Raw genomic sequence first — 68,337 nt, forward strand, 5'->3', positions numbered from 1 at the left:
CTGAGATTATATAAGCTTGTGAGAACACATTAAGCTCTTTCTCTCAGCTTTAACCTGATTCCTGAAGCAATCTGGGAGGTGAGCCCTTGTGGGCTTTATCTTGTCTGATGCCTCAATTACACAATCATCCCCTGGATGGATTCAATTGTGGGGAGGCTGTGATGTCCTACTTCACACCAAGTCATTGTAATGAGGACAGGGTGGCCCTGAAACCCAGACCTGTAAAACTCGGGCTCTTTCCCACCTCCCTGCTTCCTCCGTGTATGGTAAACTGTTCTCTTTCTCTCTCTCTCTCTCTCTCTCTCTCTCTCTCTCTCTCTCTCTCTCTCTCTCTCTCTCTCTCTCTCTCTCTCTCTCTCTCTTTCTGAGGGGCAGGGCTGTCAGAGGATTTAAGTGACCCTTTGCTCCTCTCACCACCACCACCATCCTCTATCCTGGAGGGTAAGGGGAGCCAGCATGCAGAGATGCTGACCACTGGCCACCCTGGAATTCAGAGGATGGTGAAATTGGACCAGGATGGCTTGATTGGCCAGATGAGCAATCTTGAGGTAGGACGTACAGTGCAATCTTGCTTCTGAATGGCTTGGACAGGAGGAGGGAAAAACTTTTGGTTCCCGCAGGAACTTCAACACGGACCCTGGAGGAGGGAGTGGGAATTGGGGGGACAAGAGACACGAGAAATGGAGACAAGACAGTAGCCTGATCAAGTCTCATTTATTGAGTGGAAAGTTACAGCTTATATAGGCCAGCAATGGGGGAAGCAAGCTGCAGATGTTTCCCTGAGAACAATAGTGGGGGGAGCAAGCTGCAGATGTTTCCCTGAGAACAATAGTGCAAGATGCAGGTGCTTATATATAACCGTTACACACATGTTTGCCCAAGGTTGCGAGCAGAGTTCATTCCGGGAATAGTGACCACAGAACAGAATCGTGCAGACAGATAGCGGCTTCCTTATCTATGTCTGGCAAGCTAAGTGTGTCAAACACAGCTGCAGTGCTCTGTCACGTAGGCTGGGGTGGAAGAATCCCAGAGCTCAGGCTAACAAATTCCAAGTAATGGCCGGGCCTCATGGCTCCGGACAGTCAAAGTATATTCTGACTAGCTTGGGGTGGTGCTTGAGGGAGCAGGGTTGAACCAATCAGAGACTCGTTTCTAGTGGTAAAAGGGGCACCTTCTGGTGAAAGGGAGAATGGGTCTAGGATTAGTCTCTCCTCTAGAGGACTTTTTCTCCAGCACCTGTAACTTTTGAAGTGCTTCTCTTTGATCAAGCATATTCTGTTCCGCAGTTTCAACACTCCCAACCCATAGGAAACCCTACTTCAGGTCCAGTGAGTCCCTGCGTACTTTTCTAGCCTACCTGGGTCTAGACTTCTGCCTGTGGCCTCTCCCTTTAATCCTGGTGCTGCCATGGTTGTTGTGGGACACCGGAAATATGATCTCCCATCTGATCTTACTAGCAGATCCAGTTAGATCAGCTTACTAGGCTGTGGGAGGATCACCCTGGAAAGTATAACGCTGGACAGAGATGATAATAGGATTTGGGAGTGAGCAGCAGGTCTCAGCCACTGACCTTAACATTCCCTGTGGCGATGCAGCCCTGGACCGACTCAGCAGCGCCTTCGGCATCCTGGCGAAGCTTCTCCCCACAGAGCCTCCGCAGGTGAGCGTTTTTTCTGTTTGTGCGTGGGGGCAGCAGCCCTCAGGAGTTCAGAGCCTGGACTGCCCGCTCCTCCGATTCGGCGGCAGCGCTCCGCGGGTTCAAGCCCCAAGTCTGCAGCCCCATCACCCTCTCAACCTTCCTTGCACATGGGCACATGGGAGCTGGCATCCAATGTCCAGCCTCGTGTGCGCGGGGCCCCCGCAGACGCGTGATCGATCGGAGCTGTGGTCCGCTCCACTCTTCGCTGCCCCGCGGGGGGCCTTGCGCCTTGAGCTGGGAGCCGGGTGCAAGTGGGCAGCTGGGGCACCGGGGAAGTGGTGGGGCAGACCCAGACGTCCTGCGCCTTCTCGCCCCGCTGACTTTGTCAGTTTCCAGGTCCAGGTAGTTTCTGTGACCGGTCACCCAGGGGCGCCGCCTCCCACGCTCCCTACCCCACCGCGCCTAGAGAAGTTGTGCTGTCATAGAGGAGGGGATCCTCCGACCCCGGTGACTGTAGGGCGAGGAACGGCGGTGCCAAGGCGATGGGACCATAAGTAGGTCAGCAGCCACCCCATTCACTGAGACCCAGCTGCCACAGGGGTAGAGTCGCGCAGACTCTGGACTGGAAGGCCACCCCGCTGCCCCTGCGGCCCGGGTGGCCCAACCCGCGAGCCGGACCCCAGTCCACTCTGGATCCGTCCCGGGTTTCCTCCGCGGCGCTGGGGTCTCCGCCCCTGGAGCTGCCGCCTGGCCCAGCCAGAGCCTAGCCGCGGGAGCCGCACACACCGCTGGTGCCTGGAGCCCGAGTCACTGCTCAGCCCCGCCAGCCGCTGGGACGTGGAGCCCGGCCCGGACAGTGCAGCCCGGTCCAACCCGGCCCCGGGGCTCCCCTGCCCGCGGCCGGAACCGCCAACCCGCAGCATCTGGGCCTTGGCGCCGCTCGGGGAGGTAGGGGCCGCCGGCTGGGGGACTGGGGACAGGCGAGCCCTTGCGTCGCCGATTGTGGGCAGCCACTGCCTCCCGGGAAAGAAAGGGCTGAGCCCTCCGCGGCCAGGTCGCTCCCAGTCCGGTGGCCTAGATACAGCGGCGGAGAGTTGGCCTCAGGTGTCCTGAAGCGCTTTCTCGTCGTTCCTACCCCCAACCTCGCCGCCATTGGCGCTCCCACCTGTCCCCGGGATTCCCTGCCAAGTGGACAGCTTCTTGCGGGATCCCCCTCCCACCTACTCCATCATCACCCTCCTCCCGGGAAGGGGCAGAGAGAAGCTCCTAACTCGGGGGACAGACGCCGCTCTGCCACAGCCGTGACCCGCTGGAATTCCCCTGAGGTTCATCTCTGGTCCTGGTCACTGTCCCCAAGGCCTGCCAGCCCACCCCAATTCATGTGGCCTCCCCGTCTCTCTTTTCCAGGTGGCCTCTTGCCGCCTCTTTGAAAGCTTTCACGGCCCCTCCCCCACGCCGCACATTGGAGACAAGGGGGTGTGTGTCACGCTGCATTCTATTTATGGCCCCCCCCTAGGGAGCGGGGTGCGCGCAAGGATTTTTCTGGCAACTGCCTGGCCCGGGAGTCACGAGGTGTGGATGTCTGACTCGGTGTCGGCGCCCCCTCCCGCTCCGCACCCCCTCTGGCCCGCAGCTCCGTCTGCCTTTGTCTGCTGGCGGCTCCCTTCGCGTCCGTCCGCATCGCTCTCATCTTTGCGCGCTTTGTGAGGCGGCCTTCTGATCTCCGCCCCTCCGCGCCTCGGCTCCCTTCGCCCCGGGAACTCCGAGACGCTGGCGGGCTCAAGGGCATCTATTTCGGTGTGTGAGGTTTGGTGCGAGCGCGGATGGCGGGGAGGGGAGGAGGGTCGGCCAGCATGTCCTATGCTGCCTTTACTCCGTTCACTCCCGCTAGAGCGATGAGGTTTCCCTGTCAGAATGAAAAGATGGGCTTCAGGATGTGGGAATGGGGAGCGGCGGGAGGCGGGAAGTGCAACCCCTCTTCCTGGAGTTGTGTCCAGACGATACCAGAACTACATTTCCCACAGTGCCCTGGAGGATGGGGCAGCCTCTGACTTTGCCCAGACACCTATGGGACTGCAGTTTCCCTGGAGAGGGTCGGAGGGCACTGTGGGCGGGTGGAGGAAGACGTGTCAGACTGTGGAAAAAGGTCTTGGGAGCATCAGCTTGGCACCCACCTCCCCCCAGGGGATAAAAAATATTTGCTTGTCTCCCCCACCTCCACCCCCACCCCCATCTGAAAAAAGGGTTTGGGGCAGGGGAAGGATACTTTGACAAGCAATTCCTTCTTTACTGTGGCCCTGTGAGAACTTCTTGTCCGCTTCCAAAAAAAAAAAACCCTCCTGAGAAATGCAAGCAGACTTTGGAGCTAATCTCCCTATAAGCAAGGGAGGGAGAATTGGAGGCCAGGAGAGACTGCCTTCCAGATGTCAGGCATCTGTCCACCCCACTCCCTACCTGCCACCCCCACACACTTGGTAGGAAGTGCCTGACATCATCACTGAACTATACCAGCATGTATTTTTCTGGGACAGCAGGTGAAGTTACCTGTAGAAGCTCTCCCTTTTCTCTGCCCAGAACATGGCAATTAGTAGTCTGACATTTTGGAGCTAGACTTATACAATTGTGTGATGGCCTAAAGGTTCCTGAGAATAGGGGGAGGAAAGTGGAGGTCTCCTCAACTTAGCATAGTACCAAAGACCTTTGATAACTTTCAAAAAAGCGAAAACAAACAAAACCCCCTAGCAACCTATTCAACCCCACTGCTATTGAGTCAATTCCTACTCATAGCAGACCCTGTCGGACAGGGTAGAATTGTCTCATCGTTCTCCAAAAGAGCAGCTGGTGACCTTGCCTTTAGCAGCCCATGGCATGAACCATTACATCACCAGGGTTCCTTTGATTCCTATCAAAACCCCAAACCAAACTCAGCATCATTCAGTCAACTCCAACCCCCAACAACTTGATAGGACCCCTGTGGGTTTCTGAGACAGTAACTCTTTACAAGAGTAGATAAACCTTCTCTTTGTCCCACAGTGAGGGCAATGATTTTGGAACACATAACCACTAAGCCACTAGGTCTAGATCCCTATCAAGGATGCAGTAGGGCTTGTCCTCCCTCTTCCACCTGGACTTGGGACTCCAGATATAGCAAAAAGATGTATGTCCCTGACTGGCCCTGAGAGCCGGGGAAACTTAACTTTTAGCCTGGCTCGGCCCAATCTGTGCTACCTACCACCAAGGTTCCTAACTTCCTTGACCTCAATGTCCTCTCTGTGAAATCATATGGTCTGAATGATCCTAGCTGAAATTTCGGCTCCAGGATTCTGGCTGCATGATGCTTCTGCACACTTAGCCCGAGGGGAATCCGGTTGGAAAAAATGGAGATGGACTCTTTATTTAGAAGTTGCGCCTATATAGTAGTATCCCTGCTCACTTAAGCTGTGAGTAGGGCAGGGAACAGAAACCCATTCCCAAACCACCGCTGGGGACTCCTCCCACCAAACTAGGTAGCGCTCTTGTAAAATACAAGCCCAATCAATAAGCGCTCCCATAAAGGAGATGCTGTATCTGCCTCCTGGGAGGCTGGTTACTGGGACTTAATGTAGGTTATGAGAGGGGGCCAGTGTGGTTGGTTGGAATAGAAAAAGGGGGAGGAATGTGATGGCTTGAAGTGGGGGTGGTGGCTTTTGTTGGCTTGGGAGGAAGGACCTGCCATTTTCTAGGGCATCTCCCATGTGCCGATTTTCTCTGGCTCATGTTTATGTGGGGGTGGGGGTGGAGGGGCTACTGGCACAGCAATGTGAAGGACAGCTGGTCTTGACCTGCCCCTTCTTTGGCTCTGGGATAACTGGCCAAGGTGATGAGGTGGGCGGGGGGGGGGGGGGTTGAGCCCTTTGTTCTTCCCTGGGAGCAGGGAGTGGCATGTTGCAGCTCTTCAGCTCTTGAGTCATTGGAGTGAGGTCTTTGAGTGAGGAAACTAATACACACTGCCAGTGAGTACTTGTGACCTAGAGGACAACGTAGAACTGCCCCTGTGGGTTTCTGAGACTATAATGCTTCAGGAGTAGAAAGCCATGTCTTTATGGTGAGAAGTGGCTGGTGGTTTCAAACTGCCAGCCTTGAGGCTAGCAGCCCAATGCTTAGCCACCACACCACCTGGGTGTGCCTCCATATTTGACTCACTCCAGAGATGTCTCACCTGTGTGCCCCTGGGAAGTGACTGGTCTTAGCTTGGGGAAGAACCCCAAGGGGGCCTTGCATTTACAGTATGGCTGGAGAGGGCAACGCTGTGATTACTAAAGGGGCTGATGTTTGTGGAAAGGGAAGCTGATCTCTTTGTTGGACTCTCCTTTTTCTGCAGGGTAATGAAGCTCGAAGCTCTCTGTGGTCTAGCCTCTCCAGAAGCCCCTAATCCAGAAAAGGAGGCGGTGCCAGATACCAAGCTGAGCTCCAAGTCAGGGCCACAGGATGCAGGGGCCAAGGTCAAGGTCCTGGGAGTCAGGCCCAAGCCTGCACCAGAGTTGGGGCCTGAGGCCCAGCCCCTGGGAGCCGAGGCAGAGCCTGAGACGCTGGACTTCGTGATGGCCACTGAACGGGAGTTTGAGGAGGTGCTGGCCATCTCAGGGGGCATCTACGGTGGCCTTGACTACCTTCCCAGCCGCTACCACAGCTGGCTCCGAGACCCCAACCGCAAGGTGGTGCTGGCAAAGCGTAATGGAGGCGTGGTGAGAGCTGCTGGGGGGGGGGGGGAGTGTTGCGTGCATCTTAGGTAGAAGGGGGAGCCTCTCCTGCAGCCCTTGTTTGGTTGCTAAAGACATAGGAAGAGTACTAAGTGTAGCTCCTGGGGCTAGAACACTGAGGGTGGGCTGAGAGGGCATGGAAATCTCCAAGCCTCCTGGAGTGAGACCTTCCAGGTTTAAAGAGTTTCTGGGGGCTGGGGCACCAAAGGGGTATAGACCATGTATTGAGCTGGGTGGGAACAGCGACAGTGGAGCCAGGGTGCCCAGAGTAGGCGGATCTTGTCTAAAGAAGTTTTGAATGGAGAAAGCAGGACCCCGTCTGGGATTAGCTGGGGGCGGGGCAAAGTGCGGGGTCAGTTTCCGGATGAGTTCTCGAGGGCGGAGCCAAGGCGATGGGCGTGGCGAGCCGGCCGGGACGTGGTACGCATCCTGAGCTTGAGCGACTGCTGAGGTGGATCTTCCACCTAGCCGCTAGTAGCAAAGACGGTGGGCCGGCTCCAGACCCCGAGATGCGAGTGCTGAAGAGCGCTTCCCAGGCAGGCCTCCCGCTCCGGTCTGGCGCCCGGGATGGTGATGACGGAGTCTCAGCGTGTGGGAAGAGGCCAGTCCTTCGAGTCAACGACCCTGGCAGGGCAGTGTCGGGAAGGGGGCACCCTAACAGCCTCGGTCCGCAGATCGCGCTCCAGTCGGTGCACGTGATCGACGCCGGGGAGACGGCGCTGGTGGAGGGGCTGCGCGTGGCGCCCTGGGAGCGCGGCAAGGGCGTGGCTGGGCTGCTGCAGCGTTTCTGCTCGCAGCTAGCCAAGCGACAGTACCCGGGGATCAAGGTGACACGACTTACCCGGGACGACCAGCTGAGCCCCCGAGAGCTGAAGAAATACCGTCTAATCACGAAGCAGGTGAGAAGGTCCGGGAGCGCTCTGGTGGCCTGGCCTTTCCCCTGGGTGCAGGAGCTTCCCCCTCGGGTCCTCTAGCCAACCAAGGACTTCCTAGCTGGACCCTTCTGCTCTACGGGAGCCAAACAGATCTCGAACCCCTGCAAACCTCGCGACTGGAAAAGATTGGAGAACGCAGGAGTCGGAATTTAAGTGGTCCTGCTTTTACCCCGCACCCCCGCCCCATCTGGCTTTTTGGTCCCACCCACCACTCTGGATGCGTCCTACACCCTTCTTTGCCGGCCTCCCTACCCCGCCTGTTCCCCCACCAGCTCTCTAGCTTGCAGCTTTGACATTGGTCTCACCCCTCCTTGGGGACCCGAACGCTCGGACCCCTTGTCCCTGGTCCTTCCCGAGGGATCTGGTGTGGGCATGAAGAGGGCAAGGGGCGGGCATACGACCTTCCTGTTCCCCGTGTTCTCCGCAGGGCATCCTTTTGGTTCGATTCAACGCATCAGCGCTGCTGGCGGGGCTGGGTGCGCGGCTGGCGGCGCTGCGGGCCTCCGGCACCTTCTCACCCCTGCCCACCGAAGCCGTGTCCGAGGCCAGCGGCGACGTGGCGCGCCTCCTACTGTCGCCCTCGGTGCAGCGCGACGTGCTCCCGGGAGGTACTATCATCCAGGACTGGCAGCCCTATCGGCCGAGCGAGAGCAACCTGCGCCTGCTGGCCGCCAAGAGCCTGGAGTGGCGGGTGGACAGCTGCGCGCGCCCCCGCGTGCTCACGTTGTGCACGCGCCCCTTTCCCATACCACACGGTGGCGATGGCACGTGGTGCTGCCTCAACATCGACGTCTTCGGCAATGATGGCGAGCAGGTGCAGAGCCAGCTGCTCTGGCACCTGCAACGCCAGGCCCCGCGTCTGGCTGGCCTCAATGTCATGTGTCAGCTCTTTCTGGCGCCCCAGCTGTGGTCACCACTGGCCGACTTCTGCCAGACCGGCCTGGGGCTAGAGCTGGTCAAGGGTTATACGGAACAAAGCCTGCTGGAGGCGGACCTCTGAAGTCCCCCTCCTTGGGGAGAGGGCTGCCGAAGAGATGCACTTTAGGGCCTTCCACTTCGGCAGGTTTCCAGCTCAGCCCCGCCCCCTGCCACTTCCAGGCTCCGCCCTCCCTCTGCCTGCTGGAGCAGTGCTTCCGCACCAGCCCCTTCCGAGGCCTTGCCCCTGGTCCCACCCCTTCCTTAGACCCCTCTGTCCCCCAGCTTGCCTCTAGTGCCCCCAGCCTAACCTCAACTGCTGGCTAGGACGGTGTTCCTTGCGCTGCTGGCGTCTAGACCCTCCCCTTTCCTCCTCCACCTAGGCGTCTGAGCCGCCGCCTCTCCCTGCCTGTCGCCCTAGCCTGGGAGTGAATGCTACCCTACCTGGCTTCTCCCAACCCGTCCCTCCTCCCCCCACTTCCTGGTCCTGGAAGCGGGGAGAAGTGTGCAGTGACGGGCATCCGACCAAGAGCTCAGCCGCAGTGAGCTTTCTTCTTCCCGCCCTTTCTCCAGGCATTCCGGAGGAGCCCCGCAGCCTCCAAGGCTCCTGGTCCCCTGTCGCATCCCAAGCCTCTCAGCCGCTCTCACCAGCAGCGTCTCTAGGGGCCGCTTTCCTGCCCCCCTGCCCGCCTCATCCCTCGCCCAGTGCAATACGGAGAGGTCCTGAGACTAGAATATATTTATGGTGCCCCGCCATTCGGCCCCTGGTTATATTCTGGCGACGCACGTTCTAGAAAGCCTGCCCCGCCAATTTTGCATGAGATTACTACTTCACAGCACCCCCGTGCCCCCCAAACCACCAGGGGGTTCTGGCTGGAGAGTTTGGTGCAATGGAGGGCCGGTCCCTCAGCCTGGGGTAGGGGGTGTCGCCTGGTTCCAACCAGACTGCCTTAGAACGCGACCAGAGTCCCCCACAACCCGGTTCGCTCTCACTCTGGACGCTCTTCTTAGACTTCGGAGAGTGTTCTGTATAAATGTTCTTAGTAACGGCTGCCTGTATTTGCATAGCGCTCTCTCTGGTACTGGATTTCCGCGCGGAGGCTCTGAAAGATCAAAGCGGCGCCATCCCAGTCACTCTAGTAACTGGGTAGGGGAGTGGGGGTGCCGCGCTCTAAAGAAACAGAACCCAGGTCTCCCACGCTCTCAGTGGGGCTCTGGACTTGGGTAGGGGTTCTTTTGACAGCTAGCCCGGGGCTAACTGGGGATGGAGTTCGGGGAGTGGTCGGAAGAGGGCGCTAGGAAGGTAGAGGGTAGGAGAAAGGACTGCTCCACCACTTTCCCAGCCCCGCGGTTGGTGGCTGTGTTGCCCCTTCCTGCTTCCTGTGCCCGGCCACGCTGCCACTCTGGCCACGGCTGTATTACAATAAAATGAATCCTTTGCCCGCCCTCTGTGTCTGTTTCACTTAATGGGGAAGGTTGAGCTACATCACACCCCACCCCACCCTCCGTCCCCAACAGCCTGTATTCGAGAAGATCTCTAAGCCCCGTGGCCATGGGGCTAATGAGTTCCTGGGGGTGGGGGTGAGGGGACGGAGGAGGGCTGCTGGTCCTATGAGCCCCCGTACCCACTCTAGCCAAGCGGGCTGAGAGAAGCGGCTGCTCAGAACCGTGCCTCCCAGCCAAGCCTCTGGGTTCGCTTTGCCTGAACTGGGGAGCTGCTGCTGCCCCAATCTGGGGTTTCTTCGCCACTCGCAAGTTTCACTTGGCAACCAGGACGAGCCTCTGGATCCAGTCGCCTAGCTCCTAGCTCTCCACCTGTCATTCACGATTCCAGGAAGGGCGCCGTGCGGTGGGGAAGGGGACAGAGAAGAGGGAACGTGGGCTCCGCCCCCACCTCCTACCCCCGGGAGCTGAGCTCCGAAGCTGCAGAGACTGCGCTCCCGAAAAGTAACGCGCGGGGGCGCCAGGACGCGTGCTCCCGCGGGCGAGGCAGCGCGAGGTGGTTTCCATCTGTGTGAGTGTGTCCATGTGCGTCTTTGTGTGTGTGCGTTTCTGTCCCTGTGTGTATGAGGCCGAGGGTGCCTGGGTGGGGGATCATCGGAACGAGGGGCCAGGTGGTACCCAGGAGCAGGAGCTCCAAGTGGTTTTCATTTTGCTTTGTATGAGGGCGATGCTTCATATGTTACTATGTACGCGTGGATAGTGGAGGAAGGCGACTTCTGGGCATTGTCGCGTGTGCACAGTGCGACCGACGTCTTGGATTTTCAAAGTCGCATTCCTGGAACACTCTGATCGCCTCCCCGGAAAAGTAAGGAGGGTTGTCCAGGTGAATCTCCAGTCCCCTAGTCACATCCTGAACATAGGTGACACTGCCAGGCGAGGTGTGACATTGTGTAAGTGGGTGTGTCTCTGAATCTTGGTGGAACTGCACGCTAGTGTACCCTATGAGTTTGGCAGGTTAATGTTGGAGGGGCTGCTTCCACCCACCAATCAGGTTAATTGGTAGACCCCCACCCCATCCCCCATCGTGGTGATATGGGGCCTTTTTCCTTCCTCCATCTCTCCAGTGGCTGTCTCTGTATCTCTCCCCATCTCTTTCTCTCCCTTCCTTTCTTGGTGACTCATCTATGCGGCATTGCTCTCCCCTCCCCCACTCCCTGGGTCTCCCTTCCCCCACTCAGAAGTGGGTAGGGGTCTGAGGGAATGGAACCCTAGGACTGAAAACCAAGGTGGGCGCCCCCCCCCCTTCTGCTGCTCATCTGGTTTCTAGGACCCACTAGCTTCTCCTCAGCCCTCTACTTGGGCAATTTCCTGCCCAAGACTCCTTATCCTACGCAATTGGGTGGACAAGGGAATAGGGCAAGAATTCATTCTCATGGGATTATTTGGGGAGGGGAGCTCAACACCTTTTTTCAGCTAAAAGCAGAGACCCCCCCAACTCCTCTCATAAAGTGTCCCCCTCTCTGCCTGCTCCCCTCCAGCTGACGCAATACAAGGCTGCAGAGGTGAGTCACTAGCGGGGAAGAGAAGGAAAGGGGGGTGGCGAGCTGCTGAAGGGGCCCCAAACCCCCACCTCTCCCCCAACCCTTCTCAAAGAAAACACTCAGGGCTCTGCCTCCCTCCCCCAGGTTTGTCTAGATCAGTTTAGATCATTACTTTGCTGAACCCCGGAACTCCCCCCCCACCTCACCTGCTGAGTATAGAACATTCAGAAATTAAGATAGAAAGTGATGGATTTAAAACAACTCAGTCAACCCCAGCCAGTCCCGTCTCAGCTCTGCTGGTTCCAGATTTCTCTAGAAAAGTCAAAGAACCTGCTCCTAGACCAGCATTTTTCCCACAGCCCTGAGTGGCAGCAGGGCATGGAAGACACAGTGTGCCCCAGGGAGATGAGGGTAGGTGGATGAGCTGGTCCAGGGAGGAAGGGATGGAGAGAGACAGAAGCAGACCCAGAAATTCAGACACCTGGCAGGCATGTGGTGACAGTCACCAGACCTAGGGCATCTACTCAGCTCCCCTCTTCCTCTTCGTTGCCTTGGGATGCCTCTTTTTCTTCATTCCTCTTGGGGTGTCTGTGACTGGAACAGCCCCCTGGGACCCCTGGGGAAGGAGGGGTCGGGTGGGGAGTTGAGGGAGAATAGAGGACTGAACAGAGGAACTCTCTAGAAACATGGAAGGAGTGACCTCAAACGTGGGGGTCCCAAGGGGAGGTGCTTGGATACTGAGGTTCTATTGTTCAAAGATGTAGGGGGGGCAAGTGGGCAGCGGTCAGGGAATGTCACAGGCACGTGGAAGTGGCAGGCATAGAGGGACACAGGCATCTATACATGGCCACATGAAGGACCAAGGAAACCAGGTGCCCTTCTCATGCACCCCAGTAGATGCGGAGGACAGAGGGCACGCTGACCTCCTAAGCACACAGGGATTTGGGGAGCCCGAGAGACCAGAAGACATGCACAGGCTCACTGCGACCCAGCCTCCTGCACACAGGCACACACCAGCCACAGGTTAGAATAAGTGATCCTGTATGTGGTTTGAAAAGACTCTATCACCCCTATTTGATCTTTATCTGATGACGCCCCCACTTCCCATCCATCCCCCTAGCTCTGTGCTGTCTACACACAAATGTCCATGCACACAACGTGTATAAGCACACTTAGGGGGCACACGCGGGCACACAACGCACCGGCGGGTACATTTCTCTGCGTGCCTGCCTCTTGGCATCTCTCGCTTAGTCTCGGTCTCTTAGCCTCATCAGCCTCTCAGTCTGCCCTCCTGACTCCCTCCCTCCCTCCCACCCTTCCCGCTTCCTTCTCCCTCCGAAGGCTTCCCCTCCCCCCCCCCTCCAGATGTCTGAGCCATCTCCCGGTGATTCATCCTCCTCAGGAAGGTAACGTGACCCCCTCCCCATTCCACCGGCTCTGGAGCTCTGAGTCTGGGAAGAAGAAGAGATGGGGAGTAGGAGAAAGAGGAGGGCTGGCAGAGAGAAAGGGAGGGGGGCTGCAGAGTCATGGGGTGGGCGAGGCACTCAGGCAGGGTCTCCCGCTCCCCCTCTCCCTTCTCTTTGACATCTCCATAATCCTCTTGGCTTTCAGATGATTTTTTTCTCCTTTCGTTTGTTCCTTCCACCAGTCTCAGATTTCTTTCTTTTCTTCTCACCCCCCCTATTGACCCCCCCTTCTCCTTCCTCTTTCCCCGCAGAGCTGATGGGTTTTCTTCTGGGAAAGTCAAGCCACTGATGGAAGCGAGAAGCCACGACTGGCTTTAGAGGGAGGGAGGGAGGGAGAGAGAGAGAGAGAGAGAGAAAGAGAGAGAGAGAGAGAGACAGAGAATAGGAAAAATGAGGAGGGGGTGAGACACACACTCCAAAGCACCCCTGAGCCCCTAACAGACAGCCTGGATCCATTTCGGAAATCTCAGGGTTCACGTGCCCAATGTGTGCCACAAGCACCCCTATGTCCGCAATTCTTGTGTGACTGGTGTGTGTCATAGTCACTGCCTCCCCTTCCTTTCCTTCCCTCCCCTGCCCACGCCCCTGCACCTCTCTCGGCCGGCACCGCAGCCCCTCCAGCTTCCTTCCCTCCCCTCATTCCTGCAGTGGCAGCTCTCCTCGCTTACCTCTCCCCTCCTCTGCCCCCTCCCCATTTCCGCCCTCCCGCCCCCGCCCACGGTCGGTCTCCCTTCACCGGACCCGGCTCGCTGATGGATTCTCTTTGCGCAGTCTGTACGTCATCGCCCCCCAGCCCCCACTCCCACCCCCGGAACCTCTATCTGTCCAAGCCCCCGGCCCCAACCCCTCTGGCCGGAGATACGGACGAAAGGTCTGTGGGGGCGAGTAGGAAGGTCTCTGACGTTGTAGGCACCCTTCCCTCCTCTTTCAGGTCTGGGGGAGAGTCGGAGTTGAGTCACCTCCCCCACCTGCGCAACCCCCTCCCCACCTGATGTGTGCTCGCCCTCCAAACGTCCTTCGAGGGGGGAAGAAGCGGTGGGAGGAAAAGAAGCAGGAGGAGGGTGGGGAGAGGGGGGCTGAGGGGCGCTCCGCGGGGGGGGGGCGCCGACCTACGCTGCAGTCCACCGGACAGAAGGGCAGACACACGTTTCTTCAGACACGCACCTGCCGTGAGCAGACACGACCCACCGGCACACGTCCTTAGCCTAGCCCTTTTCCTAGACTCAGACCCTTTCGCAAGATCCACCCCACTGCCCCGACCCAAGGTCCCCACCCCGCACCGCAGACCCGAGGACAGCGCCCTTAAGCGGCAGGTCCATCCCCCCAGCGGGTTCACACCGTCCTTGGGCGGGTTCCCCAAGGACCGCGACTCTGGGAGTAGGCAGTCGGGTCTCTTTCACGGCTTTCTAGCCCTTATCGGCCCCTCTTCCCAGTGAGGATCGCCAACTGGGGCCCAGTCAGATGCTGGGGAGGTCTGTCCTAGCCTGGTCAGTGGGGCGGGCTCCAAGTGGCGGCGGCGGCGGCGAGTGGCTCCGTTGCCCACCCTTCCCGCCTTCCAGTGCCTCGGCATCCACCCTTCCATTCATTCTTCCATTCATTCATTCATCCTTTTCTCCTCGTCCCTCCTTCATTCATTCATAGACCCCTGCCCCGCCCGTCTCCCCATTTCATTCATTCACTCATTCATTCATTCATTTCCCGGCGTCTGGCTAGCGCACACCCCTCCAGCATAGGTCTCCCAACACGCAGGCGCGGGCTGGAGAGGCGCGCACCCTCCAATCGCTGGGCGCCCGCCCGCTACCCCATGAATGAATATTGACGTCAGCGGGGCGGGGCGCGCCCACGTGACTCCGCGCGCTCCTCTTTATAAGGCGGCGGCGCGGGCGCTGTCCAGCGTGCTGAAGTCGGAGCTCCGAGCCGCGCGGACACAGCTGAGCCCAGCCCACTGGACGTCAGGCTTCTCTCGTCGCTCGCGCCCCATCCACCCACCTTTTGGAGCCGAGGCGGACGCGTTCCGATCTTCCCCTGCCTCTACCCTGCCCCGAGCCTCCTCTCCCACTCCCGCGTCGTGGCACCACCTGGTAAATACTCTGCTGTCTCTTTCTCAAACCCTCGGTAGCCACGGGCATGAGGTGAGGGAGGGTTCGCTCTCCTCCCCATTGGGGGTATTGAAAACGCGGCGGGGGAGACCCTGGTAAGGGCTGCTGGTAAATGGGGAGTTGCCGCTCTCCTCCGGATGAAATCGCCCACGCAACATCGGGGAGTCCTGGGAGGCGGGAGCAGAGATTCCCTACTCCCCCCCTCCTTATCCGTGCTGCTAAGTACGTGGGCGAGGACAGTGTGATGGCTCAGGGGAGGGGGCGAGGAAAAATTGGGAGGACGAGGGACGCGGGGTGGGTGTTCCTTCCCCATTTACACCACTCCAGAGATCTGCAGCAGCGCCAAGCTTCTCTTCAGGGTAAGGTTGGTTGGGGGAGTAGGGAAGCCCTGGATTTCCTGGTTAAAGGTGGGGGGCGGGTGGGGTGGAGAAGGATAGGTATAGCGTTAGAAAACGGGGAATTCCTCCTGAAATCCCTTCTTTCTTGGACCCTTTCTCTCTTCACAGCCTCCAGCAGCCCCCTTGGTCATGGAAATCCTGCAGCTGCTGGCTTCCGCCCTCTTCTGCTGCCTTCTATTGATCAGGGGGTTGGGAGCAGCACCCCCGGGACGCTCTGAGGCGCAGGCACCTCCTTTCAGCTCTGACCATAAAGTGGCGGTAGCTGGAGACGCGGTGTCCGGGTCCAAGGAGGGCAGCCCCCCTGAGGTCCGAGCTGCTCGGAATTCCGAGGCACAGGACGAAGGCGAGCTCTTCCAGGGTGTGGATCCCCGGGCGCTGGCCGCGGTGCTGCTGCAGGCACTCGACCGGCCGGCCTCGCCCCCAGTATCTGGCGGCTCCCAGCAGGGACCCGAGGAAGAGGGGTCAGAGGATCTGCTGACCGAAACCGTGCGCAGTCAGACCCACAGCCTCCCGGTGCCGGAGACCCAAGAGCCTCCGGTGCCGCCTCACCCCCAGACTCAGGAGGAGAGTGGTCCCGAGGTGGGCTACCCTTTCGAGGAGCTGGAGACCCTAGCCTCCTTACTCCAGGAACTGCGAGATTTCAGTCCCAGCAACGCTAAGCGGCAGCGAGAGACGGCGGCCGCCGAGACAGAGACCCGCACGCACACGCTGACCCGGGTCAACCTGGAGAGCCCCGGGCCCGAGCGCGTGTGGCGCGCTTCCTGGGGAGAGTTCCAGGCGCGCGTCCCCGAGCGCGCGCCCCTGCCACCCCCGGGCTCCCAGCAATTCCAGGCGCGAATGTCCGAGAGTGGGTCCCTGCCCGAAGCTCACCGGTTCGGGGAAGGGGTGTCTTCCCCCAAAGCACACCTGGGAGAGGCACTGGCGCCCCTGTCCAAGGCGTACCAAGGCCTGGGAGCCTCCTTCCCCCAAGCGCGCCGGCCAGAGAGCTCCCTCTTGGGCGGCTCCGAGGCGGGGGAACGCCTCCTACAGCAGGGGCTAGCGCAGGTAGAGGCTGGGCGGCGGCAGGCGGAGGCCACCCGGCAAGCCGCGGCACAGGAGGAGCGACTGGCAGACCTGGCCTCGGACCTGCTGCTCCAGTATCTGCTGCAGGGAGGGGCTCGGCCGCGCGGCCTGGGGGGTCGGGGGCTGCCGGAGAAGGTGGAGCCCGCGAGCCCGAGGGAGGAGGAGGCTGAACAGGAGAGGCGCGGCGGGGAGGAGAGGGAGGAGGTGGAGGATGAGGAGGCGGCGGAGGCGGAGGCGGAGGCGGAGGAGGCAGAGAGGGCGCGGCAGAACGCGCTCCTGTTCGCCGAGGAGGAGGAGGACGCCGAAGCCGGAGCCGAGGACAAACGCTCCCAGGAGGAGACGCCCGGCCACCGGCGGAAGGAGGCCGAGGGGGCCGAGGAAGGCGGGGAGGAGGAGGACGACGACGATGACGAAGAGATGGACCCGCAGACCATCGATAGCCTCATTGAGCTGTCCACCAAACTGCACCTGCCAGCCGACGACGTGGTCAGCATCATCGAGGAGGTGGAGGAGAAGCGGAAGCGGAAGAAGAACGCCCCTCCCGAGCCAGTGCCGCCCCCCCGGGCCGCGCCTGCCCCCACCCACGTCCGCTCCCCGCAGCCCCCACCCCCGGTTCCCGCGCCAGCTCACGACGAGCTGCCCGACTGGAACGAGGTGCTCCCGCCCTGGGATCGGGAGGACGAGCTGTATTCCCCGGGCCCCTATCACCCTTTCCCCAACTACATCCGGCCGCGGACACTGCAGCCACCGGCCGCCTCCCGCCGCCGCCACTACCATCACTCCCTGCTGGCTCCGCGCCACCCTCTCGGCGCCGAGGCCCAGGCCCGGCGCGCTCAGGAGGCGGCCGAGGCGGAGGAGCGGCGGCTGCAGGAGCAGGAGGAGCTGGGGAATTACATCGAGCACGTGCTGCTCCGGCGCCCGTGACCCTCCCGGCTCCGCCTGGGCACTTCCCCCTCCGTGTCCCCCCTCGGTGTTTGCATGCGCCCCGGCCCCGCCCCCGCCCGCCCCCGACCTCTCTCGCCCGCGGGCTGTGCCAAGATCTGTCAAACCTCTTCCTGGATCCGAAGCCCGAATTCCGACACGCACCCTGGGGTGACCTGGGGGCCAGTGTGGGCGGGCGGGCGGTTTGTGCGAATCCCCTGTCCCAACGCCTTCCCCTCCCCCTCCCCCAGCACCCACCTAAACAGGAAAAAAACCTTTCCAGTGAGTTGTGAAGACGTGTGTCTGTCTCCCCCTTGGTGTCCCACGACCCCTTTCCCCTCTCAGATCGCTGTGAACTTACCCCCTTTCCTTCTCTGTTGTAAATACCCCTCACGGAGGAAATAGTTTTGCTAAGAAATAAAAGTGACTATTTTAGTAGGACTTTGTTCTCCCTTATTCACCCGTCCCCTTGGGCCTGCTGGGCCTTCACAAGGGGCGGTGAGGGAAGCGCCAGTCACCCCTTGGTCCACCACAGCAGAGAGGAAGGCGAGGACACTTCAGGGAGTATTGGGGGCAGCAGACAGCATACACCCACCCAGAAACCCTAAATTCCCCTTTGGGCTGAGGGAGAAAAGCTGCATTGCCATCACCGTCAGTTCTGACTCATGGCAGATCTATAGGGTAGGGCTGAACTGCCCCAGTGGGCTTCTATAGGGGAGTAGAAAGCCTATCTTTCTCCCCAGCGGCTGGTGGTTTGGCAGTTACCAGCCCAGCATGTAACCAGCTCAGGGATGTGGCAGTCAGTAGGCCATTTTCCCCCAGGGTTTGGCAATGAGCCACCAGGGAGATGCCACCTGTTCAAGTCCAGTGGAGAGTGGGAGTGGCAGGGTAGCTTCCCCACTGCCGGGTCCATCTCCTGGCCAGTTACCCTCTCCTTTCTGGAACCCCCACCTTCCCAGGTCCGATCCACTCACCAACAAGCCCGGTGAGTAGGCTGCTAACCAGTGCAAGGTCAGCCTTGGAACCTATGGGTTGCTCTCAGAGGGAGGGAGACAAGGCTGTCTGCACCTGAGCCTCTGAAATTCACAGAGGAAGCCCTACTCTGTCCTCCACAGGGTCCCTGATGCAGAAACAGCCTGGCGTATGGAGATTATATACTTGCCAGGAGGAGCCTGGGTGCCACTATGGGGTCAGCACTGGGCTGTGCTAGCAAGGTCAGCAGTTCAAAACCACTGGGAAAGTTAGATGAAGGCTCGGAAACTATATGGGGTCTCCAGCAGAAAGACGAGGCTTCCGCATCTCTATCTGAAACCCTCCACAGCTGTGGTTCTTGACCTTCCTAAAGCCTCGACCCCTTTAAGACAGGTCCTCATGTGGTGGTGACCCCCCAACCACAAAATTATTTCCGTTGCTACTTCCCGTCATTTTGCTACTGTGATGAATTGGTCGACCTCTGTGAAAGGGTCCTTCGACCCCCACAGGGGTCAAGGCCCACAGGTTGAGAACCACTGCTTTATAGGGTGCAACTTTGAATTGCAATGGACTTGGGAGCAGTGGGTTTTCTTACTCACTTGCCACGGGAGGGAGATGAGGTTTTCTACTCCTATAAAGAGGTAAGCGTCTCAGAAACCCACAGGGGCAGTTACATAGGGTCGCTGAGTCCGCATCTGCTCCATCGCAGTGAGTTTGCTGCTGTTGCTTGCCAGGAACTGTGGAGAGCAGGAGTGGGCCGCCCCAACATCCTCAGGCCCTCCTCCACCGTCTCCTAAACAGGGGGTATGGGATGTTTCCTCACCTCACCACTGAACCCCTCCCTCCTCAAATCAAAAGCAGGGTGCAGGAAATGCTGCCACCCCCAGCTGACACCCGGGTTGGCTCACAAGGAGAGGGGAGAGATGCTATTTCAGGAGGAAGTGCTCCTTCCTGGCAGGGACAGCTGAGGCTTGAGAGCTGGGGAGAGGCCCTGAGCACACAAGTCCTCAGGAAGGGCCGCTGGTTCAATGCTTGGCACCCAGTGTCCGACAGATGTGGTCTTAGCAGATGGTATTGCAAGACTTAGACCCAGAAAAGTCTCCTTCGTTCATCCCTAGAAATTCGCATGGAGCTGGGTCTGCCTGTAACTAAATTTGGCAGCCCTTTGTGGGGAAGAGGGGAGCAGGCAATGTTCCCTGGGCCTCCTGACAGATCCCAGCAGTCAGTCCTGTCTTCCTCACAGAGACCAAGGCACGCAAAGTCCAGAAAGGTTTTTCCTTTTATTTTAGGAGGGAGAAAAAGTCAGACCCGCCCAGCCACCCCATCAGCTCTTGAATCACACAGCACGTGGAGGGAGGGCAGTCAGGGCGCAGTCTCTCACAGAGCTCTCCCTTCCCCCAACCCTTCCCTCAAGGTGGCAAGGTTAGAAAAAAATTAACTGTTGTCCCTCCCCTGACACTGTGGCCACCAAGAACAGGCAGGGTGGGCGTGCCCTCCAGGGGCGGGGGCAGGGAGAGGGTGGAGGTAGGCTATGGGGGCAGGGAAAAGAGAAGAGCCCTGGACATGTTTCCCTTTAACCTGATGTATTTATATATGTACAGTTAGAAGGGAAGGGAGCGGGGAGGCCAGGGATGAAATCCAAAGAGCACCCCATCTCTAGCACATTTTCTACCCCTACCCCCTTCTGCCTCAGGTAGGAAAAGGGAAAATGGGGAGGTGGGGGGTGTTGGTGGAGACAGGAATGTTTGCGGGTCCTGAGCCTGCAGCTCACTCCACAAGTAGGTGAGGTGGCAGACAGGCGGGGTGGTGGGGTGGGCAGCTCGGGCCCACAGAGACGGTGAGATGCCACTGCCCCAGCGAATGGGCTCCCCACTGGCTCCAGTTACACACACCAGGGCTAGGCCAGGCCCATTTCTTCCAGCACACTGCGAGGAGACTCATCCTCCTACGGCACAGACAGAGGGGGGCAGAGACATGGGGACAAGGGAAGGGGAAGGGGGGGATTAGACAAAACACCAACAAATATGAGGGAGGACACGGAGACTCGGCGAAGAGAGAGAAGCCAGTACGAGCTGAGGCTGAATCAGCTGGGAGTCCAGGAGTAGCTTGCCAGCCTCCCCTGACTCCTCAACACCCACACCCACCCCACCCCACCCCAGAGTCAAGTATGGCTGGGCAGGGGTCAGTCAGTCCAGTCACCACTGGGGAGTGGTGGGCAGAGGGGCTCAGCCTCAGCATCTGAGGGGCAGTGGGGACCCAGGAGTGGAACTGGGGCTGCTTTGGGGGAAATGGGGGGGGGGGGGCAGAGTGTCTGAGGGACAGATGGTTGGGTGCTCCCTTTCAGAGTGGGGCGAGAGGGGGTAAAATGTCGGAAGACGAGCCAAGTCATAGAAGGATGAGTCATGAGGGTCTGAGAAGAGCACGAGTCATGGGTGGGCACATGTGCCAGGACACGTGTGTGTGTGTGTGTGTGTATGTGTGTGTGTGTGTGTGTGTGTGTGTGTGTGTGTGTGTGTGTGCAACAGAGAGAGATACCCTGAGAAGTGAAGCTGGACCAATGAGGGAGAAATTCAGCCTTGCCTTTCCTCCTGCAGAGAGGAGCCCCCCCACCACTCCCCCTCCCCAGAGTCAGCTCTGGCTGGCTTGCTCGTCACTGCAGATTCCGGTGACTCATCTCCCTGCACCAAGGCTCAGCAGTGGCAAGGCAGAGAGGGGGCAGGGAGGAATGGGGTGAGAGGGGCAGGCAGAAGTCAGGGAGAAGCAGCAGAGAAGATCAGCTGGGCATCCTCTCCCCTAGGCCCCCCAGCCCCTTCTTACTCCTAAGAAGCAGAGGCTGTTAAAGCAGGTGTGCATGTGAAAAAGGAAAGAGAGAGAGAAGCCCAAGAGGAAAAGTGCTGCCCATCACGTGTCTCCCCTTCTTCAAAGTCTCTTCGGAACAGTCCTTGACGCCAGCGGAAGTGGTGGGGCAAATGTGGTTTGGCTGGGGCAAGGGTCTGGGGAGAAGGATGGAGCCTGGCACAGCGAGGGGGTAACTGGCACAGGTGTGCTGTCTGCCACCCTGACCTCCCGCCCCACACGGTCTGGGCTGGAGGGCAGGAAGGGCAGCTGGGTGGGAGGCGGGCGCCACAGGGAGTGGGCAGCTGTCACCAGCGGGCAGGGTGTCCAAGAGAAGGAGGGGACCCTGTGTCACGGTGCTCCTGCTCCTCCCTGGCCCCGGCCCGCCCCTACCTCCTGCAGCAGGTCCGCCTGCTCGATCGCCTTCAGCACACTCTTCTTGGAGGTGTCCTGGACATCACCTCCCATCAGAAACTCGTCTAAGATGAAGTAGGCCTTCTCAAAGTTGAAGATGATGTCCAGCTCGCACACCTGGGGAGGAGGGGACAGGGACGAGCCGAGTGACCAGGCGGTGCTGCCGCCCCTTCCTCTCTCCCGACTGCCCACTGCTTTGCTTCAGACCTCCCCCTTCTGGCCTTGGCGCCTTGCCCCAGTTCCTAGTCCTCTCAAGTCCTTAACAGCTGTCCCTGTGGCTCCTTCGCCCTCCAGCGCCTCTTGCTCCACGCTCCTGAACTTTCAGTTGCCCTCGTCCGCCCTGGTCTGTGCTCAAAACCTCCAACCCTGGTCACACCAGGGGCTGGGGTGGCAGAGAAAGAAAGGATCTGGGGTCATTCCATGCACAAGCCAGCGGTACCTCTGGACCTCGGCTTCCTCACCCCACAGTCAAGGTAATCACACCTACTCACAGGATACACACAGGAGCGAACAGGGAAACAGGAGTAAAACAATCTCTGTCACCGAGTTGAGGCCGACTCACAGCGACCCTATGGGACGGGGTAGAACTGCCCAAGTAGTTTTCCTGACTGGATACACTTTAGGGGAGAAGTAAGCCTCACCACCACCCCCTCTACCCGCCCCCACCCAAGAGAATTGGCAATTGTTCTGTGGAAAAGGCAGATCGGTGGAGTTGTGACTCTTCCCTATCTATGATCTGAGCTGCCTGCTGGGCCAGACTCTACCCTGTTGTTGTTGTCGTCGTCAGGGGCCAAGCAGTCCGACTCAGAGCGACACGATGTCCAACGGAATGAAACACACACTCACGGCCAGGTCCTGTGCCAGTGACCCACCTGTCCTCTGTGGGGACCCACTGTGGCAGCCAGGGTGTCCCGAGCTCTCCTGGGGGGCCTTCCTCGGGGTCACTGATCCTCTACTTCAGCATGCATGAGGTCCTACTCCAGGGGGCTGGGGCCCCCTGACCACAGCTCCGCCCTCCCCTGGATCTGCTCATTCAGAGTCTCCGAGCGGGAGCCGGGCATCGACATTTTTAGAGCTCTCCAGACGACTCCCACATGTAGCCGAGCCCGGGAGCCACTGATAACTGACGTGAACACAGCCTGTGTCCTTGAGGGAGAAGGCTGATTGGAGCTGCAGATGGACACTGAGTGACAGATTCTGGTTTCAGGCAGCACCCTCCCAGCCCCTGCCCCACGCCAGGCGGATGAAGGGGCATGGCTAATAGGATTAAGGCTTAAAAAGAGAGGTTAATTATTGGGCTCACTGCTCCCAATTCACTTTTCCCAAGCCTTCCAGAGCGGAGACTCGCAGGGCCCCCAAGCTTGGTCGCAAGGGTCCGGGGAATGCCTGGGGAAGGACACGGACAGGAGTGGAGAAGAGACTTACGCTGCCAAAGTACTTGTCCAAGAGCTCCACATATCGGTGGATCAGCTCCAGCGTGATGAGCTCATTGTCCTGGCCCTCGATGGCACAGCAGAAGTAGAGGCTGGCGTATCTGGGGAGAGGGGCACATGTGGTGTAACCAGGAGGGCTGCCTAGGTGAGGGGCAGCTTCATTCAGGTGGGGGGTGACCTCCTGCTACTTCTCCTCCTTGCAGGCCCAGGGACTGTGCCTACCTGAGCAGCACCGGCCACTTACTGCCTCCTAGACAGGGGATTTCCCTTTTTGCCCCCCACCTCCCTCCCCAGTTCAATTTGACTCAGTAACAACAAATGAGCCAACTAATTCAACCTGCTTAGAGAAGGAGCCAGGAAGAATGTGTCGGTCTGTGTGTTCGGAAAGGGAGTGCCAGGATCCAGCACTGTTACTTCTGTACCACAAACCAGATGGACAGAACTTCCAAGGGACAGAGGCAGGGCGAGTGGGGCGGGTGTAAGACTGCAGCCACACCAGTAGGGAACAGGTGCTTCTTCAAGGGGACTTGGGCAGTAACAGAGGGTGGAGTTGATCATTGACCTCTAGATGTCCTTAAGACCCAGCATTCCTGGACCTAACCTCAAAAAAGCCTCCGGGCTATCCAGTCCACTCTGCCTGGGAGCAAGGCCAGAGGACAGGGTAGAACCGCCCCTGTGAGGCTGTAACTCTTTAGCCTTCTCCCATGGAGCGGCTGGTGAGATTGAACTGCTGCCTTGCCATGCGAAGCCCAATTTGTAGCCAACAACACCATCCTGGCTTGTCGACCTATCAAGTTGATGTCGACTCACAGCAACCCTACCGGACAGGGTAGAGCAGAACTGCCCCCGTGAGTTTCCGAGACTGTAGCTCTTTAGGGGAGCAGAAAGCCTCATCTTTGCCCAGCAGAAATGCTGGTGGGTTCGAACAGCTAGCCTCGAGGCTCGCAGCCCAAGGCGCAACCCACTACGCCACCATTCCTCGCTTTAACCTTCTGCCAAACTCCAGTTAAATAGGACCCAGGCAGGTCCGACAGTTGGTGGGGTGTCACCTCTTATAGACGACTTTGAGGTCCCTCCACTCCAGGAAGCTGCACATCTTAGGCTTGCGAGCCAGCACAACCTGCATAAGCTCCCGCACCATCTTCTTGCGCTCCTTGTCAGACGTGGCCAGGTACCACTTCTGCAGCCGCAGCTTCCCCTGCCGGCTGAACAGCAGCATAAATCGCATCTGGGGAGGGATGGGCAGAATTGAGGGTCAACAATTGGGTTTCTAACTGACTTTCCTCTATCGCAGTGGTTCTCAACCTTCCTAATGCTGCAACCCTTTAATACAGTTCCTCAAGTTGTGGTGACCCCCCAGCCATAGAACTATTTTCGTTGCTACTTCATAACTGTCACTTTGCTACTGTTATGAATCGTCATGTAAATATCTGATGTATTTTCATTGTTACAAATTGAACCTCATTAATGCATAGTGATGAATCAGATAAACAATATGGAATTATATATGGTGAAATATTTATTTCTAATGACAAAGGAAATTTTGTCTTGAAGCCTGGTGTAGCATGGGTAACAGTTTTCACACCAGGTACTTGTATGTGGGCGTATCCAAAAGTGGGCAGACCCGCCTGGAGATGGAGAGAGGAGCAGTGTCTCGGTTCCTAAGACCATCGGAATTATGTGTTTTCTGATGGTCTTAGGCGACCCTTGTGAAAAGGGTGTTCAACCCCCAAAGGGGTCGTGACCCACAGGTTGAGAACCTCACCTCGCTGTATAGACACACAGTCCCCTAGTGCATCTGTCTGAATCCTCTCCACTCACAGGAGGGTCGGTGCTGGCTTGTCCTACCCTGTAGGTACCTGTCCCTCTGAGGGACGTCAGACCTTCTCAGACTGTCATTCGGACTCCAGTCCTGACCCTGCTTGGACTTTATGTCCCTGGGCTCCTATTTCCTTAGCTGTAAGATGGAGCTCATAAAATGTCTATCTGACAAAAGTTGTGAAACCGACTGCCACCGAGCTGACTCAGAGCCACACTGGGGGGCGGAGTAGAAAGGCTCCAGAGGGCTTCGGAGGCACTCTGTCTTTACTGGACAGCCTCACCTGTCTCCTGAGGCTCGGCGGGCCTCGGCCTGGCACTTAGCACACTGTACCACCAGGGATCCTCCGGAGAGGGTGGGTAGCCGCGCCAGGCACACTGTCAACAGTTAAGCCGGTTGACTACTGTCTCCTGACTTCCTGCGTCCTCACTAGGTTCCAAAGACAGGTGACATACCTGGCAGTCTGACACGCTCCAGGTAGTCATTGCCAAAGAGATGGTGGTTCTCTTCCACCTTCCTTCGGGCCATCATCCAGGTGACATAGGGCACTTTGTGCCTCAAGAAGTTAGCGACGACACTCTACACCCCATCCTAGTCTGTGAGCCCCAAACATGCTGCCCCTAGTGCCAGTCCTGTACTCAGGGGAGCCTTCTCCACAGAGGCACCTGGTAACCAGAACCCGGAGGTCCCCCTCTCTTCTCTCCAGGTATCCATCTGACCTAGGATAGCACAGGTCTCCTTATGGGCCCAGTCCTCAGACCCCTGGTGACCAACCTCTCTGGGTTTCTCAGGCAGGCCAGGGCCAGCTGGGACCACCTGTGGCCCACAGAGCAGGTTGGGTGGAGTGGGGAGGAGGTTGGGGCCCTCATTACTTGTGTCCCTCACGTTTCCCATTTCCTGGGGTGCTCTGCCACTTCCAGAACAGCTCCTTCTTCCCACAGCTCTCCTCTCTGTGGATGTGCCCAGCTCAGAAATCCCTGATATATGGAACCAAACCTAACCCACTGCCAGGCAGTCCCTTCTGACTCTGAGCGACCCCCACAGGGCAGAGTGGGGCTGTCCCACCGGGATTCTAAGGCTGTAAATGCTCATGGAAATGATGGCTTCCTCTCTCCCAGTACAGGGCCCCTGGGTGTGTGGCACAGTTGGCTAAAAGTCGGAATGCCAGGGCAGGAGAAAACTAGGCCTACGGGTGTTGGTGCTGTGGGGGTGGGGGGCAAGGAACTGAGGGGCTTCAGGGAGCCGGCAGTGTCCTGGATGGGGGCGGAGGGTTGCGCAGGAAGAAGGAAGGCCTGGATTCCGGAAAGAGAATGGGGAGCAGGGTGGAGAGCAAAGAGCACTGGAACCGGGGGCCCCAGAGCCTGGGTCCCCTCGAGCAAAACCTTAAGCCCCCTTAGCTGCCGAGCCTCACCGTGGCCTGTAGGGGAGCCGGGCCAAGCCTGGGCAGCACGCTCCCTCCACGGCCGAAACTCTCCCCTCCCACGCCGGCCGCTCCGCTCGGGGCTGCTCGGGAATCGAGGGTCAAGGTGACGGGGAACCCCTGCTCCCCTTTTCTTGCCCTCCCTCCACTAACAGAACCCGGCGCCCTGTGCATCGGACTACTTCCCTGCGGCAGGGGTCGAGACCCCTTGACCTCAGACCCGATCTTCCTCCCGGCTCGGCCGGTCCTGCCGGTGTCACCGTCCCCTAGCCCACCCCCAATCGCCCCACAAATGCGCCTCCTTCCCGCCCCTTCCTTCGAATGCCTATCCAGCAGTTCCTTCGGAGGCCGCCTGGCCCACCCGCCCAGACAGGGGAAGGGCCCCGAGGACGACGTGGGAGAAAACGCGGCTCAGACAGAGGGCGGCCCCCAAGGACCCCCGAAGGTGCAGCCCACGCCCCTCAGTTTCCCCACCCTCCCTCCCTTCCCTCTTCGCACAGCCTACCATCCTGCAGCCTCCGGCTCGGCGCGTCCCTCTCCGGCCACCGTAGGCGCCAGCTCGCCTCCCCCTCCCTCTGGCTGGAAGCCCCGCCCCGCTCCGCAGGCCCGGCGCGTTCCGTACTGCGCAGGCGCCAAAGCCGTGGGGCGCGCGGGCGCGGCTGGGGGCGGAGAAGCGGGAACCATGGCAACCAGGTCCTGGACTTCAGCTTTGAGTAGCTCTGTCGTCATGGTAACGTGGCTGACTTGTGGGTCGGTGGGTTGGTTGGTTGGAGGGCGGGAGAAGAAGATAATGAATGAGTCCTCGCGGTTTGGAACCTTGAAGGGGGGAAAGGCGGGAAAAGGCAAGAGACGGTCTGGGAAGGTCTTTGGAATTTGTTGAGGAAGCAGAAGAAATCATGGAAAGGACGTGGACAATTAAGAGGGGGCAAGGTGGGAGCTGGATGGAGATCGGGAGAGAAAGCTCAAAATAACCATCTGTTGAGAGATTTATCTCAAAATAAAACATCGCTGCTAGGTGTACGGAATGCAGGCGGTGATAAACAGGGAGGAAGAAAAAAAAAGCCAAGGCCGGTGTTAAGAGAGGATTTAGAACAAAGAGTGAAGAAAATCGAGAGGATGTAAGGCATCAATTCTTCCGAAGGACTAGTGCACCCCGGGAACCCCCACCTCCAGGACCCGACCACCACTGAGGCCACTCTGAACAGGGGGGGGGCGGCGGGGGATCCCAACGAGGTCCGGCATACAGTGGGGAGGATGTGCGACAAACATTTAAATTAACAGGACAAATAATGAGAATGACAGCTACCAGAAGGGTAGGGGGAAGGGGTTATATCGACATACAACACTTCCTCCCCCCGCCCCCGCCACCCCCACGCCCCCACCCCGCTCCCCAGGGAAATGAACAGAAAAGTGGGTGAAGGGAACAGCACACGATGTAAGATATGAAAATAATAATAATTTATAATTCATCAAGAGCTCATGAGGGAGGGAGGGAGGGAGGGAGGGAGGGAGGGAGGAAGGAAAATGAGGAGCTGACACCAAGGGCTCAGTGGAAACCTTAAGGATCACCACGGAGCACTGCCTGACTCTGCTTTGCACACATTACTGGGCCCGGCGATGAAGTTATGGCATGTGAGGTGGGGAGTCTGCAAGGGCAAGGAGGCAGGCCTTGGTGGAATGGGTGGGCACAAGGGCCACCATCATGGACTTGAACTTGGCAATGATTGTGAGGACCAGGCAGTAGCATGGGGCCGCCATGCGCTTGAGCCATCTGGATGGCAGCTGTCAGAGATGAGAGAAACTCTTGCACTTGGTCGCACTGAAAAAGTAATGGGTCTTTCTAGATCAACGTTGGCAACAAATGATACTTGTTTTTTTTGTAGCACTTGAAGTAATTGTTGGTATAACCTTTCATGTCACTACTTTGTGTTTTTCTTTTGTTTCTGGTACTTTCTTATGGGCCTATGTTCTAGTGATCAGGGGATGGGCCAAGCTTGCCTGTTAGGGAATCTTGTCTCTGACCCTTATTAGCTGTTTAGCCTCCGGTGAGTGTCTTAACCTGTCACCCTCCATCTCTCATTGTGAAATACCTGCCTTGTAAGGTTGTTCTTAGGGCTCAAAAACACAGACTCAAACTCAGTGCTGTCACGTTAATACTGACTCAAGGTAGAACTGCCCCTGTGAGTTTCCAAGACCGTAAGGAGTAGAAAGCCATTTCACCCTTGGAGCTGCTGGTGGTTTCAAACTGCCGACCTTGAGGATCACAGCCCAAATCATAACCACTACACCACGGAGGCTCATATTTAGCATATTGTGACTTTGACAATGGTAACTATTATCATTATTTCCCTGCCCCCGGTTATAGATTGAATTCTGTTCCCCTCCCCCATCGCCCAGGATATGTGTGCTAATCCTAACTTTATACCTCTAGTTATAGTCCTATTTGATCTTAGGGTTACGGTAAGAGAAGTTGGGGGGGAATGGGGAGCTAATAATCCTGGGTAAAAGAATGAAGAAAATATTTTAAAATTGATTGTGATTATGCTCACACAACCCCTTTAGTATATGTAAACCATTGAGTTATATGGAACGTAGATTATATGTCAATAAAACTTTAAAAAATAAATCCATTTCAGAATGGGTTTCTTTGTTATGTGAATGAGATAGTAATAGTGTCTTAAATCCCTCTTTCTCTCTCTCTTAAAACTTTCTGTTGTCACAAAAATTGGGTGAAGGTTTGCAGAGCAAATCAGGTTTCCATTTAACAGTTCGCACACATTTTGCTACGTGTCCCTGTTGCAATCCCCACCCGGTCACATCACTCCTCCCACTTCTTGGTGTTTCTGTTCTTTCTATTCTTCTCCCTTTCTAACCATCTGATCTTTGCCCTTGGATAAATGCTGCCCTTTGGATCTCAAATGGCCCGCCAATTATTCTGAGGAGTTTGTACCTCATTAGTGATATTACTCTGCTTATATTACTCTGCATACTGTCTCTTGTTTGGCTGAAAATTGAGCCAGGGGGCTGAGTTTGAAGAAGGACTAAGGGCCATGGCCTTGGGTGTTGTTCCAGGCGCAATCAGACCACTAAGCCTGGTCATTTTTATGGTAAATTAAAATCTTGAGTTATAAAAGAGATCAAACAAGCAAGAGAACAGGCAGAGCTAGAGGAAGGTAGCTCTCACTATGGTCACCAGGCAACCAAGGAACAAGGACCTCCCCTACAGAGCCAACAGAGAGAGAAAGCCTCCCCCTCGGCTGGCATCTTGACTTTGGGTTTCTAGGCACCTAAAGTGTGAAACAATAAACTGGTTTGTTAAAACCATTCTATCTGTGGGATTTCTGTAATAGCAGCACCAACTAAGATACACCAATTTCTTCCTTTGTTTTCCATGATGAGCCCTAGGGTCGATGTGAGTGAGAATCAGCTTGATGGCGGTGGATTTGGTTGGGTCTGGTTTCTTTTTTGTTCCCTTTGCTCCCACTGTCTCTGATATCTTAGACTTGCTAATGGCGGGGGTGCTGGCTGAACTCTCTTGGTGTGATTTGTTAGGTCAAATTAACATCAGTCAAGTGAATTGTGAAGTTAAAGGGGGTAAGCCGTCATTTAAGGAAAATGAAAAAGAACGAAAGTGCTAAGGACAGAAAAGAAACAGATCAGAAGAACGGCTCATGAGAGAGGGAAGAGGTTGCATATAAGGAACTGTGGTAGTTACATAATGGGGTGTCAACTCGATAAATTGAGTGTAGGGGTGGAGTCTAGCCTGTCTGTCAGTCAGGACACAGTCTGATGATGTCTCTTTGTGGGTGTGGCCTTCTCATAAGGAGGGTCCTGGGGACCTCCCTACTCCTCCACCCCCCGCCTTCATATTCCTGCTGTTAAGACGCTTAGAGAACTGCCAGAGCCACACTGAGACCTACCCAAGCTGTAGAGATGCATCTACCACTATGGGACCCACAAGACTTTGAACCCATGGCCTGTGATCTTGCTGCATTCGGCATCATTGTGCATGACTACGCGAGTCAGAAGAGGGATTTATGGACTAGTATCGGACGACTCATGGAGTAGTGTCAGACTTACAGACCTGGTCTGGGATGTTTTCTTGATATAAAGCTCTTTCCAAAATGTATATGAGCATCCTTGGATTTGCTTCTCTAGTCAACTGGGCCTAATACAGGCATTGAGGAGGTACGAGGTCATGATGTAAGGTGGGGAGCTGGACAGAAGCCTGAGAACATTGGGAAGCTCTAAGGATGTCAACGCCTACATTCCTTGGGAAGCTTTCCTAGAATTCCCCAATTTAATATGACAGGAAAGATAGTCTCGTGGGGGATTGTTAGAAAGACCTTGGTGTTGAACGTTTCCATGTTCAAACTTTCCACTCCTAGAACAATCAGGTTTGAAAAAACAAAACAAAAAAAACCAACAACCCTGCTTGATGTTTCTAACTTTGCTCAACAGTCGATTGAATAAGCCTGTTTGGGCCCAGGGTGAGTCACGGGTCTCATTTCACTGAGGACACAAGGGGGTGACACTTCAGTCTAAGCGTCCTCTTGCTCAGACAACATGTGGCGCTGTGTTGGCCCGTTAAAACACTCATCGTTGGGCTTTTGTTGCGCTGTGTTTGTGTTAAATGTCACAGCTGTGGCCCCACAGAAAGTCAGCGCTAGTGGTAGGAAAGCTAAAAGGGAAACTGTGAGGACCACCATAGAGTGAAAGAAAGAAGTTTGAATCAGAACTGGGAATTGGGAAATTTGCATCAGGTCGCTGCTGGTCTGATTTAGCAAGCTGATAAAACATGGCTAAGTCAATGTTATCGACATTTTGGAGAAAATAATGTGATTAAAGCGGCTAAGGTAGCGAAAGGTGTGAAATTGTTAACCATGAAACAAAGAACCCAGAGCAGCAAAGAGGTTGAAAAGTTACTGTTGATTTGGATAAATCAGAAACAACTCAATGGTGATAGTGTATCTGAGGCAGTGATATGTGAGAAGGCTCAAAGCCTTCTAGTAAACGTAATTTGTAAGTGTAATTTGAGAGGCTCAGAACCAATTATTTGGTTTTCCATTATTTCTTGTGTGTGTGTGTGTGTGTGTGTATAATAAAGAGCTTTATATGCAAGAGCAACTGAATATTGAGAAAACATTCCAGCCCAGTCCAGATCAAATTCTTAAGTCTGGTATTTGCCCATATGTCCAACACTAGTCTATAAATTCCTCTTCAGACTCACGAAACACATGCAATGATTATGGGAAAGATACGCTCAGCTCTCGAGTTTTTCTGTGTTTGAATGTGAAGTTGGGATGAGTTGAGTCTGACAACCGAGGTATCCCTGTAAAGGTTTTGCTCATGTAGACTCATAGGATCCACGTGGTTGAAACTAGAGGATGGAGTCTAGGTTTCTTTACTGCAAGCCAGTGATGAATGGGGAAGACCCAGAGCTTAGTGGCTTAATGCAGCTTGTGTTTACGGGCAGGTTCAAACGTGATGCAGGACACAGTGGGGCTTATTATGGTCGCCTGCACTAAGGAATAGCATGAAGACAGTTTTAGGAAAATGAACCTTTTTCAGTGACATGTGGGACAATTTGAAGGACAAATGAAAGGCTAAAAGACCACCTAAGAAGCAGTTTTGATCATACAAACATGGGCATGAAGTGGAAAAGGTAAATTTGCAGTGAGTCAGCCAGTAAGAGTTCACTCATGTCAGAGAATAAGGGAGAAGACTCAGCTATGAGCCTGGAGAATTGTGGCAGTTACATAATTCATGTCAACTTGAAGTGTAGGGGTGGAGTCCAGGCTGTCAATCAGGTCACAGCCTGATGGTGCCTCCAGGCCCCTGGGAACCCCACTCTCCTCTCTCTGCCTTCACCTTCCTGTTGGTGAGCCCCGCTGAGCCCTGCCAGAGTCCTGGAGATGCGTCCACCACCATTGGATCCACAAGACTGCACCCACCGACCTGTGATCTTCCTGCATTTTGCTTGAAGTTCCCCAGCATGTGGCTGTATGAGTCTAAAGAGGGACTTAAGAACTAGTATTGGACTTGAGGACTTGATCTGGACTGGGCTGGGATGTTTGCTTGATATCAGAGTACTTCTTGATGTAAACCCCTCTCTTACACATATATGAGTGTCTCTGGATCTGTTTCTCTAGTCAACCGGGCCTAACAGAAGGGTTATTAGTGGTGTCACTTTTATGGAAAAATATGGACGAGGTGATATTCTGTCTTACAGGTAGAGAGAGTGATCATAGGTCTGATGTCAATTTGGGTGGGCCAGTAGGTACCATAGTGTGGTCAGCTCCATGATGGAACCAGCCATCTGTGAAGCAGCCAAGCAGACGTGGAAAAGAGGAGGGTGGAATAGATGTTGTTGTTAGGCGCGCTCGAGTCCATGCAGACCCAGCACAATCCTCTGCACAACAAAATGAACCACTGCACAGCGTGTGCCATCCTCACACTTGTTCCTCTCCCTGAGCCCCTTGTTGCAGCCACTGTGTCCGTGCATCTCATTCAGGGCCTTCCTCTTTTCAGCTGCTCCTCCAGCCGGAAGAGCACCTCCTTACTCTGGTCACAATCTTGGTTCACCTGAGGGAGGTCTCACTCAGGGCGTGGCCTCCTCTTAGCATGAACCCACCGTGTGCAGAAGCTAGCTCACTTCTGCGCCTGCACCTTGTCGACCTCTGGTGACATCACCTGCTGAGCTCAGGAGCCATTGGCGAATGGCTTACCTTGGATTCGTTCAGCTTGGCATCCCTCAGCCTTTGGTCTTCTTGCTTCATCTTGCTGCTTCCTGTGCAGCTTCTGCAGTTACACGAGTCAGGAGAAGCAAGCTCCAGCTGACCTCTGACCCACAGACTTTAACCGGACTGGACGTACCCTCTGCTACACTGTGTGAGCCATTTTTTTAACGTTTTATTAGGGGCTCATACAACACTTATCACAATCCACACATACATCAACTGTGTAAGGCACATCTGTACACTCTTTGCCCTAATCATTTTCAAAGCATTTGCTCTCCACTTAAGCCCTAGGCATCAGGTCTTCTCTTTTTCCCCCTCCCTCCCCGCTCCCCCATCCCTCATGAGCCCTTGATAATTTATAAATTATTATTTTATATCTTTCCCTGTCCGACGTATCCCTTCACCCCCTTTTCTGTTGTTTGTCCCCCAGGGAAGAGGTCACATGCAGATCCTCGTCATCAGTTCCCTCTTGATAGAAACCACTCTCTCTAGGTCTACACATCCTGGTGTCCCCATTTGTGCTGTACTAGAGAACCAGTCTAACACAGATGGTGCCTGTGTTCTTCCCCTGTGACCACGCTGTCACCTCCCCCTGCCTTTTCCTCGTCTGGGTAGAAGGTGCTTCCTGTGGTGTGTAGAAAGTGGTCTAGAAGCCCTTCCACCTTTGTGACTCTGTGGTCTGTCTTTCCCTCTTCTGCGATGCTCCGCACCCATTTCTAGTCCACTCTTTAATTAGTTCATGGTTCTGGGACGACGCCATTTGCCATCATCTCTTTCCCGCTGTCTTTTTCCCCCTCTTTACTGAGCAATTGGTGTCTGTGGTAGTTACATAATCTGCTGTCGACTTGAGACTATTAAGAGTGAAGGGGTGGAATTTAGCCTGTCAATCAGGTCGCAGCTTGATGACCTCATTTGGAGGTGCAATGGAGATAAATAGCTCGCTGGAAGCCAGACCCACTCTCTCTGCTTTGTCTTCCTGCTGACAAGACACATGGAGCTCTGCTAATGGCAGGCAGAGCCCTGGAGCTGGAGGAGCCTTGTGGAGACCCCTACCAGCACTTAGATGCTTCCAGCACCACTGGATCCACAAGACTTTCCACCCACTGGCCTGTGTTCTTCCTGCATTCAGCATCATTGCAGGGTGGTGTAAAGTCTGAAGAAGACTTTATAGACTGGTATCAGACATATGGGCTAATATCAGACTATGGCCTTGATCTGGGCTAGGCTGGGATGTTTTCTTCATAATCAATTACTCTTGATATAAAGCTCTTTCTTATACGCATAGGAGGAGCTCCCTAGATTTGTTTATCCTGTCTACCCAGACTAACGCAGTATCCTATTATAATATTGTTCCTAATGGTCCTCGTATGGAATGTTTTCTGTGACTGAGATTTGTCATTCTTTTTCATCTCCCAAGTTCTAAACCTTCTTATAGAGCTTGAGAAGCTCCACTTTATAGGTCCCGAGAGAGAGAGACAATTTGAAATTTTCAGACTCGCTTTCACCATCTTCTCTACAACCACCCATCAAGTTGATGGTGACTCATTGTGATCCTAGAGGACAGAGTAAAACTGCCCCCATGCTTTTCCGAGACTGTCACTCTTCACGAGAGTAGAAAGCCCAGCCACGGAGACTATCAACTGAGCTCTGCCCGTGTGTCCATCTCCCAGACTTTGACCAAGGGAAAAAATGGAGTCGGGATAGGGTGGTGGGAGAGTGAGAGAGGGTAAAAGGATCAAGTTCCTATGGCAACAGTCAGGTGATGCCAACTGCGAGTCGTGAGTCTAGTGGGTGGGAGGGGACGCAGAGGCACTGGCGTGGTCTGGACGTTGGTCTTACGCTGAGACTTACCCCTGGTTCTCTGGCACCCATGGCAATGAGCCACGGACAGCCCATCTTCCTTTTCTGCTCCAGTCAGTCAAGTGGTTCCCTTGCTTGTAACTGAGAACTCTGACTGGTAGACTGCATTATCCTGTGATGTTGTCCTTTGATGTGTGAATAGGCTTTGTCTCTTTGACTGGACAGTAAGCTCCTTGTGGGTGGAGCTATATGCATCTTTTGTTTCTTTTCTAGCCCACAGCAAAGCTGGCTTGGTCACCTTCCATTAGGATTGCTGTATAAAAATCAAAACCACTGCTGCTGAGTTGACCTATATGGGTCACGGCGACCTATATAGGGTATCTGAGCATGTAAATCTCAGAGTGACAGCCTTATCTTTTCCCCCACTGAGTGGCTGGTGGCGTTGAAAGCTCTGAGCTTATGCTTAGCAGTCCAGTGTGTGTCCCACAGCGCCCTAGGCTCCTTATTTAGCTCAGTGATTGTGATCGTTAGGTTTATTGTGCCAACCTGGCCAATAGGAACGTGTGGAATTAATAAGGTCACTGTTTGATTGGAGGGCAAAAAGATAAATGGCTCTGTAAGGCCCGACCCCCCTCTCTTGCTCTCTGGTGATCGGACCAGCATGTGGCTGCTGTAGCTAGTTCTCTGCCTCAACTTGTGAGCAACACTACCTGTGGACCAAGCCAACCCAACCCGAGGATCCTGTCGCTAGAGCTTGAGGCTCCTTCGAGATCTGCTTTGCCACGCTGCTGGTGCGTACATCGCTTGAGCTTGAGGCTGGTGGATCCTGTTGCCTTACATTGCTTGAGTTTGATGTCCTATCAAGGCCTGCTGCACTAAGCCCCCTGCTACTGACTGTTGCTGACCCACCCCGCTGTTTGCTGCCTGTGGGCAGATTCTGCTTGCCTTGCCCGAGGGAGGGCTCTGCTGTCTGCTTCCTTGACCCTGGACCCAGAAGCCCACGTGAGTTGAAGGACTTCCAGTATAGTAACTGTCCACAAAGTGGGTTGAACTGAACCCTCTGTACTGCTGTGTGGACCAATTAGCTGTGATATTCCTTCTCACGGTAGAAACCTATCCATATATATAATCATAAGTGTCCTGGTTTTGTTTCTCTAGAGAACCCTGCCTAACACAGTGATCTAATGCTGCTGTAACAGAAACACCACAAGCCGGTGCCTTGAACAAACAGAACCCCCTTTTCACTGTTTAGGAGACTGGATGTTCAAATCCAGGCTGCTGGCTCTGGAAGAAGGCCCTTGTTCGCTTTTGATCTCACTCTCACTCCTGAGTGGTCTCCATGTGGCTTGACAAACCTTTCTCTCCACTGGGTTTGCTAGCTTGTGTTTGATCTCTTTTCCTTCTCAGAAGAAACTGACTCCAGACAATGTCTACAGCCATCCTGTCTCCTTTCACAGAGCAAAGACAATTCACTTCCACTTGGAGTTATAGCCTCAATTACAGAGGTTAAACTTGACCATACTTCCTTTGGGGAGACACACTCAATCTACAGCACAACTCTAGATACCCAAAGCTCACTTCTTTCTGAAAACAGGCTCAATTAGATTTCTGTGTTTAGTACTATATATTTAATACCTATTTTCCCTGACAGAAGACAAAGTGTCTCTTCTTTGTCGGTGTCTCTTCTTCCTAGCACCACACCAACAGGCTTGCGACACTTGTTGAAGAAATGCACACTGGGTCTCCATTTGGAAATTCCGTGGTCACCCCAAACTTCACTTGCCACTTTCCCCCCGAAACCATCCCATCTTTTCATTTTCCCATGGTGATCAATGTCACTGCCCTTTTCTGAGGTTCCCTCAACTGAGACAGGAAGATTTACCTAGCGGCAGGGCTTAGTCAAGGAGCAGAGATAGACACTTGGTTCACGAGAGTAGGTGAAGGTGTGTGGGCACCTGGGAGGGAATTGTGCTTGGTTCCATGTTAGAGTAAACCAGCCTCTAACATCATGGGGTTCGTAGGTGCAATTGTTCAGCGATGATATATAAAGATCATAGTAAAGTCATAGAAGATAGAAGAGAAGGTAAAATAAAGGAGTCAGACAATTTCATGGTTTCATTCTCAGCTCCTGGATGGCCACTATTTCAGCAGCCAGGTCCATGCAGAGCGTGGGAGGAGGAGAAAGGGTATATTTGCAATCGCAGCTTATATATACTTAGAGGGGCATGCAGGTTCCTCTGATTACAGGTAACCACATACGTAACAGGAAGGGACTGTACAATAGGCCCACTCATTACAGGAAGGGGATGAGCTAGGGGTGTATACCTAATAGGAAGGGGAGGGACTAGAGGTACACATGGGACAAGGTGGGCGGGCCCTAGACTCAAGATGGCAGCCTAACCTTGGTCATCCTTGAGTGGGCTTGACCTTGGCTCTAGGCTCTCTTTCAAGGAAACAATCCACTATCCTTATTAGAAGGGAGTGGGCCCTACTTAGAGTGGGACAGATTGCTCTAGATGGCTGATAACCCTCAGGGAGTTTAACCTCTAAGCAGCTCGCATCGACCTCCACATGTGTAGTCACTTAGCATGTGATGCAAGCAGCATACAAGGTTTGGCATATATTTGGGAGAGACAACCTGGGGAAAACCCCTTTTGCATTCCACAATCCCCCCTTTTGTTTTAAATTCGCAAGAGCTAGAGGGGCAACCTGGTTATTTTCTATACAATTTTGCCTGTCAAGGCAAAATTAATGACAATATTAATAGAGCCAAGCCAAAAACTCAAGCTATGGCAAACATTTTGAATCCAGGCTTGGAGGGTAAAACTCCCCTATGCCCATCTACGATTGGGGGAAGGTACGAGAGGGGGTGGATGCTGCAGCAGGAGAGATGGAGCAAATAGGACTGTCTGCTTCTACAGGGAGACAGAATCAACCATGTGCTCACTTTAAGACAACACAGCTATTAGGGGAGAATCTGTGGAAATGGTATTTAATGCAGGACAATGTATTTGGACTTCATCTCTAACTTACCAAAGTGGTGGCTTTCCTACTGTGGAAGGCTAGCTTTCCAGATTCCCTCTGTTATAAATTAGGCAATAGGTCCCAGTCGTATTTCCCTTCGTGGTAGTTTCCTACAGTTCCAGCCCATCGTGACCTTATGCCCCACAGAATGAAACAGGGCCCAGTCCTGCCCCATCCTCACACTGCTTCCTCTGTTTGAGCAACCTCGGTGTCACGCCATCTCCTTGGGGCCCTTCCTCTACCTCATTGCCCTGCTACACTACCAAACATGACGTCCTTCTCCAAGGACTGGTCGCCCCCGACAACATGTCCAAAGAATATGTGTCAATCCGGGTTGACTAGAGAAACAAATCCGTAGACACTTATATGTGTGTAAGAGAGAGTGTTACATAAAAGAGTGGTTGTATATTCAGAAAACATCCCAACCCAGTCCAGATCAAGTCAGTAAGTTCCATATTAACCCATAAATCTGATAGTAGCCCATGCCATTATCTTCAGACTCACACAACACATGCAATGATGCCAAATACAAGAATCTCACAGGTCTGTGGGTAGAAAGTCTTGGGGAACCAGTGGCAATGGAAGCATCTCAACACTGGCTGGTGCTGGTCTCCATGTGGCTCCTCCATCTCTCTGAGTGTCTCAACAACCAGAAAGGGAAGGCAGAGAGAGTGGGTCTGGCCTCCTGTGAGTGATTTATCTCTGTAGCACCTCCAAATGAGGTCATCAAGCTGCAACTTGATTGACAGGCTAAACCCCAACCCTTCAATCATAATACCGTCAAGTTGACAGGGGATTATGTAATTACCACAGTACGTAAGAGGACGTTTCATCCTCCTTGCCTCTAAGGAGAACTCTGGCCGTACTTCTTCCAAGGCAGATTTGTTTGTCCTTTTAGCAGTTCATGGAATTTTCAGTATTCTTCTCCAGCACCATAATTCAAATGCCTTCAGTTCTTCTTTAATCTTCCTTGCTCAGCGCCCGATTTTCACATGCGCATGAGGCAACTGAAAAGACCATAGCTTGGGTCAGGCTCAACCTTAGTCCTCAAAGTAACATCCTTGCTTTTCAAAATTCTAAAGAGGTCTTGGGCAGCAGATTTACCTAAGGCAGCAGTTCTCAACCTGTGGATCATGAATCCTTTGGGGGGTTGAACGACCCTTTCACAGGGGTCGCCTGATTCATAACAGTCACAAAATGACAGCGATGAAGTAGCAACGACACTAATTTTATGGTTAGGGAGGTCACTACAACATGAGGAACTGTATGAAAGGGTCGTGGCTTTAGGAAGGTCGAGAACCACTGACTAAGACAATTTGTCTTTTGATGTCTGCTGCTTCTATGAGCGTTGATGGCGGATAAAGTAAGACCAAATCCTTGACAGTGTCAACCTCTTCTCCATTTATGTAGCAATTTATAGAGTGTGTTTTCTCCATTGATGTCGTGCATTTGTAGGAATGAAAAAGGGTAACCATGGGAGGGGGAGCCGGTTACATTATTGGAGGGTGGAGGGAGCAACCTGAGGACTGGAGGGTTGCTTGACTGTGATTTTCCATTCATGAAGGCTCACAAAGGAACCCTCTGGAATCCTTTCTGGAATGCCCTGCCTCTCCACAGCCCCAGATTCATCTTACTCACCCTTCAAGTTTTCAGTGACGCAGTCTCTGATAAGTCTTTCCCCTCTGGTCGAAATGGTAGCATCACTTCTACAGTGAAAAATAATTATGTCTACGTAACAACAACAACAGCAAAAAATAGACTCCCCTTTCATCCTGTCTCTCTCGCCCCTTGTGTCATTCTTTGTTTGTCATTGAGTCATTTTTGCAGTGATTGATTCTCAGATCATCACCCACACGCTCGTCTTTTTCATGCATCACAGCCCATACAGTTGGGCTAAAAGTAAAGCTTGTTGAAGTGAATAGAATTCAATTTTGGATTTTGGAAGAAATCTACATGGTTTTGCTTCAGAGCTTTCTATGGGAGCCAAAGCGCCACCTGGTGGCTAGGTGATAGAAGACCGTGCTCAGGAGGCAAAATCGCAGGTGACCGGTCCGTGGGTGCAGCACCATGGCTCCCAGCGGCATCTGAGCCCCTCTCTATGTTCAGGGAGACCCTTTGTGTTAGTCTGGGTGGACTAGATAAACAAATCCACAGACACGCATATATTTATAAGAAAGAGCTTTCTATACAAGAGCAATTGAATATTGAGAAACCAGCCCAGCCCAGTCCAGGTCAAATCCATAAATCTGATATTAGTCCATATGCAGCACATGCAATGATGCTGACTGCAGGAATAAAGATCACAGGCCAGTGGGTGAAAAGTCTTGTGGATCCAGTGGTCATGGAAGCATCTCAGTGCTGGCGTCGGTCTCCCACGTGGCTCCTCCAGCTCCAGGGCTCTGGCTCCATCAGCGTAGCTCCATGAGGCTCGTCGTCAGTAATAATCTCGCAGGGAGTGAGTGTGTATAGCCTCCAGGGAACTACTTATATCTGCTTGCAACTCTCAAATGAGGTCATCAAGCCGGGTTGACAGGCTAGGCTCCACCCCTACGCAAGTTGACATCAGATTACGTAGCCACCACACCCGTGGCCACCCCTCAAAGAGGCAGTGTGCACTGTAGTCCCGTGAAGCACTGCCCGAGGAGCCCAACTGCCTCTTGGCTCGTTAAGTAATAATAGCATTGGCAGCATGTCACTCAGCCTCTCCGTGCCTCTGTTTCCCCATCCCTACGATTCCCAAAACAAAAACCAGAAAAAGCTCACTGCCATGGAATTCATGCTGACTCACAGCAACCCCCTGTGGGTTCCTGAGACACAGCTGTTTATGGCCAGCAGAAAGCCCAGTCTTTCTCCTAAGGAGCTGCTGGTGGTTTTGAACTGCTGACCATGCAGATCACAGCCCGATGTGCCAGGGTTATTCATGCAATGAAACGTGTCTGGAGAACCACCTAAGAATGGCTGGGAAAACAGATGGTCCCTATGACAAGTTTCATTCTGATGCCTAAAATATCTCTATTTTCCTAGAATATTTTTACCATTGAAGGGTTTACAAAATTCATCTGTCTGCCTGCTCACGGGATGATAAGTCATTCCACGGTGAAAGATTTACAAGACATCTCTAGCGATGATGACTGCGGGCACATCTTGGTAGTAGTTTTCCCTTAAAAAAAAAAAGGTTTATTTTTAGATCAGATTTAGATTTACTGAAAAATCATGCAGAGAGCACAGCCTCCACATGCCCCTTCCCGTCCCTCTCCCAGGATCCCCTAGCAACTTGAATTCCCATGACACCCACCTTATAGTTAGTGAACAAGTATTGATACATTTTTATTATCTGAAATCCAGAGATAGCCTGTGCATGTGCACACACGTGTGCATGTGTGTATGCGTGTGTGTGTGTGTGTGTGTGTGATTCTTTGGGTCGCCAAGTTGTGCGGGTTTAGAGAAATGTATTTTGTCATGGGTCCCCTTTTTGAATTTATTCTCAAAAACATGATCAGAATTTGCTACCATTATCTCAGAGGAAAGAGTACAGGGACAATTCTTTTAGTTCGAGATCTAAAATCTGTCACTCTTCAAGGAAGTGGTTTCCTTGGGAAGCATCTCAACTTGAGAAAAGGTAGGCTTCTAACCTGGCAACATGAATACTTTTGACCGTACCAATCGAAAATGTTTGTATTACCCAGAATCCTATCATTTAGCGTTCGGAAGCTTCTTAGAAGGCACTTCCCTGGAAGGGGAGTAAAAATGAGGAGCTGATACCAAGGGCTCAAGTAGAAAGAAAATGTTTTGAGAGTGATGATGGCAACAAATGTACAAATGTTCTCTAGACAGTGGATGGACGGATGGATGGATTGTGATAAGAGCTGTACGAGCCCCCAACCAAATGATTTTTTAGAAAAGGAGTAGACGCTTCCTCCTACTGGTGGGAGTTATTCTATGAGTGCCTGAGCACCCAGGCCCTGGGAGAAATGCACAAAGGTGTCCACATCAGTATGTACCATTGACAGCAGCAGCAACAGAAGCCATGAACTAGCCGTGAGCCAGCCATCAGTGGAGATTAGGGAACTGTGTCAGCTATCTCTGCCTACAGCTGGTAAGAATTCGGGAAGGAGATCTGGGATGTATCATGAGATGAAGAAAGCAGCACAATATATCATATGACCGAGTTCGTGTGAAAGGAAAGCGAGTTTCATACATGCTTATCACATTTGCGGATGCTCAACACAGGTCCACAAAGCCACGCACGAAACTGGAGGTCGGAGTGGCTGTTGAGTTTTCACCTTGGACTGTTTGGAAGGTTGACGTGTCTTACTATGAGCACCTGTTGTTTGTCCTAATAATAACAATCGTAAAGTCAATCATCTGGCTGTATACCTTGTCCATGGAAGTCTGTGCACCCCAAGTTCATCCTGGTTGCTGTTGATTACTTCTGGTGACAGAGGGCTCACTCCCAGACATGGTTTGGATCAAGGACCCCTATAAGCTAATTAGTCCCTGTTTCAGAAATGACCTGGAGTCCTGTAGAAATTGAATGCTGCGGGCAGAACCTATTCATCTGACTTGTAGGGTTCTAGAGTGGGATAGTATGTAGTTAATTCTGCCCCCCCCCTAATTTCTTTGCTTTTGTTTTTGGCTTGTTTTTTTTTTTTAATTTAATGCACTTAAAAACAAACCACCACCACCAACCCATCTTGTTCGGACATCGTCTAGACATCGCACGATTCAGCACTTCAGTCGGCTGGTACATAGCTTTGATGAGGAATGCTGGGTCATTTTTCTTTCTTTTTTTTTTTTTAAATTTTTTTTGCCGGGTCATTTTTCAGTCAAAGCTTTTGTTTCTGAACGGAAGAACAAACTAGCTGAGGGCTCTATGTCTTCTCCTTTTTTGTCACTATGGCTTCTGCAAAGTGGACTGGAGGAGGGGGAATAAAAGACATTTTAGGAAGCCTTTCCCCCCCCTTGTTCTTTAAGACAAACAGACATATTATGACTTGGGAGTTCATACAGATATCCAGTCATTCCACAGTTCAATCACAGCAAGCAGTATTGTACAATTGCTACCACCATCAGATTCCAAACATTCTTTTTCTTTCTGGACTCCTTGACACTGTATCTCTTTTACCTCCCCCATCCCCCTTCTCAATCTTCCCCTCCCTCCCCCCCCCCACCCATACCCTGATTTTACTTGCTGTCCCTATAGGTTCATCAATCCTGAGTTGTATATATCGGAAAACAGAGCAGCATACAATGCAACGTCAAGAGTGATCAGCAATGACATCACCCCTCTGAGGGACGCCCTAATACGAACGAACAAAAACAAAAATACAGAAAACGTTGAAACCCAGATCAGGTCCAGCGTGCATCAGAGGAAGAATCAACTGATGAAGTTTCAACGGTTCAGGTCAGATTTATGTTAGGGAGCCGTTGGAAGGAGGATGTCAAGTGTATCTATAACAAAGGATTCTTCTTTACAAGTAACTTGAGATGTAGGTAGGCGGTAGAGTGGGCAAGAGGCACACAGAACTGAAGGGCCTGCATGAATGCGAGCATCGTTACAAAGGAGGAACAAGAAAAGCCAATAGTGATCGAGTTAAACGCTGATGATGTTGGCCACATTCATGGGATTTTGTGGGACTGGGGAATCAGGGAGCTGGCCTTCAGAGGTGGGAGGGAATGACATGAACAGAACGCAATACAAAGGCAGCTATAGCCTTGAGCAGGCCCATCTGACTGGGCGGAGCTATTTGAGGACTCTCTTTCTTTCTTGAGGAAAATGCTCAGCGGGAGACCAGGCTCCACCTCAACAGGTCTCGGTGGGCCTTGCTGTAGAGAACTCGTGGTCAGTCTCCGGAATTAGAGCCAGGAGGAGAAACTTTGACTCTGCCACGGCCATCAGGATGTTTATAACAATAGTTGAGAGTTCTCCTGTTAAACATTGAACTCACTCAGTCCTAATGTGATGGGTGGATGTGCAGTCAGGGGAGACCAGACCCTGGAGAAGGACACCCTGTTTGGTCAAGTGGAGGGGCAGTAACAAACAGGAAGGCCTCAAGGAGGTGCATGGGCACAGTGGCTGCAACCACGGCCTCAAGCAGGGGCACCATGGTGAGGCGGGCACTGGACAGGGCAGTGTTTCCTTCTGCTGTGCGCAGGGTCGCTACGGGTGGGAACCAGTTGTGAGGCACCTAACAGCAGCAACGTGCTGGCTGGAATGGCTTCTCTTCAGTGCGCCATGACGTTAGCTGGCTCTGAGGATTTCCCAGGACACATCCAGCCCACGGGCCAGATGTTCCCCACTCCCACCCTAGAGTTAGGGTTAGGGATTAGGGGTTAGAGTTAGGGATTAGGGTTAGGGTTAAGATTAGGGTTAGGATTAGGGTTTGGGATAGGTTTAGGGTTAGGGTTCAGGAAGGGCTGTTGCAGTTGCTGGGTTAGGGTTGGGGTTAGGGGTTTGGGATAGGGTTAGGGGTTAGGGTTAGGGGTTCAGGTTAGGGTTCAGGAAGGGTTACTGTTGTTGTTGGGTGCTCTCGAGTCAATCCTGACTCAGCGTGACGCGATGCCCAGCAGAACCCCACCTCCACCCAGTCTGTATGCCGCTTATCATCATTCCTATGTTTGAGCCCATTCCTGCAGCTGCTGTGTCCAGCCCGCTCCTTGACGGTGGTCTTCCGCTAGGTTTGGCTGCCCCTCCACTCTAACAACCAAGCACTGCTGTTCTGGGGACTGGCCTCTCCTGACAGGGTGTCTGAAGTCCATGAGAGGAAGTGTGACCATGCTTGCTTCTAGCCCTCCTTCCTCCCAGGCAGATGTGTATCCTCTCTGGCCGCCCATGGCTCTTCAGTGTTCTTTGCACACCGTAGACTTCACTGTCCTGCAGTCTGCCTTAGCCATTGTCCGTCTTTCACATGCACATGAAAGATTGACAACAACAACAACATGGTTTGACCCAGGCATGCCCGATCCCTTAATGTGGCATCTTTGCTTTGTAAACAAATGCTTTTCGAGAGATCTTTTGCAGTCCATTTGCGCGATGCAACAGTTCCTTGGACTTCTTGACACCTGCTTCCACAGGCACAGCTGGTGGATGCAAGCGACACAGACATCCTTGACAACATCAGTTCTTTCCTCCGTGTGTCATGATGTCGCTTATTGGTCCGGCTGTAAGGATGTTAATTTTTTAAAATGTGTGTTGAGGTGTAATCCTTAATAAAGGCTGTAGGTTTTCATGTTGGCTTTTCTTGCTTTGGCTTTCATCCAGGACACAGGATCTATGTCATTCAGACAGACGTCACATCGCACGTGGTCCAAGAACACTCAGATGTTAGAGCTTGCTCCCTAAATATCATACCCCAGGATACCACACTTGCCTGGGGCCCCACAGCCATGGAAGCACACCGACATCTCGAGTGGCCGGCCCCTGGAGCATTCGACAGAGCTCCCTTGAGCTGTGAGCTCTTCCAAACAACCCTTTGAGCACAGTTGTTTTTTTTCTTTCTTTCTTCAGGTTCTGAACAACCGTGGGAATGTCAACATGGGCAATCAGCTCCACCAAGGGGCACTGCCCAAAGGTGGCCAATGCGGCTTTGAGTCACTCATGCAGCAGTTCCCAGTGCAGAGCCCTCGCCACCAGGTTATCGCTAAACAGGACCAGGCGTCCAGGCTGGAAACCCCCAAAGACTGGCTGATGCCTAAGGATATGGTTTTTGATCTTTGTCCTGAATCACTTCCCTCACTTCTCAGGTTATTTGCTGAGAGGTTGGGCTAGCGTTGGCTTTAAGATTAGGGTTGGGTGTTTGAGTTGGGTGCGAGTGAAGATTAACGTGGAGGTTTCAGATTTGAGATGAGATTTAGAGATGGTCAGCGACTCCACACGCCTGGGCCCGTGGGTCTGTGTTTCCTGGAGAGTCTTTCCCCAGGAGAGATCTAGGCCCCAGCAGGAACGTGTTTTCTTGGGGTGTGTGAAACACAGGAAAACCAAGACAGGGAACAGTTTTAAAATGCTCTCTGTATTTATTGATTCCTTTTTTTTTTTTTTTGCCTTTTTAAACATTTGTTTCTGTATCAAAATTAAACAAGCATATCACTAAACATAAGTTCAATCACGTTGGACACCCCACCCCGGGGGTGTGGGGGTGGCTGTGTGTGGCTGTCACTCTCCAGTGTATAATGGGGGGAAAAACCCAACAGTAAAACAACACAAAGCCCACTGAACATGTCGCTCTGGGATCAGACTTCTCAGGGTGCGCGGGCTTTTCACGTGGTAGTGCAATTCTTCGGCAGATGCATACATCTCGTGGCCCTGTCCTCCAGCTCACCGGCTTTCAAAAAAGATGGTCTAACAGGGGTAGTTGACCCCAAGCTCGCTCTCTCGTTAGCTCGCTCTCTCTCTCTCTCTCTCTCTCTCTCTCTCTCCTCACAGGTCCATTCCTCACACACAGCGGCCGGAAATGGCACATTGCAGTGAGTCACCAATGCGACTGTGAGTCACCCTGTAATTGGGGAAAGTTCTGTCCTGGTAGGTCGTGCAGCCCGTTGCTCTTCTGTTCCTGAATCAATTGGAAAATTTCGGAACCGCGCTGTTCTCACTCGAGCCTCGCTCACCTTTCCTCCCCCTTGGGTCATTTTCAAGTGGGCGGAAGTTGCACCCTCTTTGAACAGGAACCTGGCTGGACCCACTGGCAAGGTGGGGGGGAAGGAGGAGCAGAGGGGCTTCGGGCGGCCACAAGGTGGCAGTGTGGGCCCCGCCATCACACCTGGCTCCCGGAGGGCATGGCGGCCAAGCCTCCTCAGTGGGGTGTGTGTGGAGGATACAGGGTGCGGGTGGCCAGTGCCGTGGGCGCCCCTGGAGAGGGGACGTCCACAAGCAGCATCTGTCTGACCTTCGCAGTCTCCCTCTCCAGCTGACAACTTCGCCACAAACACTTGTTTCCGTAAAGATAGGCCTCTGGGCTTGGGACTCAGTGATAACCGTTTCAGGCTTCTCAGGCCACAGAGAGACACGTCATAGGAGTGAGTTTAAATAGTACATTCGTCTTCACAGAGCTCTCTCTCCCTAACAGCGGGAGGTGATGAATACTCGGGCACAAAAGCAGGCGCCCCGTCCCCCCCACCAGAGTCGGGGGACAAAGAGGCGGGGCATACAGCTAACCTTTCCTGTGGTCCAGTTTTGCCAAAGGAGGTTTGTGGGAAGCAGCAAGCTGCTTTGATGTGTAAACAAGTCACCTACACTCTACAATCGCCTGCCCAGCACTCTTCCCCCCCTCCCCCACCCCCCTGGGGGCGGAGACAGCCAGGCCGGGGATCAGGACACGGAGTGGGCCGGCTCTGCGGCCCTCCCGCGCCGCCTCCGAGGCCAGGTTGGACCTTGAGATGAAAGGGTGTTTCTCCCGTTGGCCTTCCCTGGCCTCGTGCCAGCCTCCTCGGCAGGGGCAGGCGGGAGGCAACGTGACTGGAACACAAATCGTTTCTCCGAGCTCCTAAAAGCTCCTCTAGGCCTGTGGTTCCCTCCTGCCAATGGCCCAGCGGGAAGCAGGTCTGAAATGCTGCACAGGGCAGGAAGATGAACAGGAGAAGCTGCGCGTGGGGGCCGGGGAGTGCCAAGAGTCTGTGTGTGGGAGACGGCCAAGGAGTAGGCGTCAGAGTTCTTGCCCACCGTCTCCGCAAGGAGTTCGGTCCTGTGTCCCTCTTCCCACGCTTGGATTAGACGACCCTGGTGGGGCTGAGGTCTAGAAGGCTGATTGGAAAGATTCATAGCAAACATTTAAATTAGAAAAAATAAAATAAAACGTCTTCTCTCTCTCCCAGAAAGAGTACTTAAAACAAGACTCCTTCTTTTTCCCAGATTTCCTTCTTTCCGGCTATGTTTCCAGTTCTGTCCCAGGTGGGAGCTTCTGTCCCTAGGGGGTCAGGGTTCCATCACTTGACCCATGAAGAGGACTGTTCCTGAGGAGGGAAAGGTGACAGTCAAGGGCACTGCAAGGCTCCCAGCCAGACCCCAGGAGGGCAGTGAGGTGTCCAGGACCAGTGCTGGCTAAGGGGGGGGGGGCTGGGGTCCCACCCCATCGTACAGCACTCTGTCTACAAGCGTAGGTCCCTCGGGTGGGGGTGGGAGACACCCATCTGTCTGGGGTGGTGCTTGAGACAAGGAGGATTGGATGGAGGGAGGGCTCCTGGGAGCCTTGTAGGGGGTCAACTCACTTGTGGGATTGTGCCGCACCACAAAGAGGAAGGGTCTGTCCATGATGATCTCCATGGGGACCATCCGGCCGGAGGCCACAACGGCTGCAAGAAAAGACATGCCGTCTGAGACCAGAAGACCAGTGACCCTGAGTCCTGGATGGATCAACCAGGCTCAGGAAGGCCTCCGGATGTGGATTCCCCCCCTCCCCATGCCCACTGTAGAGTGTGTTAGATACTCTGTCTGGCCATCTGACCACAAACAGAAATTCCTCCGAGAATCTTTTTTTAGACTCCTGGATGAAGCGCTTCCTTAGGTTTACTGTACAAATGCACAAGGCTTCTCTTCATTCAGGGGACCCCAGACACCACCAGGAAAAGGAAAGGGGTCCCAGAGAAGGGGCCCTGTTTTCTAGGCTAAGCACCAGCAGTGGGAGGAGAAAGGCCAGGGGCTGGGCCTCCTGCTGCCTTGTCTTGGCTCCTGGAGGCTGGTTATCCCCAAGGGGCAGGGCCTCCCCCGGGCCAGGCTCACCTGTGGATGACGATGCCACGGTGCCACTCTCATTCACCTCAATCTTCACCTTCTGCAGGGCCTGCGACACGTGGAGTTGCTCCTCATCTGGGGCAGACAGACCCGAGGCCAGGTGAGTTCTCAGAGAGAAGCACCTTTTTTTTCTCAGGGGTACCACCCGCCCCCTGTCCACCACCGGGAGCAGGATGGACCCAGGAGATCTCCTCACCTGAGAGGCTGGTGAAATCGGCCCGGTCTGGTCTGAACATGTCTGTCATCCCTAAGTTCTCCAGGGGCTTCCTGAGATCCAGCTCAGTCTCCAGGGAGAATCTGGGGAGGGGAAGGGGCACAGGGAGCAGCTCAAGCTCTGGGCCCCCTCTTGCTGGCAGCCCTGGGCCCTCCTAGCCAGCCTGGTGCTCTGGCAGATGGGCACTGTGGTAGAAGGAGGGGTGGGACTGCTCTGTTCACAAGATCTCCTGTCACTGGAAGTTTCTCATCTCAGTGAGCCTTCCTTCCTCCATCCCTGCACATACTCTCACACACACACACACACACACACACACACACACACACACACACACACACACTGCCGATGACTAATTACGTTCCTCAAACAAGCAGTCATTCCAGCATCATTTTATTCGGTCTGGCTGTGCATGGGGGGTGGGGTGGGGGGGAGGAAGCAAGGACAATTCTCCTGGGAGACAAGTCCCCCAAAAATCTGGTCTGCAGATTGTGTCTCTGCTGAGAGCTAGTTCTGAAGAGCTCTCAGGCAGGGTGGTTTGGAGCACTCTTCCCTTCCCACCAGGGGTGACTAATGACCTCTCTTTTGATGAGAGAGGGAGAGAGAGAGAGAGAACCTAACCCACTAATAGCCCCTCTCTCGCTAAGCCCAGTGGAATTACGTGCATTTGGAAATGCGAGGCACTGCGTATGAGGGAGAGGTTTCCCGATCTCAGCTTTCTCCACCCCTTAGGTGCCGGCAAGCAGGAGGCGCAGCAGCTGCCGGAAGATTGCTAAGACTGGTCTGTGTCTCCAGGAACACCAGTTAGAAGCTGCCCTTTGGGCTGTTTACCGTCCAGAAGTAATTGTTATTGTTCCCAGTGTTTGGATATTGGCTTGAGGCAATGGGTGTGTGGGGGTGGAGGGGGAGGATGGGTGGTGATGATGCAGAACGTGAAGGGTGCCCCCAAACCACTTTAGACCAACTCAGTCTCTCCCAACCTTCATTTGTTCTGGCATTTCTTTCGGGTTTTACTGGGTAAGCCAGTGTGGTCAATGCCGGATGGGGAGGGGTGGGGCTAGGTGTCTGAAAAAGCCCCTACCCTCCCCACCCCCAACTCCCAGCCCTGCAGCTGAAGCAGGAGGAGTCTTAATCAAATGCAGGTGACTCGATTTCCCCTTCCCCTCCTTCCCGCACTGATGCCTGCCCTGCAGATGTCAGGGTTCTGGGAATCCCACAAGGGACAGGGCGGGCAGGGTGCGTGTGTGGGATGTAGGGCTGAGTAGTGCTTTCAGGAGCTGAGAGAGAGGAGGCGAGAGGAAATGAAAGGCACGGCCAGTGGCTTACTTGGGCAGAACCAGCAGGCGAAGCACCCGGGTCATATTTCCCTTCCACTGGGAGATGAGCTGAGCGTCCAGGATGTTGGTGAGGGCCGAGAGAGGGACCTCTTTTTCGTAGGGCACCGCAAGGAACATGCTCATTGTGTCTCCGTGGTAGGGCAGTTCCAGGATGTCATAGTAATGGCCATCAGGGGTGGTAAACTCAGCTGTGAAGACACACGAGAGCCATGTCCGCGCCGATCTTTCTCGAAGCCAAGGTCTCCACCCTGCCTGTGAGGCTCTGTACCCCCACCGCGGCCCTTCAATGCGCTTGGGCCCACGTCCCTTCTCTGCTGGCCGTCCACCAGAGCTTCTTCTTGGCCTTCTGTACCCTTGTCTTCCTCCACTCCCCACCTCAAATGTTCCCCAATCTGCATGGGCTTCACCTCAGCGTCTGCTCGGCCTCCCCCTCCCTCCCAGGAAGCCTTCTTGGCCCCAGAAGCCCTTTAGGAGGAGACAGGAGTCAAGTCTGGATTTCAGCTTTAGCCTGCCTGAGACAGATCAGCCTTCTGCTCAGATTATCCCCATGTCTCCCACTTGAGAAGTCTCTGCCCCAGTGGGGGCATGTACTAGAGCTTCTTCTTCCTCAGGGGGGCGGGTTGTGGTGGGGGGAGCTGCCCTGCAGTTTTCTTCTCTCGGAGGGAAACATTTGGGATACGTCTCAACTATGAGGTGCAATCGTTATAGGCGTTGAGGTGATGGGGGCGGAGGGGGTGGGGTTGGTCGTGCACTTACTGTAGTTGAACTTGTTGGTCTGGGCCATCATGGTCACAGAGACAGTACTGCCGTCGGACTTGTGGAAGAGGCGGTGGTGGGTCTGTGAGGCCGGGAAGGGCATCTTCCATTGGCCATTAAAGTAGAGGGCATTCAGCAGTACCAGGCGCGTCAGCTGGTCCACGGCCCCTTTGCCAAGTAAGTCACTGATCATGCCTGTGGGAAAGCCAGGCAACCAGGAGGGTGGTTGAGGTGTGCCTTCAAAGAGACCCTGACTCCTTAAGAAGACCCTCCGCACTCACTGCCCTTGAGTCGATTCCAATTCGATGCGATACAGAACACAGACCTATATGCTAGGGAGGCCATATAATAGAGTAGACCTATGTGGTAGAGCAGACCTGACCTATAGGATTTCCTACGTTGTGATGGGAACAGAACACTGAGTCATGGTGTGGGTTCGAACCACCGACCTTTGGGTTGGCAGCCAAGCACTTCCCCATTGTGCTACTCAGACTCCTTGATCAGGATGCTAGACGATTTTCATGCTCTTAGATGGCTCCCCTTCAGCTTAAGGCCTCAAATAGATGCATGCTGAAGGGGTCCAGTTAGAGGGGCAGCCTCCTGGGAGTTAACATGAGCCAGTCCAGTTGCTGGAGCTGAGTCTTAAAGGGCATGGCAAAGGACATCTTTCTTCCATGGAGTGGCTGGTCGATTTGAACTGCCGACCTTGAAGTCAGCAGCTCAAAGTACCACCTACTATGCGTGTCCCCCCTTTCCCCCCAGCGAGGCTCATCTCCCTTCTTTCAAAACCTTCTCCCTACTTGGCCCGCTGAGCTGCAGTCTTGCTTGTTGTGGGTGCTGCCGTTCTTACTAAACCCCGCATCCCTGGGTAAGGGTGCTTTTGGAGTGGGTGCTCATGAGAAGGCCTGATTCACAGACATGCGTGCCTTTATGCTCTGGCTCTGAAAGTGCTCGGCTTTCACCAGACAGAGAAGAGAGGGCTGAAAGAGAGAGCGTTAGGGTACTTGGGTTTGTCTCCAAATCCCGTTTCTTCGCGGGCCCTTGGCTCACCTCTTGTGTGCTTCTTCACATAGTCGTTGATGATGGCCCTTGCTCTCTCCGCCTCCGTGAAGTTCACCTGCTTGATCGTGCTTCGGAACAGCCGGAAGAAGCGGGGCATGAAGCCCTGGAGGAGCGGCAGGTCCCTCTGGACGAAGATGGCATTGGTGGTGCTGATCTCGTCCTTGTTCCAGGGCCCCATGAGCTCCTTGTATAGCTTGCGCAGGGCAGCGGCCGTGCCCTTGTCTGTGCCGAGGCAGGAGAATCCAACACATTAGACTCCCGTGGAGCAGCGGGCTGACTACCCCCAGAGAGGTCTCGACGCTGCCCAGATGATGGGGCTCTCCTGCTCCCAAAGGGCCCTTGGAGGGGAATTTCCTTCCACACCTTGCTCTCCTTTCTGCATCTGCCCCGCTTCCTCAAGTCCCCGCCTCTAGTCCTGCCTTTGGGTGAGACCCATTTCATGTCTTCTTTAACTGATGGGCCTTGAACTCATTCTCCTAACAATGCTAGACGACATCATGCTCTTTGCCCAAACCCACCGCCACCCCATCGACTCTGGCTCGTGGTGACCCTGATAGGCCAGCGTAGGGCTGCCCCAGGGGTTTCTGGGACTGCAACTCACTGCAGGCGTAGACAGCCTGCTCCTTCTGCCATCTACCCTCCCAGCAGTTCTATACGGAGGATACTTTGGTTTTCGCCGTTTTGTAGAAGCGACGGCTGAGGGTTAGAGGGTATTTTCGCACCAAACCCTGGTCAGGGGCCAAGGGGTGCAGAGCGTGGTTGGAAGAGAGGACGACGGCAGCTGCTACGTCTCGGCAGTGCCTGGCTTCTGGCGCGTGGGGCCTCTCCCCTGGGGAGTCTGCGCTGCTTCCGGCACCGTCTCTTACCCTCAATCTTGAACTGCATGGCTGCTTGGAGCTGCCGTCGCGTGTCTCCTCCTGTGGCCAGCTGCAGCATGGCCAGGACCGAGGTCACCCCATAGGGTGAGAACACCACGTTTTGGTCCTTGGAGGCTTCCACGACCTGCTGAAACACCTTCACGCCGAAGTCTGTGGCCAGGTGGGCTGCCTGGGACTCAGGCAAGGCGGACCCTGCGCCAAAGGCCAGGGCCAGGGTCAGGGTGAGGCAGGCAACGACTGTAGACATCTTCATCCTAGAGCAAGCAGAAAAGGCCCCAGTGAGCAAACCATTCTAGAAGCCTGGAAGGTGGGAGGGGGTGGCCTCTGGCCTGCTGCTGGCAGGGGGCAGTGAGGTGGAGGGCCAGATTCATGACGCTAGCATGGTCAGTTCAGAATCTGAGCTTGCCCACTCTGTCTCCAGCTGGTTTCTGTCACTGGTCAGGCCCTAGACCAGCGGTTCTCCACCTGCCTCCTGCCGCGACCCTTTAAGACAGTTCCTCGTGTGGTGGTGACACCCAACCAGAACATTTTTTTCATTGCCACTTCATCGCGGTTATTTTGCTACTGTGATGAATCGGGCAACCCCTGGGAAAGGGTCATTCGACCACCCCCCCCAAGAGGTCGAGACCCACAAGTTGAGAGTCGCTGTCATAGTTTCAAGCCCATAGACCACTTTTCTTTCTTGACCTGTGAGAATCTTGGAACACTCTGCCACCTCCGCCTGCTCACCTCAACCCGCTATCTGTCTGTCTGTCTGCCTGCCTGCCTGCCTGCCCACCAATCTATCTATCTACCCCTTCCCTTCAGGGGGCTGAGAGGATAAATAATAAAAACATTTTCCATTTGCATGATGCTTCTGGGCCTCATAATACCTTTGCAGCCATTCCCTTCTGGGATTTGACGGTTACAACCAGTTGTTTTCATTGTGGGCCGCTGTCTCCGCGCATGGCCACCCCAGCATCCCAGCAGTACACACGCTCCACCAACCAACGGGGTGGTGGTGAAGAGGCGCAAAGAATCAGACCAGGGTCTCCCACCTGGAAGGTGACCCCTACCCCCCAACCACCAAGGCCTCCTTCAAGCTAACAGGTGGGAAAACCAAACCTCTTTCCTGAGGTGGGAAAGGCAGGAGTGTTGGACACAGAGAGTCTAATGGAAGGAGTTGGTGGTGGGACACTCCCATGGGATCACCCCCAAGACGGGGCTCGCTCAAGGCTACAGGTCTTTGTGGGAGGGGGACCTCTGAGCAAACGGAGAGAAAGTGGGGGAAATATTGGGCCAAAGAAATGGGCGGGATGGGGGTTTGAGCAGCTCTCAATCTGCTGAAGTCCCAGCTAGCAGATGGAGGACGTCAGAGGCTTCTCTTACCTGAAGTTCTCAAAGTCTGGGGACGCCTGCTGGCTGGAGGAGGTGCGAGCGGCTCCTGTGTTGGCAGCGCTGTAAGCAGCGGGAGCTGTGGGGCTGCGGCGGCTGCGGAGGCTGCGGGTTCGGGGCGGGGCTCCCTGTACAGCCTCTGGCTCCTGGTCCTGCTGCAGGGCTGGCGGCAGGCGCGCCTCCCTTTATACCAGATGTGGGCAGGAAGTAGACGCACACTCATGGTCGGGCCCCACCCACCTTCTGACTCTGGAAGCACGTGTCTGCACGGACGCCAGGTCCTCTCCACAGCGCCCTCTCCAGTCCAGGGCCTGCTGCGGCATGTCTGTCTGTCTGCCTGTATGTGTACGTGTGTACACGTGAGGGGGGGGGTGGAGCAAACCCGGCTTGTCCTGCCCCAAAGGGACTCCCTAGATCTTGCCTCTATCCTGCTCTTTTCTGATGTTCTGCCAGCGCCTTCAAGCAGTGCCAGCTGGCCTGATGCACCCGGTGTTAGCGCCCTCGGGCAGTGCCAGCTGGCCTGAAGCACCCAGTGTTAGTAATCACCCTCCCCGATGCTCAGCCCTAGGGAGAAAAGCAGGGCCATTCTACAACCACGGCCACACAGGCCCCACCCCCACTCCTGGAGACATGGGTAAGAGTGAGCTATCAGAGAAGTTGTTGCCTCTACAATCCCCCCAGGCCCGAGCAGGCGAGGGCACCCCCTCCTCTTGGCTCATCCCAGTGGCCAGGTGACCCTAGGAATGTCTGGGTGTTTAATGGTCACGGACAGGAGGACTCTCTGGCCCTGCTCTGGGGTGGGGGGTGGGGGCACAGCTGACACCCCCCACCCTACTCCCACCCACAGGTGCCCAGACTGTGGTGCCAGGAAGGCTCCTTTGTGGCAACAGCCCTCACTGGCAGGCATCTGTGGTGCACTGGGAAGGGTGGCAGAGGCTGGAAAGTCCCCCAGGTGACCAGGGTGAAGACTGGGCAAGGAATTGGGAACCCAAGCTTGTTTCTTGGGGCTGTCTGCCTTGACTGGGAGAGGGGCTGCATCTTATCTTCCCCCCTCCCGCCCCCCTGCAGATCGGGACACTCAGAGGCCTGGGGCAAGGCAGCAGGAAGGGAAAGAGGAGGTCAGGTGCCTGGAGGTTCTGTACCAGTGTTTGGGGTGGGTCCAGGTGTGTGTGTGCAGTGGGGGAAGGGGGACGTGGGGTAGGTGACCAGTGTGTTCTGTAGAGGGTAGAAATGGAACAGAGGTGGGTGCTTGTGGGGTTGCCTCAAAACACTTGGTCGTGGGGCCTGGCTATTGTGGAAGGAGAGGTGGCTGGGGATGCCAGGGGGTTCCTATCAAGAGGTTGGGGGAGATGACTCATGTGGTCCTGGGGTCCCAAACTCTGTTGTGTTTTGTGTAGGCTTCCAGCAGTCGTCTCCATAGAGATGGCTGCTGGTCGAGTCATAGGAAATGTAAGTGGGTGGGAGCGTTAGGCTATTTGTTTGTATGCTTTTGGTAAACAGATACCAAGGACAACCACAGCTGGACAGGCTGCTCCGTTCTCCTCCCTTCGGCCTCAGCTTTAGTTTTCTCCGTTGGCCCTGGGCGTGAAGGAGGTGTGGGACGGCGGGGAAGCCTGGGAGAACCTCTAGTGGAAATTCAGGGTCACACTCGTGTTCCTGAACAGAGTCTGTGTCACTGGAGCTGGCCGAGGTCTTTCTTCCTTGACTGTGCTCTGGCTGGGATGCTCAGGGCGAGTGGTTCGCCATGAGCTGTGCAGCGGTGGCCTCCCCCTCCTGGATGAAGATGGAAGTCCAGGAGGCAAATGGACCACGGGATTCACACAGAAGAATAAGATACAATAAAATGGTTACGTGTATTGAAAAAGTAGTCCAAAGAAGCAAATGATCCAGAAATGTCCCCAGTACCTTGTCCTCCTACTTTCGGGACCTGAGGGGCCCAGGGGGTCTAGGAGTCTTGGCTGGGAGCCCAAGGCCCTACAGAATGAGAAAAAGCCTTGTCTCTAGACATAGCTGGAAGCAGCTTCCCTAAAGTGCCCCAGCCCCTGGTCTCCAGCCTCTTAAGGGGGGTCCTGTTCCCTTCCTCCGTCTGCTATTCTAGGAGCTTGTTGCCTGCACCTTGGTAGGCTCCACTCCTAGAAGTCCAGTTGTTTTCTGTGGGAAGCCTGGGTTCTGGTCACAGACCTGGTAGATAGGTCTGAAACCTTTTCAGAGAAGACACTTGGGTGCAGGGCCCAAGAGAGCTTGGGCGCCCATCACCTAGGGCCTTGCGGGTCCATTCCAACAGAGAAGGCTGACTTGCTAAGGGCTAATTTCCCAATCGGAAGGAGACTGGTGGGAAAATGGTGGGTGTGTGCCTGCAACTGAAGTCAAACATAGAGTGATTGGCTGCAGATGGAAGTTTCTGGCTTGTCCTTTGCAAAGCTGGGGCCACCTGGATCTACATCATCCTTCTCCTCCCTGCAGGGGGCCTGGCCTGTGCCTTGTCCACCCCTCTACAGAGGAGGCCTTCCACCCAGCAGGGCATGACTGCTAGGGGGACGGCGGGACGTTGCCCACCCCCCACCCCATCTCAGCAACATCCTGCTGAAAACCCAGCCTGACTCAAGGGGCCGTCACCGTCCCTCCTTTCCCTGAACCCTGAATGCCTGCCTGGACTCCACTGTCTCATTCCAGCCTGAGCTCATTTGTAAGAGGTCAAAGGGGCAGCGAGGAAAAGTCCCTGCTGTTGAAATAGCTGCTCACTGCTGGGGAGATGGCCAGAGAGTGTCAGAGATAATTCAGAGATAGTACTAGAGAGTGTCAGAGATAAGACCATGAGCTGTTACTGGATGGTGAATTTCACTGGGATGTTCCAAGTCCAGATAACTGGGAAAGCCGTCGTCGGGTCATGCCTCCATCTGCCTTGGGACTGGTGACCAGAGGAGACTCACTTATTCCACACTGCCCCGGGAGGCCCTTCACTGGCCCCACGGGGTCAGTACCCCTTCCAACTTCCCTCCACTCCATAGCCCATGCCCTCTAGTTGCCCTCTTGGATGACTTCTGCGAGGTCTCCTTTTCCTTGCTCTCTTCTAAGGCCCACACCCAGTCCTCTGTGCACTTTCCCTTCTCCTGTGCTGCGAGTCACCCTGGGTTCCTGGTTCACCTCCCAGGGCTCCCCTCTTTCTCCTCCATTCCCAGTCCCTTGAGGTGTCCCCCCCCCCAATTAGGGCACAGGCATGCACGCTCTCTCTTGAGTGCTCTCTGACTCAGTGGCTCATTCCTTTTCCTCTCCTCTTCCAGAATCCCTTTTACAGTCAAATGTTCTGCTCCGGGGACCTTCCTGGGAAGGAAGAGAGTGCTGCCACCCATCAGTTACACAGTCTCCTAGGAATGTTGGAAAGTGCTCTGGATTCCAAGTGATTTCCCTGGGAGAGCTGGGGGTGGGACAGGAGGAGTCTTGCTAATGCAGAGAACTATTTCTGGCCTGGTTACCTTCCAAACAACACAGCACCAGAAATAGCCTGTGTTTGGGTCTGACTCTCCGTCTGTAGGAGGGAGGTCAGCGGAAGTGTCTGCTTTGCCTCATCTACATTTAAGGCCTGGGACAGCCCAGGGCAGGGAAGCCCCACCACCTCCCAGGGGGGGGGTGCTCCTCCCATCAGCTCCCTGCTGCACTTTCCCTTCTCCTGCTTCCAGAACCTTCTCTTTTCTGCCTTCTCCAGGCTCCACCAGGCGTCTTCCCCTAAACTCCCAGGATGCCCCAACATCGTCCTCAACTTGGCACTCTGCTTTGTACCTCTCTCTCGAGACTGGACAATTTCAAAGCAGGGACAGGAACTAAGAGGCGCCATCGGTGACAGGCGAGGGGCAATCTGGTCCAGAGAGGTTAAGTGATGCGTTTCAGGCCCCACAGGGACCCAAAATGGACCCCAGTCCACAAGTGACCACGGCACCATGCATGGAGAAACCAGCCCTGGGAGACGGGCATTCCATCTTCAAGTCTGGGATCCAATGCCTGTCAGGACTGTAGGTTCTGAGGCCGACGGTGACCGGGCTTTCAATGAAACACTGCCCGTAACATGTCTACCACATCCGGGCTGTTAACCAGGAGCCAGGGCTGGCACACAGAGTCTGAGCTGCTCTTTTTAATAGCACCCAAGCTTCTCCAGGGAGGGATGGTGGAGGTGTTCCGGACACTCCATGCTTCCCTAATGAGTGGACTGACTCCTTCTGCTTCCACCAAACCCCCCCCAGCACCCCCCCCCCCCACTGTCGACACACTCCCTGCTTTTAGGTTCCAGGAAGATACTCCTCCCCAAACTGGACCACAGGATCCCAGGCAGACTGCGTTAGCATGGGGCCGATCGCGGCTGACGCCAGGGGTATAGCCTGTACCCTCGGCCCTTGCTCATACCAGGTAGGAGGGGGACTTACTTTCCCAAGAAGGAAGGAAACACCAGCTGAGCGGTGCCCTGGCACCCATCTGGTCTATCTCCCATGGCTTCCCGGCAGGCCCTGTAGGACCGAATTCCCTTCCTCACACTGTGAGTGTGTGTGTGTGCGTGTGTGTGTTTGTGACATTCAGGTACGTACACCTGTACCGACAATGACCTGGCTTGCTGATGCTGATTCCCGGGTTTTACCTGATGTGGCCCTGTGATGAGCATGTGACCCTTGACTGACATGCCTTTTCCAGCAGGAGGAACGATCAGAGCGGGAACACATGCTCGACCCTGTGAGCACCTGGAAAGTTTGATGGGCTGATTTCTGGGATGGGTGCAACTGGAGACCCCAGGGGTCAGACAGAAGGAAGTAGCGCAGCAGGAGAGACACATGCTGGACGCATCACTTGGCCAACAGCCACCTTGACCCCATCCCATGGCCTCGTTCACGTTCTTAAACTTACATATCTCGAACAGCCAGTTTGACTTTTATTTTCTCTTTGTTTCACCAGAACCAGGCTCTTAAGCTCTGGATTTCGGGGTCCTCTTTACCCAAGTTTTCTTTCTTTGTTTCTTTCAGCCTGTTGTATGAACCTAGTTGTTGTTGTTCAAGGTGCCGGGTCTGCGCTGTCCTCACCGTGGTCCCCATGGAAGTCCATCAATGAATGCAGCACTGTGTCTGTGCCTCCTGTCAAGGGCCTTCCTCTGTTCCAGCATGATGTCCTTCTCCAGGGGCCCTCCTGGCCTTCCCGAAAATGGCCACATATGTATTGACCATCAGACCTCAGCCGTGTGATGCGGAGAAATACAAGCTTACCCTTTCCCCGAAGGAGCCTCCTCACTGATTGGAGGCGGAAGCTGAGCATACCTCAAAGTAGTAGATAAAAGCAGAACGCGGTCTGCGGGCTAAAGGACAGGACGAAGGCGAGAAGCGAATCCTGAAGGCGTCGGGAGGAGGGGAGGTGTGGGGTCCAGCCCCACAGTCCAATGGGGTCCCGAGGAGCGACGGCACCATTATGGAAGAAAATAAAGAAGATAGACGGCAGAGCGCAGGGGACCCCTCTCCATCATTTAGAGAAGATACAGAGTCTAGGGCAGTGGTTCTCAACCTCCCTAATACCTCGACCCTTGAATACAGTTCCTCATGTTGTGGTTACCCCCGCCCCCAGCCATAAAATGATTTTCGTTGCTCCATCATCACTGTCATTTTGCTACTGTGATGAATCAGGTGACCCCTGTGAAAGGGTCGTTGGACCCCCAAAGAGGTCGCCACCCACAGGTAGAGAATCGCTGGGCTAGAGTTTATTCAACAAAAGGTTTTCCTAGGACGGCGGCCTGCAAGGCTCTTGTTAACACACACACACTGAAGTGGGCAGTGTGTTCATCTTCAACAACCTGAACCCTTAAGGGGTGGCCTTTCAAGGGAGCCCCAGGCATGCAAGAGAAAAGAGGTGTGAGTCGCTCCTTAAGATAATAAATAAATAAATAAATAAAATAAAAAACGAGGTGCTGATCCCAAGGGCTCAAGTAGAAAGAAAATGTTTTGGAAAGGATGATGGCAACATATGTACAAATGTGCTCGACACCATGGATGGATAGATGGATTGTGTTAGGAGCCCCCAATAAAATGATTTTAAAACATTGTAGCAAGAATAAACATCAAATTTATGGCAAAAGTAAACAGAGAGAGAGAAGGGAAGCAGATACTCTTAGAGATGGGCTTTGATTCACTGTGTCCGTGAGGAGCCAGGTGCCTGGAGGAGACAGCTTTATTGTCATATTACAGAGACAGCTTTATTGTCATGTGGAGAAGTGTCCTTCCTGAAATATGAGTGTGTGGTACTTTCCACATTCGGACCTGTGGCCCATCCCTTCTGTCAGGTATGCAGGTCACGTACGCTTTCTCCCAGCTCCTTAGTTTCCCACTGGGAGTGTCCTGAGGAGCGGCACTGGTGCTGGGTCGTGAAGGAGGAGCAGGCTGGAAGGCCCACCAGGGAGAGCAATATGGATGGGGAGGCCCAGGGAGCAAGGATTCCACAGGAGAAGGGAGAGAAGTGCTTGCTTTTGGCACCAGCTCTCCATCGCTCTCTTTGTGGCCTTCCTTGCTCCTTCTGGATCTTCCCACCAACCTGCTCGGAAACGGATCCTTGGCCTGAGTCTGGAGTCGCTAGGAATTAGAGCCTGGAGCAGGACATCGTGCTTGGTGAAGTGGAGGGACCGGCAAAAAAGAGGAAGGCCCTCCACGAGATGGATGGGCACTGCGCCAGGGCCGAGGAACAATGGGTGCAGAAGCGGGCAGTGCTTTGTTCTAGGGGCTGGCAGCGACTCAATGGCACCTAACAGGGCCAGGCATCAGGGTGGACTCGATGGCAGGGGGCTGCGTGTTGCAGACCCCAGCTATGGACAGGACAGACTCACTGAGTGTCCAAGGAGCTGGTAGAGGCCCAAAGACAGTGACCCTCCTGTCGGTGTGAGGGGGTCCCCGGCACTGGAATGAGTTCTCAGGAGCGACTTTGGGATTGTGGAAAATATTAAAGACAGACAGACAGACGGCGGGGCACAGGGGCTCCTCTTCCCATGTCAGGACTGAGAGAGGGCATGTGCTTTCCAATGGGGCTTACAGATCTTTCATAAGGCATGCATATCATACAGCTAACAGCAAACATAATCAATAGGTCGTACCATAAGCAGGTAGCATAATCAACAGTGAGGTGAGTTCGTGACTAGACCTAGTGCAAGATGAACTCCAATTCCACTGAGCACCCCCCTACCCCAGGGGGAGTACTCTCAGAATGGTATCAGAACGTCAAACAGCATTTGCTACATTTTGTCTTTTGCAGTGAGCTGGGAATAGAAGCTGATTGCTTTTTTCTAGTCATTGTGAAGTAGCCAGAGGCAGGAATGATTCAGTAGCTCCTCTATGACAGTTCTTTTAGGGGGGCTGTGTTCAGTCATGAGAATGCAGATTAAGGTTTATTTATAGCTCATCACCTTGAGAGTCTCCCCCCACCGGAGTCGGCTTTCCAGACCGTGATGATGAGCACGGAGCTGCATGACATTCTTACCCAGCCCCTCAGTTTACCACACCCTCAGGTGGGGGGTGGGGGCGCAACACCCCAGGTGAGGTGGTGGCAGATGTCTTAGGACCAGGAAGCCTGGCTGATACAAGATGCATGGAATTTTCCTCTGGGACCCAGCGAGCAAGTCAGGGACCCATTCTTTCTCTCTTACTTTCTCTCCAGGTGGCGGCAGGGCCTCCCAGCCTAGCTGTCCCTCTGACTCACCGGGGTCACCTCACTGGCTAGGTGAGCAACGGTGCAGTCAGGCTGCTGCTGGCTTTCTGGGATGGACCCCAGCGCAGGGGCTCCCGGGCTCCCCCTGCATAGCTTTGCAGCTGTAATGTGGGGAGAGCCAGCGCAGCCTTGACGCCCCCCCACCCCCCTACCCCCCGAGGGAGCAGGAGGAACTTCTTTTTAGTCTGAGCGGTCCCAATGCAACGTTTAAAAAAAAAGAACGTCATTAGGCCACTTGGCCCAGTGACAAGGATGTGTTTGCTGTTGCCATGGTGACGAGACCCTTCCAGCTCGGTGATCTGGGAGGCCATAAGCAGATCCCTTCACCTCCCTCAAGCCTCAAGAAGCCTCCATTTTCTTGTCTACACAGTGGGGGTGTTTCTGTACAGACGGCATGAATTAAATGCCCCGTTATGTCAGATACAGCCTGAGGTCAGCTGACCTGAGAAACGGTTTTGGTTTTTGTTTTAATCATTTTGGGGGGGAAGGGGGCTCAACAATCCATCCATCCATTGTATCAAGCACATGTGTATGTTTGTTGCCATCATCCTTTGCAAACCATGTGCCTGCTACTTGAGCCCTTGGTATCAGCTCCTCATATTTTTCCTCCCTCTCCTTCCCTCCCACCCTCATGAACCCATGATAAATCATACATTATGATTATTTTCATCTTATACCGTCGCTGTGTCCCTTCACCCGCTTGTTGTGCACCCTCCCCATCCCCCATGGGGGTGTTAAACTTCCATCATTGTGATCAGTTCCCCTTCGCGCCCCCCCCCATTTTCCCTACCCTTATGGTATCGCTACTCTTATTATTATTGGTCCTCGGGGGTTTATCTGTCCTGGAACTGTGTGTCCAGAGCTCTTATCTGTACCAGTGCACATGCACTGATCTAGCCGGATTTGTGGGCTAGAACTGGGGTCATGACAGTGGGGGAGGAACTAGAGGCATGTTGCATGTCGGTGCTTTTCTTTCTTTGTCTTTTTTACATATGTACATGCCTTTATTTAAATCCTTCTTTTTTTTTAGTTAGCTCAAGGATCATTTGCTGGCCCTTAGGAGTGTTTTCCAGTCCAGTCTGTTGGGGCGCCACGCCCTGGCCCTGAAGTCCACCTTCAGCATTCCCTGGGGACCTTGCCGCTCCATTCCCTTGCTGTTCCGCTGCACTCCCCCAGTGCTTTGCCTCCGTGGCTTTTCCTTTTTAATGCCTAGGCGTCTGCTCAGAAAGCGGCATCCATGGGAACTCCCTTGAAATACCTGAGTGACTCTCCCGATGGAGACTGCCATGGCGGGCAGGAAACTGCTGTGGGTTCTCCTCCCACCCTGGGGGCACCCAGGGCACGGGCCATGCCTGCTGCCCCCTGGATGCCCCTCTGCCCTATCCAACCTTGTGGTTTCTCCAGGGCCCAGCTGGACCCACTTATCCTCAAGGGGAGGCAGGGCCAGCTAATGAGGTCTCCAGGTGAGGAGACCACAAAGCTCCCCCACCCCCGCCACATGCAGCCAAGACTCTAGTGTGTGTCTGTGCTGGGGTTGCTGGGGAGCTTCCCGCAGAAGTGGCTGCAGGATGTCAGGAATTCAGATCTAAAGCAGCCGCTCAGGGCTGGGGACCCTGCTCCCTTCTACTCCCAAGAACCCAAGTCCATCTGAGAATAACATTCCCACCTCCCAAGGGGTTCCCTTCCCTGGATGGGGGGGGCTTTTGCTGCGTCCCCACTGTGGCTCCCACGTGCCTCCCTGGCATCTGTCGGGATCTAAGGAGTGTGAGTAAGGCTGATGAGGCAGGAGGATGAGTCATTGTTATTCACCGCGCAGCCCTGCCTTCCTGGGACCTGGGAGCAGAGCTGAGGTGGCAGGTATGAGACAGCCCCGACTCGACTCGACAGGGCCCCAGGCTGGGAGGACAGGTGGTCCTGCCAGGCTCTTTCCTAGAATTGGTTTGTGGACTAGGAGAGCTGAGATGGTCCCCTCTTGCCCTGTTGTGAAGCCTACAGGAAATGTAGGGAGCAGGGGGTGGGGAGGCAGCACAGGGTTGGGGCAATTCTGCTGCCCACCCCCCATAATCCTGTGAGTCCCGTCCATCTTAGGCTGTCCTTTGGAGCTGGCTGTCTTCCTCATGAGCCACGGGGGTGATGGTGCTGATGGGAGACCATGAAGCCCAAATCTGTAGGGAGTGGGGGATGGGGGGGGGCTCTTTGCAGTCTACTGCAGGCTTGCTCCCAGGCCCCTCTGCCTCACTGCCCCTGGTGGACACAACTCAGGGCCCTCCCTGGGCTGGTCTTCAGCTTCCTACTTCCGGTTTGAGCAAGCCCTGTGCTTTATTCAGCCCCGGTCCTATTCGAACGTGGTCAGAGGGCCTGGCTGGTGGCCAGCCCTGTCTGGACAGGAGGAAATTGGAATGTGAGGGGTGGTGACAACCAAGAACACGGAGTCCTCAGGAGCAGACATTCCGCCGGAAAGCAAACAATGCTCAGGGGTTGGAGTCACCCTCCAGACAAAGAAAGACTCAGGGGACCTTTCCCCCAAGCGGGGTAAACAACTTCAGGCCTGGGGAAGCCCCTCTAGGAGTCTAGCTCCAGGTAGATGCTGGAACTGAAAGCAGGCAGACTGTGCAGGGCACCTGACTTGCAACAATCACTAGAGATAGTCCCTTTGTTTTGCCTTCCAATGGTGCAGTGGGCTAAGCCCTGGGCTGCTACCCACAAGGTCCGTGGTTCAAACCCACAGACCAGTCTGCGGGAGAACAACGAGACTGCCTGTTCCTGTAGAGACTGACATGCTGAGAAACCACACGGAGCAGAGTGCGCTGGGCCTACAGGCTCACGAGATGTTGGAATGAACTTGATGGCAGTGGGTTTGGGTTTGACTTTTCAAAGGACTTCCTGAGCGGCACACGCAATGCCGCTAACTGAAAGGTGGTCAGTTTGCGTCCACCCATGGGCATCTCAGAATGACTTGCCATTCACGACCTTGGAAAAACCAGCCCTGGAAAACTCCATGGGGCACAGCCCTATGCTGGTACTCTCGGGGATTTCATGAGTTGGAATTGCCCGGACCGAGACCAGTTTGAAGGGAACACAGGGCCCACCACCAAGGTCCAGAGGACCCCAGAGAAGCCAGGGGAGAAGGGAAGGAGCCATGCTGTAGCGGAGGCTGGGAGAGCCACAGCACCCAGAGGGCCCACTTAGTGGCACCGAAGTAGAATGCTGGATTCTGGGGAGCAGTTTTAGGAGCTCAAGCCTGCAGAGCACCACCCTGGGCAGGAAGAGGGCAGGGCAGATCTGAGAGGAAGCCAGCCCAGAGATACCACCTGTGGGCCTCTGTCAGCAGACGGGACAAGAGGCGTGGCAAGCCACAGGAGACCCCTGGAGCCACCCATGCCTGGGATCCCTGCCCGGCTGCCCAGGCTGGCAAGGGTAGAGGAGGGGTCGATGCCGAACACCCCCAAACTTGCTGGGCCATGTGTGGGTCTGCAGGTCCCCTGTTCACTTGGTTAGTCAGTTTACAGTTTGCAAATCTTTCCATTCTAAGAATATCTGCTTATCTTTTCTTCAGAGTTCTAGAGAAAGAGTTGGGAAATGGCCCTTCTCCTAAACCACCAGTGAGACTTCCTGGCTAAGAGAGGCTAGCAGCTATTGCGTACCAGGCACAACCAGTATCTTCTCTTATTCTCATTGGACCCGGAGATGGATGCCGATGATATGACTTCCGTCCTACAGATGAGGAAACTGGGGCACAGAAACGAGAGATGTCTTGTCTAAGGACACATAGCCGAGGAGAGGAGATGCTTCCAGAGCCCTGGACACTTCCCACTCCCCACCCTCAGTGGTCAGCCCCCGCACTGTGTGTCCACTGTTCCCCAGTGCCTGCCCTCCCCTGACGCTGCCTCCCCTCTGAGCGAAGTCCCATTTCCTACACTCGCTTCACCCACCCCCTACGATCTGCTACACAGCGCAATAGGTCCTAATTCAAGTCTTCTCGCTTGCTCACAAACGCTTGGAAATCCTGGGAATTCTGTGCTTTACCTCAGTGGTTCTCAACTGCAATCCCACAGGAGAGTCACCAAGGAGACTGATCCCCAGCCCTGCCTCCCTAGAGCCCAGGCAGGTTGGTTTTGTTAGGTTTGTCAGGTGGGAAACACCTCGGTTCACGCCAAAGTCTGGTTTGTGACCCAAGTGGGTTTTTATAAAGGACAGAAGTTTCGGGTTTTATAGTCACTGAACACGGGCAACCTCGTGGGACTGCACACACACAAGTGGCGACCTGAGGCCAGAGAGACCGGCACATGGCCAGAGCAGAAGCAGAAGCAGAAGCAGAAGCAGAAGCAGAAGCAGAAGCAGAAGCAGAAGCAGAAGGGTGGGGTGGGGTGGGGGGTGGGGGGAAATCTCCAGGTTCTGGTATTTGAGGCTTTCAGCTGGGAGGCGTGGTTGAAGGTATTGGTTGACCCCATTGACTGAATTAAGCCCACCTGGCTAGTTTGAGCCTGCCCAGGTGTACCGGCCACCTGGCTTGGGCTTGAATTGGCACATGCCCCTTAGCCTTCCTTTATGGCTGGCTGAGCCTCACTGGTTCTCTTCCAATCTCCTGGGGAGGGGTGGGGGGGCTCCAGGCATGGAGAGGGACACCCCATCCCTGTTTCTTGACACCTAACAGTTTCTCTGTTTCTTTTTCTTTGGCTTCAATGAACTGAACTGTATTCTCACACCATTTAGGAGGATGTCTCTCTCTCCCTCTCTCTGCCTGCTCTGGGGAAAGGCGCAGGCCCCTTTCAGCATCTGTGGATTGAGCATGCATCTTGTAGATCTCCCTTTGTCCTGGCATCAATCACCTCCCAAGTCTAGGAGGTTCTCAGCACAGGGACCCCAGCTCAAAAGGCTGCACACCCCTCCCAGCTCCTCTTTCTTGGTGGCAATCCGTCTGTCTGGCTCTTCCGTAGCTCTTTTAAGTGCCTCTCGGCTGGAGTTTGGCACCGTAGTAGCTGAGATGAGGACAAACTCAGGAATTCCAGGCACTGGAACTGCCCTGGGATGGGTGAGGGGCAGAGTCCTTATCACACCAGGAGTCTGCCCTGGCCAATGGAGGACGGGTCAGTTTTCTTGACCACAAGCCACGGCTGGTGGTTGGGGCAAGATGGGAGGGGCCTGCCACCTTGCCCTTTGCCTCACCTGCTCTTTGAATCACCTTCCTACACTGCCCTTTGCCCTGTTTATGCCTACAAACTACATTTATGCCGCTCACTTTGGACTTCAGGCTCAACGGTGGGAGTGGGTGGAGAACGGAGAGAGAAGATGGGGAGCTGGCATCTGGGGTGAGGGACTGTCTTCATTGCAGGGTGGGAGGAGTCAGCCCAAGCCTCCAATGAGAGTCAAGGAAGGTGATCAGAGGGGCCCTGAGGGGGATGAAAAGGGCACCTTTACTTGGGGGAGTCAGGATGACTCTCTGTGAGAGGGAGCAGGGGAGAGAGACGGACCTTGAAGAATGGCAGTAAGGATCCCAACTGTCCTACAAAGTCTTTGTGGAGAGCCCGAGGGGCTACTGGGGAGGTGTGTAGAGTCATATGGGGTGTTCCAGGAAGTTGGGGTATCAAATGCTTCTGGAGTGGAACTGAGGTGAGGAATCTCGGGAGTGAAGTCTGAGGGGCTGGCGGGAAGAATCCCTAAAGCAGGTAAGCCTCGATGGGTTGGTGGGGGGACAGGGGGGGTTGTCAAAGAAATGGTATGCCTGACTATGCAAGCAAAGCCCCGTGGGAGGTGGGGAGCCAGGTCTGGACATGGGGACCCTGCCAAGTCTGAGAGCTACCGGAACCTTCCTCCTGCCCGCCTGGGCCTGCTCTCTTAGTCAGCTCCTGCACGGGGGTGCTCCCTCCCCTGCAGCTCTGGGCCGATGAGGCCCCCGTTATTCACAGGCCGACAGTCGGCTGCCCCAGGTGTACCCCTTCTTCCCAGCCAGCTCACTGCCCCGAGGGGCTGGCTCCAGACTCAGACAACCCTGCCTTCAGGAAGTTGGGGCCCTGCAGCCAGGACCTGCCCCTCCTCTCTGTCCCCAGCCAGGACCTGGCTTTGTCCTGGGCAGCAGGGAGCAGAGCGATGCCATGTTTCTTTTCTAGCTAGCTCCTTCAGAGGGTACCCCATTAGGGAGCTCCTCATCCCCAGCGGCTTTGGGGCTCAGATGTGTGAGAGCCTCCCCTTCTCATTCTGTGTGTCCTTGAGGCTAAAGAAAATCGTTCTGCGAATTCAGCGCCTGGTCTGGAATCTACACTGCATGGCTTCCGCCCGAAGTGGAGCATCTTTGTCAGTTACCATCTTGCCCTCCTCTGCCTTTGCTTTGCCAACGGGGTGGGGGCCGGAGCTGAGCAGAGATAGAAAGCCAGGAACTTCCCTTTGTCATTTCTGGGAACCTCAGGGGACTTCTCCACCAGGGGACAGATCTATTATCTGGAATGTGGGCGGGTTCTCCTTCCGATCCAGCTGGCCCTTGGGAGGCAACCAGGCTGTGTGTCCAGCCCGGCGGGGGTTCCCTTTGCCACCCCAACCCAGCTGCTGATTCCGCCCACTGGACAGGAGCTAGATTGTGGGGAGGGAGAGATAGGTGTGTGTACCAGGGCCCTGGTCACGGCAAGGCCCCCACTTCCCCAAGCTCTGGCCAGTCCGGCAGTTGCAGGGTG

At 54.7% G+C, this 68,337-nt stretch overlaps 4 protein-coding genes and 1 long non-coding RNA gene across 6 annotated transcripts; 3 read left to right on the top strand and 2 right to left on the bottom strand.

Moving 5' to 3' along the window:
- Window positions 1–2,450: 2,450 nt before the first annotated feature.
- Window positions 2,451–9,663, top strand: NAT16 (N-acetyltransferase 16 (putative)). Of its 2 annotated transcripts, none has more exons than XM_075564923.1 (4): window positions 2,451–2,587; window positions 6,000–6,363; window positions 7,053–7,277; window positions 7,741–9,663. In XM_075564923.1, exons 2-4 carry the CDS (start codon window positions 6,004–6,006, stop codon window positions 8,311–8,313), a joined length of 1,158 nt encoding a protein of 385 aa, XP_075421038.1. In that variant the 5' UTR covers window positions 2,451–2,587; window positions 6,000–6,003; the 3' UTR covers window positions 8,314–9,663. The 2 variants fall into 2 exon arrangements, with proteins under 2 accessions (XP_075421038.1, XP_075421037.1); XM_075564922.1 differs by lacking the exon at window positions 2,451–2,587 and adding an exon at window positions 3,227–3,436.
- Window positions 9,664–14,586: 4,923 nt separating this feature from the next.
- Window positions 14,587–17,575, top strand: VGF (VGF nerve growth factor inducible). The gene is made up of 2 exons (XM_075528519.1): window positions 14,587–14,759; window positions 15,284–17,575. Exon 2 carries the CDS (start codon window positions 15,305–15,307, stop codon window positions 17,159–17,161), a length of 1,857 nt encoding a protein of 618 aa, XP_075384634.1. The 5' UTR covers window positions 14,587–14,759; window positions 15,284–15,304; the 3' UTR covers window positions 17,162–17,575.
- Window positions 17,576–19,391: 1,816 nt separating this feature from the next.
- On the bottom strand, window positions 19,392–26,638 carry AP1S1 (adaptor related protein complex 1 subunit sigma 1). The gene is made up of 5 exons (XM_075564924.1): window positions 26,557–26,638; window positions 23,862–24,040; window positions 22,805–22,913; window positions 21,359–21,496; window positions 19,392–20,075 (listed from the first exon to the last, which is right to left on the bottom strand). Exons 1-5 carry the CDS (start codon window positions 26,557–26,559, stop codon window positions 20,028–20,030), a joined length of 477 nt encoding a protein of 158 aa, XP_075421039.1. The 5' UTR covers window positions 26,560–26,638; the 3' UTR covers window positions 19,392–20,027.
- A 45-nt stretch (window positions 26,639–26,683) lies between these two features.
- LOC142462745 (uncharacterized) lies at window positions 26,684–47,403 on the top strand. The gene is made up of 3 exons (XR_012787277.1): window positions 26,684–26,781; window positions 42,819–43,019; window positions 45,123–47,403. It is a non-coding gene; the product is annotated as an uncharacterized LOC142462745 (long non-coding RNA).
- SERPINE1 (serpin family E member 1) lies at window positions 45,668–54,128 on the bottom strand. Its single transcript, XM_075564925.1, has 9 exons — window positions 53,951–54,128; window positions 52,571–52,836; window positions 51,693–51,926; window positions 50,643–50,837; window positions 49,876–50,074; window positions 48,535–48,635; window positions 48,327–48,413; window positions 47,816–47,899; window positions 45,668–47,560 (listed from the first exon to the last, which is right to left on the bottom strand). Exons 2-9 carry the CDS (start codon window positions 52,833–52,835, stop codon window positions 47,523–47,525), a joined length of 1,203 nt encoding a protein of 400 aa, XP_075421040.1. The 5' UTR covers window position 52,836; window positions 53,951–54,128; the 3' UTR covers window positions 45,668–47,522.
- Window positions 54,129–68,337: the final 14,209 nt, after the last annotated feature.

This window comes from Tenrec ecaudatus, chromosome 12, assembly GCF_050624435.1.
Source record: "Tenrec ecaudatus isolate mTenEca1 chromosome 12, mTenEca1.hap1, whole genome shotgun sequence".
NCBI classification, from domain to species: domain Eukaryota; kingdom Metazoa; phylum Chordata; class Mammalia; order Afrosoricida; family Tenrecidae; genus Tenrec; species Tenrec ecaudatus.

Coding starts and splice junctions, on each gene's coding strand:
- VGF (XM_075528519.1), top strand. CDS start 15,305: ATGGAAATCCTGCAGCTGCTGGCTTCCGCCCTCTTCTGCTGCCTTCTA.
- NAT16 (XM_075564923.1), top strand. CDS start 6,004: ATGAAGCTCGAAGCTCTCTGTGGTCTAGCCTCTCCAGAAGCCCCTAAT. Junction 6,364..7,052: donor CAAAGCGTAATGGAGGCGTG/GTGAGAGCTGCT, acceptor CTCGGTCCGCAG/ATCGCGCTCCAGTCGGTGCA. Junction 7,278..7,740: donor ACCGTCTAATCACGAAGCAG/GTGAGAAGGTCC, acceptor TGTTCTCCGCAG/GGCATCCTTTTGGTTCGATT.
- AP1S1 (XM_075564924.1), bottom strand. Junction 22,914..23,861: donor CTCAAAGTCGTCTATAAGAG/GTGACACCCCAC, acceptor CCCTCTCCCCAG/ATACGCCAGCCTCTACTTCT. Junction 21,497..22,804: donor TGGACAAGTACTTTGGCAGC/GTAAGTCTCTTC, acceptor CCTCCTCCCCAG/GTGTGCGAGCTGGACATCAT.
- SERPINE1 (XM_075564925.1), bottom strand. CDS start 52,835: ATGAAGATGTCTACAGTCGTTGCCTGCCTCACCCTGACCCTGGCCCTG. Junction 50,075..50,642: donor GACCAACAAGTTCAACTACA/GTAAGTGCACGA, acceptor GTGTCTTCACAG/CTGAGTTTACCACCCCTGAT. Junction 48,636..49,875: donor CGCCTGCTGGTTCTGCCCAA/GTAAGCCACTGG, acceptor TCCCCTCCCCAG/ATTCTCCCTGGAGACTGAGC.